Source organism: Ambystoma mexicanum, chromosome 11 (genome assembly GCF_040938575.1).
Source record: "Ambystoma mexicanum isolate Mex_15411 chromosome 11, UKY_AmexF1_1, whole genome shotgun sequence".
In the NCBI taxonomy this organism is placed as follows: Eukaryota; Metazoa; Chordata; class Amphibia; order Caudata; family Ambystomatidae; genus Ambystoma; species Ambystoma mexicanum.
Genome location: NC_090934.1, coordinates 1,445,077,494 through 1,445,149,582, shown reverse-complemented (window position 1 = coordinate 1,445,149,582; position 72,089 = coordinate 1,445,077,494).

The window sequence follows — 72,089 nt, the reverse complement described above, 5'->3', positions numbered from 1 at the left end:
TAACTAAGTGTAAAGACAATTTTAATCTGACCTTTATGAAATTGACTGTGTGAAATGATCTTGTTATCATACAATTCTGTCCCAGAGTCCTGGATTACCTTGCAAAAGATTTTGCCATGTGAACTAAGAAGATACATTGGGTACAATAAAGCACAAGTCAGCTATAATTTTAACTATACTCTCATTTGCTTAACCCTTTAACTGCCATGGGTTCCCCCCACACCCCCAGTGCCAATGCCTTTTTTGGTGATTTCGGTATGCCACCATTCAATGCCTTCTAACGTTTTCTCTTTCATTAACTCCTTAAGTGCCAAGGGCAACGTATTTCGTCCTTGGCAACAGGGAGGTAATCCCAAGGACGAGATACCTCGTCCTTGCCACTTTAAACAATGTGCTTCCTGTGGCATTGAATACTAAGGTATGCCCAATACTAACCAATGTTTTTCTGATTGCATCACAATTCTGGCAATCTCAAAACTTTGCATTTGATATTTTATTTTTCTTCTCACCACATATCACCTAAGAATCGAACACCCCATTGTCAGTACTGCCTTAATATCCATGATCAAGTCCCCAAAATCAGGCAAGGACACTAAGGGGTTATCGTCGTCAGTTTGAAGATCTCTGTGTGGGGAATTGGTAGGGGATGTGAATAAATATGTCCTCGAATCCGGAGAGAAGGTGTAAAGAATGCTGCTTCCTTCAGGCCCTGAGAGAGCTGACAGTGGAGAATTCCTGAAGGGAGACGCAAGCTCCCTGCTGCCTGCTCATTGCCAAAGGGTGGGAGCATGGGCGTAGGACATGGGGGGGACAGGGGGAACAAATCCCCCTACAATTTTAAGTGGGGGGGATATAATGTCATTTATCCCCCCCAGAATTTGTGTCACTTCAGCATGTAAAATAGTCTGCAGCCTGCGCTGCAGGCTGCAGATGTCATGCATAGGGACGTCGTTTAGGGGTCACCAGAGGTTGCAACTGTGAGGTCTCCTTTTTTACCCCTGTGGTCTCCCTTGCTACCGCAAAAAAAATGGAAAAAAAATAAGTGCCCTTTTATTTTTTTAATGCAAGCTCCTGGGCTGTGGCCAGCACCATGTGGCACTTTATTTCTGGAGTGGCTGGCTTTCTTGTTCAGGCCTCTGAAAAAAAGAAGAAAAAAAAGAACAGGGGTGCCACAAGCCTAACACTTTCAGCACTGACCCTAAATAAGAAAGAACAGGAAAACCAAATAATGTGTCTTTCTGGAATTCTATACAATAATTGCTAGACTCATTAAAGGTTAATTTCAGGCACACTTCAGGGGGTGAGTCACTGATTTAGTCTGTTCTTAAACACCTCAACTCAGCCTTTCATCCTTCTGAGGTCGATAAGTGAGTACCAAAACAGGTTGGGTAATAATGGGTGTATATTTTTTCTATGTAAAGCGCTTAAGCGTAAGTGCTATATAATAACACATCATTATCATTTAGCCATGGACGTCTGCTTGCATTCACAGTAATTTGGTAATATGGGTCTATACACACTGATTCATTAATGATACATATGGCGATCCATTCTTGTATGAAATGTACATCACATTATATTGATATCGTAAACATATTTTTCGTAGTGTACTTAGGAACAATGCTATGTGATGCCACTTCCTGTTTTGTCAAGGGGTGTAAAGTTGAGTTCCATCGCTTCCCGCGATATCACTTCAGGGTGGGGTCAAATGACATCACCTCCTGTGATGTCATCAGAGGTCAAGGGTTGTGTGATGTCACTTCCGCTACCCCAGGCATTTTGGTGAAATGACATCCCTAGTCATCCCTGGTCATGCGTGCAAAAGTACAAGTTAACTTCAGACTGTCGGCAGCAGCGGGCTAAAACAAGCACTTCTGCTGCTTGCTCATGCGTGCCCCGCGCCTGTGCATATGGAACGTGCCGAGGTCCGGGAACTGCACGTGCCCCTGCACAGTGCACTGCTGCCCAGCCCCAGCTTCCAGAACGAAGCCAGGCAGCGACACGTGCTCCTGCTGAGAGTGACTGACTGACAGTGTGTGTTAATATCAAGGGAGACAGAGTGAGACTCTGACTGCGACTCAACCTCCTGAGACCTCAGCTACCATACTTAAGGTAAGTCAAATGGCCCCCCTTTCACAGGTGCAGTGCAGGACGGATAGGGAGGATTTATTAGGGGGAATGTGCCAACGTCATAATTATACAGTTTCTAAACACGTGCAGCACGTTGCAAACAGATCAGGGAATCCTGGCCTCTTAATGTTTCATCATGAATGAAAAACCTAAGGGTCAAACCCTCGTTTTATTTCATGATAACAGGAAAAGACAGGCTTCCCCCCATACCTCATGAAGGTTTCAAATTGCATGCAGGTGACCCAACAGCACACAAGTACTAAATTGGGCTGTTCTGTGCATGCAATGTGCACTTTTAAACGATGAGCAAAAGCCATACGTCCCTGAAGTGTTGCATGCACTGTTCATGTTTCGCATAGCCCCATTAAAGAACATGAATGATAAATCAACACCCAAGACCCCTGTGTTGCACAATGTGCTCACGAGTGCATCGCAAACCTACGCATCTTTAGAAAAAAAGCCCCCAGCTCAGAGGGATTCAATATTTACCGATTTTTACCCACTGGTGGAACTCTTTGTAGGTCGCCACAGGCAAACTGGTTTGTGGTGACATACCTGGAGCACATACACCGGAAGGCTATTCTGGGAAGGTCTCCATTGTTTGGAAAATTAAGCTATTTGTTTTTGTTGAAGCTCATAACGGGGTGCATTGTGCAGTGTGGTCTTCCTGAAAATGAGGGCATTCGTGAGGACCAAAAAAATGGGAGTGAAATGCAAGTTCCCTCAGCATGTACTCAGAGCAAAGGGATGTGCTCACACGTCTGTGGATTCATTTGAAGCAGTTGAACCCAACTACTGTACTGTGGTGGCTGTGGCTGAGGGGAGGGGCGCGTCGCAGGGAGCGGTTGGACAAGGTCCTAGGGGGAGCTTGTTTAGGCTCTGCAGAGCTTGAATTCAGATTAAGGAACCATAAATGTAGTGTGAGGTCAGAGCACCACCACCGCCACGCCACCTGCACCTTGTGGGAATTAAAAAGCCATGATAGGGAGATGACCGTTTGGAAATCGTGTCGACTACAAAGAATAGTCTGTGTTACATGAATGCAGAAATGAGAAATTACTTAGACCTTCACTGCAGGCTAATGTGTAAACACTACAAAGAACTGACCCCACAACTCAACACCCCAAAAATAAGTGCAGGCCAGTCACTTACATTGTGCTACTTACCTGGTGACAGTGACCCGAGACAGCACTGTATGGCCTTGTTAGCGGGCCTCTTTCCCCCATGGACCTGCATGCCAGTGCACATTCATGTCCATGCTCCGTTGCAGTTTCCTTTCCCTTGTGTTGTGTGTTTGCCTCCCAGAGCTCCCAGGGCAGGTGAGGCAAACATGTGGTATCAGACCAGTGCAGTGCATGCTGGTATTGGGGGGGAAGCATCCGGCAAGCGGCAAGCAGCATTATAGTGTAAATAATAATAAATACAAGCATGTGTGCACAGCACTGGTTGGGCCTTGCCTCGACAGTGACCTGGAGAAGACCCCAAAATGAGGTACGACAATGGAGCATGACTAATAGTTGTAGAAAAGCGCCCAAGGATATCGAGGGTGCTCTGAAGACTGAGGAGAAAGTGCTGAGTAAGTGTACAGATGAGAGTTGTGGGGTTCTGTCCATGGGGGAATGGGAAGTGAGGGACTGGGGTGCAGTAGAGTGGGGGAATACAAAGTGAAAAAGGGTTGAAAGGGTGCAGAGGACATAAAAAGAGTGGAGCAAGGGAGGGGAGAGATGGGTACAAGAACGGAGTGCAGATGAAAGATGGGGATGATTTGCAGCATGGGGTGACCAGTGTGTGCAGGGGATAGAGGGGTTCAGGAAAGACCAGAACACAGGGAGAGTGGCGTAGGGCAGAAATGGCATAGTATGTGCTGCAGGTTTAAATAAAGCCATTGATTTAGGGATGTTTGCACGACATGGCACTAGCATCTCATTTCATCTCTAAAACTCAGGACATCCTGTCGTCTCTCTCCTCCTCTCCTTTTCCTCCCTCTACTCCCTGCTCTTCCTCTGACATTTCTTCAGCCACCTCTCCCCCTCCTTCTCTGCCTTTCCCTTGTTCTCCCCAGATGAGGTTCCTAGACAAGTCCGATCTATGAAAGTCTCATCAAAACAGGTTCATCCCTGTTCCCCCAAAGCCATCAAGTACCACATTGACTCCCTGGCTCCTGCCCTGGCCGACTTCTGCAACCACTCCTTCACCACTGGAGTCTTCCCTTCAACCCTGAAGCACTCCCTTGTGCATCCTCTCCTTAAGAAACCCTCTGCCGACCCGTCTTGCCCGGCTAACTATCACCCAATCTCCAATACTCCTTTCCTGGGCAAACTCTTGGAAAAGCTGGCCATCTCCCAGCTCAATCTTCACACTGAATGTGTTGGTTATCTCCATGATCATCAGTCTGGCTTCAGAGCTGCCAGAAGCACAGAAACTGCTCTCCTGAACATCCGTGAAGACCTGCTCTCCAACCTTCATTCCAACACCCCCTGTGTCCTCATCTTATTGATCTCTCTTCTGCCTTTGGCACAGTCAACCATGCCATCCTGCTCAACCGTCTCCGTGATAACTTGGGGATCACCGGTCAGGCCCTGGCATGGCTGACTTCTTTCCTCTCTGATCGACCCTCCCAAGTTCAACTTGGGTCCTTCCTCTCCTCTATCTCTATCTCTACATGTGGTGTTCCCCAGGGGTCTAACCTCTCTCCCTGGCTGTTCAACCAATACCTGGCAGTTCTTGTCCACCGCTTTGCCGCGCTCTGCCCCAACTTCCAGTGCTATGCGGATGACACTCAGCTCACTTTGAGGCTACCCTCACCCACCTCTTCTCCCTCTCTCATCTCTGACTGGCTGTCCGCCATGCAGCAGTGGTGTGCCGCCAATGATCTCTGCCTTAATGCCAGTAAGACCGAGATTCGCCTCATCGGCACACCCGCTCCCTCCTTTCCTGTCACTCTCTGGCCGGCCGCTCTTGGCCCTCTTCCTGCTCCCACCTGTGAGGCCAAAAACCTTGGCATCATCTTCGACTCCACACTCTCCTTCTCTCCTCACATCCCTGATGTCTCTAAGAAGTCTCACTACCAGCTGCACCTCCTTAGAGGCATTCTTCCATTTCTCTCCTTCCCCCAGAAGCTTACTTTCTCCAGCGCTCTGGTTCTCTCTAGGCTGGACTGTTGCAACAGCCTCTTTCTAAATCTGCCTGCTACTCTCCGCCCTCTGCAACTCATCCAGAACAGGACTGTGAGATTTGTCCTTGGCCTCAAGCCCAGGGATCGTATCTCTCCAGGACTGAATATCTCTACATTGACTCCCAGTTGCTGTGAGGATTAGGTTCAAAACCCTCTGCATTGCCCATAAGGCCTTCTGGGGCCTGGGGCCTCAATACCTTCAACTCTCTCTTCCTAAATGTCTTCCTTCTCAAGCTCTTCGCTCATCCGCCTCCAACGACCTCAGGAGCAGACCCTTTTCCAAGCAACGAGTTGATGGTAGATCTCTTTCTTCGGCTGGGGCCTCCCTCTGGAACAGCCTCCCTGCCTCCCTGAAACTTGAGTAGAATCATCTCTGGTTCCGGAAGAACCTCAAAACCTTTCTCTTTGCTTCTGTTTTTTCTCCTCCTCTCCCCTGCTGACTTCCTGGCTGATACTGAAACTGCACTGGTTACCTGGCCACCCTCTAATCTTGGACCCAGGCCCCCTCCCCTGCCAGTCGCACTCCTACACTGCCTTCCTGGCAACCCCCGCACTTGGGGACTATTTTCTGTATCCCTACAGTACCACTACCAGCACTTGACACCTGTTGTCTGCACTTTCCCTTGCATTTGCCACCTGCTGGCCCTACTTTCACTTTGTTTATTTATCTTTTTTTCCCATGTACTGCACTGTCCCCCCTCCGCACTTTCCTCCATCCCCATCCCATGCACTTGCGCGATCTGAATAACACCTGGCCTAGTAGGATTGTTGTCTGTCTTCCCTCTGTATCCATTCCCTTGCCTCATCACGCCTTGAAACACTTGTGTATAGGCGTGTTATAAATGCAATATCATACTTCAAAGCCCTGTGTAGTTAATAACTTAAATGGAACATACTACTGGTGTAATACAAATTTCTTATCCAGCCACTCTTTTAGCACTTTGCATTTCCTTCACTGAAGTCCTGCTAAAAACCAGCAATGGCAAGTGTTTGTTTGTGTATACGTATTGGGCATTTGCCAGGCACTGCCATTAAATGTCCAGGTACTTGAACCATTTTGTAGCTGCTACCATCAGAGGGTACCTAATACCAATATGGTGGTGCCTGACAAGTGCCTTTTCCATGCCTACATTAAAACCCAAACGGTTGGCGTTGCCAACGCTTGTTTTAAAATAGGGATGCAACTGAATTTCTGGTACCCACCACAAGCTGAATAATGAGTTTTAGACAAGTTTGAATAGAGGCCACCATTAGCCATCTGGGTGACCGAGAAAAAAATAAAGCAGAGCCTTGAGATTCACAACAGCACTTGTTCCGCTATCTATGTAAATCAATGAATACCCTGTTGCCGAGGTCTGATTGCAGCTCATACACTGCTGTAAAGGGGCACACTAATGTTCCATCATTGAGGGTTCAAGTGGAATAGGATAGGATGGGATGGCGAAACTCCATAAAGCATCTGCACTTGTAGCGCAGGTGAGAGTATCATAAAATATCTCTCTAAAGGTCCATCGCTGGGAGACCTGGAGAAACACAAGAAGTGAAACGGATCATCACACCAACTGAGGTGGAAGAGAAAAGCAAGGCCCGCGGGGGGAATATTATTAAGACCAAAGTATTTGCATACATTTGGGTAAGCTCCTGTACAATCTACTGCGTATGTCAGTGACGGGAGAAAGATGTAAAGGAGTATCTGCGAGCAGGCAATTCCTGCCTCTCCCTGCCCAAGTCCCCAAGGTGTCCCCTGTTCCCCCCAGATTTTATGGGTCTCCTACGCCCATGGGTGGAAGCACAGTCCTCGCTGAAACCCACCTGCACCTATCGCAGGAAAGCCAGTGTCAGACTTCTTCAACAGTGCACCGCACACAGCTCCGAGCACAGCAAACACTATAGGGATGGCTGGTGGAAGATGCGTGCATATCCGCCTTTGGAATGAGCCATTATTCGCTCTGGAATTGTGATTTGATGAAAGTCAAACATTCTCGGTCTTCAATGTAATGTTTTACTTTTGCTTTCAATTAAATAGAGAGTCCCATTTGTCCAGGCTTGACAGAACAGCGTTTATGTTGCTCTCTTTTTTGTGTTTGAAGTGTGTGCACGTTTTTCGTTAAGCTCTCATGTTTTATAATGTTTAATGGCGTGAACCTTTTTGCTGTCCTTTAGTTATGCCATGCAGTTTTCTTGTGGAATTTAAGGCTGCACTTTTAATTTGACAGCCACAACCTATTGGCTTTGTCAAAACTTGTTTTTGGTAGTTAAGTGTGAAAACGTGGAAGGCGGACTTGATAATCCAGAGATTAGTTGTATGTCCCTCAGAATAGGAATCCTATTAGGAAATGTGGCTTGTGATTGTAAGTAGTATTAAAAGTCAATAAAATGACTGTATAATACAAAATAAATAAATAGATATTTCATCATCATTGCTTAACGTGGGGGGGTTCTTGCCAGAGCTCAGCCAGGGCAATTATTGCCAGGGCTCAGCCCGGGCACTTATTTTTAAGCCCCAACACTTATTGTCTTATACTCACTTTAATTATGACGTGGTGATAGTCAGTGCATCCATCAAACACAATGAGCAGGTGCAAGCTGCAGTGTAGCCCCAAATATGTCGACACTGTGGGGAGCGGCTATGGGTGGTGGCAACAGTGGTGGGTGAACTGCCCACCTGCAGTATCACAAGAGTGCAAAAAAGTATTTGAGCTCTGGCACTTACATTTTTTGGGACAAATTAAGCACTGTGACCCTGCCCCATAGCTGAGATGCCCATATGCAGGCAGGACATGGGCAGATACATTTGCTCTCAAAGCAAAGTAATGTCTGCAGACTAACGAATGAGACATGCAGAAAGCAGAGGCAACGGCATCAAGTAGCCTTAAGCAGACAAAAACAGTCATACAGAAAATCCAGCAGGATGCAACTTATGCAGGTAGCACGCTTGTAAAGTATGCAGAAGTCAGTAGACATGTTTCCTTTTTGATTGCATGATAAATGTGCCTGTGAGGGATTCCACCATCCACACGGGAACAGTGCGCTCACCTGAGCCTTTTTTGTTTGTTTGTTTAACACAATGAATGATGGGGCCATCCCGGGGACATTTTCCACGCTCACTGCACAGCAGAAAAATAGTCATGTACTCTGGGAGGACACAGTTTACAGCGCCGCCCTCCCCTTTCATGTGTAGCTGACACTTGACAGCCGTGGGTACACCAAAAGCCTTTGGCCATGGGCAGCCTGATTAGAATGTCAAGGCCCCATGGATTTGCAACTTCATTTTCAACCTTGCTGGTGGCGGCGGAGGCTGAAGAATGTTAACGCGCAGGCCTCAGGGAAGGCCTGGGTGCAGGAAGTGGCAATGGAGACCAGACGCCAACACCTCTATGCAATGCAATGCGTCAACTTGGTACTAACACCCCTCCTTGGTATGGAAGTGAACCCAACAGGGGGGCCTTTAAATCAGTAACATGTCATACAAGGGTGGTGATGCAGGATAACTCTTACATCAAATAATAAGACCGATTTAGGAAGTTGGCAAAATGTCTCCTCTGACAGTTTTATTTTCAGTTGTCTAAAACAGGGAGTTACAATGGACATCAACTGACGTCGCACAGCATATCTCAACGCATGTCATAATATATTACACTTTTATAGCAAAAACTCATCATTCATGACGTCATACTATGTGGCAAACTAAGAAAACCTAAGGGGAGTTGTGGTTGTACTAAGGGGAACACCCAAGTATACTTTTGATATAGGGATGGGTTGTGATTGGGTCTCTACAGTCAGGCGGACAAGTTATGCCCACCCCTAGTGCACGTCATCTTCATCAGGTACTAGATAAATGACACAGCATTGGCTATCAAACTAGAAGATCTTTTTTATATGGCCTTCTGCAATTGGTTGACACACTTGTACCCTTCTGGAACATCCCGCTCACTAGCAGCACGTATATTGGTACCCCAGGTGTCAATGGGAGGACTTGACTGTGTCTCCCCACCCAATTAGCCCAACATCTCTCATGCCGTCTGCCATTCAGATTGTCTTTGAACTTGTCCTTCTAAAGTATCACTGCTCCTGAGAATAAAAGGGAGTATGGGAATACTCTTAATGCAGTTCTGGTCTGTACACCCCAAATCCTATTTCCATCCTTGACTCACGTGACAGGAGACCGTATTTCGGCCTGTTTTGCAGGATTTAATTGTCTTGAATTAATAAACTTGGCACTCAGTGTTCTTTCCTGCACCTTAACAAGGGATGATTCAACTTCTCAAGTTCACTGTTCTTCAAGGATAGATAACCGGTACTTGGCCACTTTATCCTTTGACACCAGGCCACACAGCTATTCCAGGGCTTTTCCTCGATCTTCAGCTGTTTTTTTGCTAAGACACAGCCCTCCGATCCTTCTTTCTTCATGGATCTGAGCTTACTAAATGTGTGACACTGATGTCCAAAATTCTATCTAAGGGTGTCATGCCTGAAGTCTATTAACTACGTATTAGCTAGACTTTATGATGACTTAGTCTACTTGTGTTGCTGATTCTGAAGTATAGTTATAAAACGGCTTGCATTTTCTGCAGTGCTGTTTACACGTGCACTCTTCATTCTGCAAACAAAGGTTTACTCGGTTCTTTATCAGATTCTATAAGGTTTATGCATCTTCTTCTATGACCATTCTTCTCAGTGTGTCACGCTCATTTCTTGTGACGTCACCAGCCTCCTTTTCTCTCATCTTCATATTCCTTCGGGGATCTCCTCCAAGAGATTGTCATCTCTGCGGGGGTGCATCATATAGGGTCTTCTCAATGGATACCTTTTCTTGAAGGCTCTCTGTGGAATAGGCACCGTCACTGGCGTTGTGCATGTCGCAATTTCCGGTTTCCATTATATAGGTAGAATGGGGGCGGGACTTCCTGCAGAGGCATTCAGCTGCTCCTCTAAACTCCCCCCTCTGGTTGATTAATTGAGCATTCCTTCACCAGTCTTCAGATCTTGGTATCCCATCTTGAAGAAGTGCTTCTTCGGAGTCCAGATCTTTACTAGTCCATTCAGGGATCCTGCTGACTTAACCTGTTCATCAATGCTCCTGGTCATGTAGCTACATTGTCCATTTGGATTACCAGTAGATCACATACTTCCTGTGGTTTCTTGGATGCAGGAAATGTGTTCCCTCAGGTGTTACATGCTATATATTTTCTGATCTCTTCATCTGTCAATTCCTTGGGTCCAAACCCTGACTCAACATCAATCATGATCTTCATTCCTACTGCTTTCTTTGCTGTCTTCTTGCACTCTGTGATAATTATCCCTGATCACACAGAATCCAAACATTAGCATCACCAATAGTGCTCCCAGGAGCTCGAAGATATTCGTCATCCATTGTGGAACCCATGAGAAGATAGACGCGAACTAGCTGTTATTTGCAATATCTTCTGTCTCATCTTCCTTCTTGTTGTGTAAATTTGTCAGCAAGGTTATGGCCTCTGTCAAGGTCCCATTCTCGTCTTCATGAGAAGGTATGAAAGTGCAACATAATTCCCTGATTTAGGCTCAAACTCCTCCATCCATTGCTGTGATCATATCAAGGATATATATGTTCTGGAGGGTCATCAATCGTATGGCCCTCACTTCTTCCCTGATATCATTGAATCCCTTTATGGTAGTGTTGATCATCTGCAGGGGCTCCCGGTGAGTGATCTGTAACCACTTTGCATTGGCCATTGTCTGGATGAGTAGCATAAAGATAGTCATGAAGATGGAAGCAGGTGTGCAGAATAGCCTATGCTCGTAAGGAATAGCATCAAAGGCTTCTATAGATTTACATGAAAAATTATTTCCCCTCCTTTTTCAGTTGAGTAATTCAAGTGATCTTCTCCTCCTCAAATGGGCATCTGCTTTTGGAAACTCTCCAATGTTCAGGTCACTTTGAGGAATCACTAATGCTGGAACATGAATAAGCACTATAGAACACATCCCTCCCCAATCTTTGGGCAGCTTCATGTAAGCTCTGGACCCAGAACCCCAATAGTGGTCCATCAGAACAACTGTCCCACCCTTCATGCCTGGTACATCAAATATGTGCCCACACTGGTGATTCGCTCCAACTTTCCTTCTGCCATTATTTCTGAAAAACACGGATTCACTTGCTAGAGGTATTATCTGCAATGGTCCTCCTTTATCGTCGACCCATGTCAACAACTTGGCAATCTTTGACCAGTGATTCTTGCATTCGCTCTCTGCAGTGTCTATAACTGTTTCATAATATCCAGTTAATGCTGCTGCTTTACACACAATCTGGCCATCAGCCCATCCTTCTGGAGTAAGCACTGTTACTTTGATTTGCAATTGACCAAGAGATCCCAGCATATCCGTATGTCTTCTTTATTCTTGCCTTGACAGTCTAGCATTTTGTTTTCTTCCATCCTGATTCCTGCTCCACTCATTCCAGGCTGTTCATATCTGAACACTAGATTCCTTGTTTCTGGCTTCCTTCTTGTTTTCAAATCTTACACATAGTTATCTTCTACGCAAGATAGCTCTTTAGTTAGCCATAGCAAGGATGCTCTGTAGCTATGAATATCTTAGAGGTTCCCATGGCATATGCTATGAGTGCGCAGACATAGCAGCTCTCCTTAGATGTTCTCTCTCCCGCCTTTTTCATGTGTTGATACCATTTCTTATTACCAAAGTGTGCTTTAGTATCTAGATATGTGTTGATCCATTATTGTCTGCTCTTCTCCTGTGTCTCCCCCTCAAAATGTTTGCAGCCCATGGAAACAATTTAAAAGCAGCTCTATGCTGGGGAAGCAACACATGGGGCCTTGGCTCATTAGTAATGGGCAGATCTACAAGAGTAGGAAGAATCAAAGGGACTTCTGCCTTTTTTGTATCAAAAGTATAGAAAAGGTAAATCATGAGAAACAAAAAGACACAAAGCATAACTGTGCATATTTATATTGTGAACCAACATAGTAATCCCCACCACTTATGCCACTCTGGAACATCTTGAGGTTGCTCATTCTCTGAAATTGTGTTATCTTCAACATTTCTCATTTCTGATGCAATCTAAGGAAGGAAAAACACTTTACTCAGGTAACTGTAATAGATTTGGTAGCTGCAGTAATTCCTCTACTATTGCTATGATCAGCCTTCTAATTACAGGGACATTCTTGGGATCCTTTACAAAAGTGTGGATGTCCACATCTCTTCTGGTCTCAGGAGGCAGACCCTCCAGCTTATAGCGATTTTGCGATCCCACAAAATGCCACGAAAACGGCCGTTTTGCGCAAAATGCCTCAAAAACGGCCGTTTTCTGCAAAAACAGCATCTTTCAAAAAACAACTTTTTTTTTCGCTTTTTTTTAGGGTAAGCTGCAAAAATTACTGTTTTAAAAAAATAATACTCAGGGTGCCAGGTTCTAAACTTTTTTTTACACAAGAAATGAAATGTGCTAACACATCTCATCACTTGAGCCCCAAAAAAGTGCAGCCCAATCCACAAGGGACACATGAATGGGCACATTTTATATGCGCGCCCGTTCAGATGGCCTTTTTCACCTCCTTGATCAAATAAAGTGGTGTTTCTGTCAATTTAAAAGCGCATCCCTCATTTCCAAGCAAGATGTACTTTTAAATGTGCAGAAATTGTAGGCAACCCTACATGCACGGGATGTGGGGCTGTCACTGCATGGCAGGGTCTTTCCTGACCCTGTCATGCATTTCTTTTAAGGTATGAACCGCTGCTGTGTAGCTTGCATTTCTGTTCCTCAAAAAGGATAAAAATGCATTTTTTGGGTCGCATTTTACAGCAGCAGGCACCTGGAGGGCCTGTCCCTGTGAAAGGCGCTGGGAGCTTGCAGAACACTGTCGGGAGAGCGATTCTATTCAAAGAACTGCCCATTTTGATGACAAAAATCTAACAAATGTTACAATTTGACCTATTTCGTCCAGTACTATTCGATCGATTTTTATAAATACTGAACATGTGTTTCGGGGGTGTCACCCGCTCCCCATGTTCAGTATTTTTGGTCTAGGGTGGTTGCAGAAGTGTTTTCCCCTTTTTCTTCAAAATTGGAGGCGGGGACAGAAAAAAAAGAAAATAACGAAAAAGGGACCCTGCGGAGTCAGATCCGACCCGCGTTAGTGGGACGGATCTGGCATTGCATGGTTGCAGGGGAAGCGGCAACGACCAAGCAGTTAAGTAGGGCAGGGGGCGGGGTGGTGGTGAAAGGTACATTTTGGGTTGTTTGGCTGAAGTGCAAATCAATTTGCAGCGAAATTGACTACGGTTAATTCCGCTGCAAATAATTACACTTCGGTCAAACAACACAGTTCACCATTCAAGGCAGCTGGCCAGCGCACAATTTGCGCAACAGCTCAAGCCTGTGGAAATGCGCCGGTCACCTTTGAGAATAAGGTGACCTGCTCATTTCCAAAATTGGGTTGTCTAAAAATAGCATATCCTCTGTTTTTTTTTTTTTAAATGCCCCATTATTTGAGGAACTGAGTCAAAATCTACATTTAAAAAAAATAAAGAAATGGTTACACTATGAGAGAGAGGGAGAGTGATGGGTGAGATGTGAAGTGATAGGAAAGAAAGCAAAGGGAGAGCAGTGGGTCAGGGGAGGAAGCGCTGCACAAGAGAGCAGAGGAAGCAGTGATGCGGTGGGCCAGAAATCTGAGAGCGAGCCGAGGTACAGAAAGAAGAGGGAGCGTGTGGTCAGTGATCCAGAAAGCAGAGAGGAAGCGGTTGGCCAGAAAGAGGCAGTGAGCTGCAGATTGGGAAAAAGGATGAGGGAAGAGTGCGATAGAATGGGAGAAAGGATGCAAGATGCAGAAGCTGCACAAAAGAAAGAAGGACTGTATATTGTGGGAGGAATTGTAGAGTGTAAGTTGTGAGTTGGGAGTATGATTTGGAGTGTGGCAGGGGCTGGGCAGTGCAAATTGTGACTTGACAGTGTGACATAGCACGTGAGTATTTGTATGACAGAGTGAGAGGTTAAGGAATGTAAATTGTGATGGAGAGTTGGTGAGATGTGTGTTGGTGAGAGAGGTGTGTGGGTGTTTGGGGGATTGGAGAACATAGAAGGGGAATATTTTCAGCATTACAATTGATAATGATCAATTTAGTTAATACTATTAAATAGGCATGAACATTAAACCAAAAATGTCACCAAATCAAACACTGTTCTGCCAAGTCAGAGACATTTGGGACTCTTCCTATTAAATTAATACAAAAGATACATAATAATGATACCCTGGCTCTCTTGTAGCCTTGCACTCTGCCTATTTCCTGCAATGTGGCAATCTTACACCTTCCAGTTAATACAAAATGTCCCGCAAAAATGCCGCAATAAATAAAGGTTTGTGCTGCAAAATTTGCCATTTCATGCCGCAAAATTTGCCATTTCATGCCGCAAAATCCTGGAAGGTCTGGGGAGGATAGCTCAGGGGCAATGTGCTCGCCTTGGAAGCAAGACGACAGGGAGCACCACAAGTTTGATCACCAGGTCCGTGCTTAGAAACCTCTGGGTATTAAGCACGTTATGAATAACCTATCAAACCATATCATAACAAGGGCCAGATAAGCTATAAGAATAAAAACAAAAATATCAAGCACAATACGATGCACATCACTTTCTTGGAGAACCATAAATTCAGCCAAACAAATCTTCCGTAAGAAACTAGTTGGGATACTGCTCACGTTTCCAATTCTTAATGAAGTGTTGTCATTTAGGTATAATTGTGATATATCATTATTTCTCTAAAGTTCATTTTCAAAGATTCCTGTGGCTCAAGCAAAAGAGTTGTACGCCTACTATAATATTGATAAGGAGTGTCCAAGAGAGTCACAGTCCAAATGCAAATCTGCATTTATCTATTAGTTTGTAGCCTTATCGTCCTCCTTCCTTGACATCAATTGAGTCTGCAAATGCTGACATTATTCTTCTTGTCTTGCTTCTGGATCGACGGCTGGGGGTGCTACGTCCTCGCCAGTGTAGAGCTTGACATTTTTCAGGTGGATCCAAGCTCGTCTGCCTTGAACCTTTACTGCTGAGGGCGTCATGTTCTCTACTACGAACAGGCCATCAAACCATGGCTCGTTCCACTTCCTAGCGAAGTTTTTGATCAACATGATATCACTAGCAAAGAGTCTCAGTGCTGATAAAAGTTCAGAAGATCCGGTTGCTGAATGGTTTTCATATGTGTTCTGAGACCGACCCCCATGGCACTTTAGTTGATATGAAATGAGAGAGATACTAGCGGTCATACATGTCAAATAATCACGTAATTCATTTCCCAAGTGGACTCACGGTGTGTACATGGACCTGCTTCAATCCACCTAGAGAAGGGACACACCACCGCTATCAAATACCTATATCCACTACATACTTGCAGCATATCAGTATAGACAATATGTACATTCAGAAAAGAACCATTCGGTCAAGGAATTACTCTTCTAATCGTTTGCAGTGTATGCCCAGCAGTAAACATTTGACATTTGATGCAGTTTACTACATAAAATGCAACGTGTTGTGACAGGTTTAGAACAAACCAGTCTTCCACAATTGTTACAGCAAGACTGTAACGCTCACCTGATTCTCGCAGAGGCGCCGGTCTTGACTGGGCGACTACCGTATCTTCAAAGGTGATGTGTAGCACCCGGTTGGCTCTTTGGGCTGGACCTCTGTGCACTGTATGCCTGACGTGTAGAGTAAGATGTCTGCAGATAGAAAATATGGGGTTAATGAACTGGGGTTATTGGGGAGTCCCTATCTCTTTCCTCTTCTCCTCTCCTGTAGACCCCCAAAGGTTAACGCTCTCACCTTAGGTAAGTGAATGCCGAGCTCTCCATCTGCCTCGGGGCAGGGTGCTGTAACCAGTTTCTTCACTGGATAGGTAGCGCAGGCCTCTTGACTTCAGAGGACTGCTGTCCGTCGTTTACTGCACGAACGGTAAGTTTCGAGTCATTCAAATGTCTTTAAAGTCTTTAGTAATGATGTCTTTTGTTTTGCAGGGTTCCGGCGATGGCGGATGACGGGCTGAAGTGAGTTGAAGATGGAGCCCGTGTGATGAATAGAAGCGCCTGGAAGCACGTAAGTAAGCGATTGTTGCCTGCTTCACTATGCGCTCTAACTGTCTTTTTATTTTGCAGGTATCAGTTCGGAGCGCCTGCAGGGTGCCGGAATACCCACTGGATTAGATGTGGAAAGGAGTAATGGCACGTGAGTATTAAAGTTCCCCAATGTCTTTAAACGCACCTTGTTTTGTCTTTCAGATGCGGGATGCAGCGCCGAAGGCCTCCGGAGCGTGCGAAGAGTTGGTAAACTTTTGTCTTTCAGATGCCGGAATGCAGTGTGAAGACCTCCGGAGCGCACGAAGAGTAGGTAAGCCTTTGCCTTTCAGATGCCGGAATGCTAACCTGTTCTTTCTTGTCTTTATAGGTGTTGCTGAAGACTGGATTCAGGATGGTAAGCCTTTGCCTTTCAGATGCCGGAATGCTAACCTGTTCTTTCTTGTCTTTATAGGTGTTGCTGAAGACTGGATTCAGGATGGTAAGCCTTTTTCCTTAGGCCCAGGACCGGATGCAGAAGACACGATGAGCGTTCTGCTGCAGAGGTTGCAGAATAACGCAAAGCAAGATTCATCCACCGGGTGTGGTTTAAATAGCCTCCTGTAGTGCTTAGGTGTCTCCTTCCACAGCCACGCCTAAGTAAGAAAAGAGTTCATGGTAAGAAAAGAGTTCCTGCCTTCCAGAAGAGTTCCAGTGTTCTGAATCTAGGGAGTGGCTCCAGCCCCACCCAACAGGAAAAGTAGTTCCAAACAGAAGAGGATCAGAGGCTCAACTGGCAGGCAAGTAAGCAGCATGGTCTGCTGAAGGTAAGTCCACCCAAGCATTATGAGCCCGGCGCTTCCAGCGCTGGGACTGGGCATATTTATGAGCCTGGTGCCACTGGCGCCAGGACTGGGTCCAAAAGGTCCCAATTGGGACTGGTTGGCACTCGGAACCTGGGTTATGGATCTGCTTCCAAGGGAGTTGGGAAAACCCTGACCTTTTGGAAGCAGAGATCATGACAAAGACTTTCCCTAGTTATACACGCAAGATGTTCAGCTGTTCAAGTGTTACCCTTAACAATGCAACTGGCATCATCGGCTTTCCAGTGCTGTCTTGTCACCATAATGCCTCAGTAGGGGATAAAGAACACCCCCTTCACTTCCACAATTCCTGCTCTTCTTGTGGTGCACTTTCTTAAATCTCTATTAATTGTGTTTTCGGTAAATGATTAAATCGTTCTTTTATTAACATAATCGTGACTACTTTCTCCTTAACATCTGGAGTATAAAAATTTGAAATAGCTAATGAATATGAAACTCTTTTGGCTTCTGCATCAGCGGCTTCATTCCTGCAAGAAATAAAGTCAGTTTGCTTAGTAGGTGCTGCACATTTAACTATCGCTATGCCTACTGAGAGTTGTAGTGCCTTAATAATCCTGTCCAGTAAGGATGCATGCTGCACTGCAGTGCCATCCGCATGGAGGTAGCCCCTCCTTTTCCAACATGCTAGCTCTACCTGCACGGTTGATGTCACTATACACTGTCACTTCATGCCCTTTATGATGCTCGAGCACAACAATGAGCACTACCAATTCTGCTGCTTGTGCTGAAAAGTGAGATGGTAGTCTTGTACTTGCTACAACTTCAAACCCTCCATTTGCTCTATGCCTCACTACAGCTGCACGGGAATGCCTTTCTCCACTTGTCTGATCAATTTTCGAAGAACCATCAGTAAAAAGAATTTCCCCTCCTGACAACGCATTTTCCTTTACGCAGAGTATAGCATCATAAAACTCCACATAATTCATGCACTCCTACACATGCTCGCCCTCTGCCACTGGATCAGCTACAAAGGTGGCAGGGTTCACTATTGACAACTAAACTGTTAATTGCTGGGTTTGAAATTATTGCTTTATAAGCAGAAGCTCTCTGGGATGTCAATGCACCATTTGGTTTCTCTAGTATGGCAAACAAAGCATGTTCCACAAAAAGCGTCATAGAGCAGCCCATTACAATGCTTATGGATTTCTCAATTGTGAATGCGGCGGCTGCCAATAACTGTTCACACGGAAAGTGTCCCTACATAACTGGGTCTAGAATCCCACTATAATACGCTAGGGGCTTGTACCCCAATGTGGTCCTCTGTGCAAGCCCTGCAGTCATGACTGTCCCATGTGTGTGCATAAATAAGAAATACTCATCAGCATAATTGTGAATTCCTCAACTGTACAAATTGCTTTCTTCAACTCTTCAAAACCTCCCTCCATGTCCTCAGTCCATTCTATTTTTTCCTTGTTTGTCGGTGCTTTCTTTAAAGCCTGCAAAAGGGGTGTAGGAACTATAGTCAAACACCCAGGCTCTTATATAATTATAGGGTCCCAAAAACTGTTGCATCTGTTTTGCCTTGTTTGGTTTTGCAGTTTTCATAATAGTCTCAGCTCTTTCAGGTGTCAATCCTGGTACTTTTTTGTTACTTTCATTACTTTTTTTAATTACCACATCCCCATCCCCTCAGTTTGCCATTCCCCTTAGTCTACTCACCATTTGCTCGTTTAGCTCGAAGCCTTCGGTAACGTATCCTCCTCCAATCGACCACTTTCGACTTCTGTCCTCAAAGCACCTGTGGAAACCAGGTAGGGATTTGCTTAAAGAGGACCCTGCCCACGTCTCAATTTCTATTCGGCCCCTATCCACAGGAAACCCTGCTATCTTCAGGCTAGATGGCGGAGGATGTCTAATCATCTGAAACTCTGGAGTCAACAGGTCCATGGGTCTGAACCATCCGACAATGCTACCACGTGAACCCAATGAGGGGCCCTTCAAATCAGTAACACATCATACAAGGATGGGACTGCAGAATAACTCTTACTCCAAATAAAAGGACCGACTCTGAAAGGTGGCAAAATGTCTCTTCCGACTGTTTTATTTTCAATTGTCTGAAACAGGGAGTTACAACAGACATCAATGGACGTCGCACGTCACAATTTCCGGTTTACAACATATAGGTAGAATGGGGGTGGGACTTCCTGCCGAGGCATTCAGCTGCTCCTCTACAAAAGGGCTTTACATGTCCTGTCTTGAACCACTCCTTTCAGAACAGTGAAGTATGTGAATTGTAGGAGACGAAAGTCTGCCTGCAACCCCCTATTTCAAAGGAGGCCCATGTTGTGATCAAGCGCCACACAGGGCTGAGTTAATTAGGGAGACACTTTTATGCACAGCAGACAGGAAGATAGGTGGGACGTAGAAGTATATGTTGTCATCCTTCCCCTGTCTATTGCCAAGTGCCCTGGTTCTGACCTGACGCATAGCTGAAGTTTGTTGGTGGAGACCCAGGATTGGCTCACTTAAGTTAGGCTTGGCCTGTAACAATTCCTTTTCCCCAGTTGACTTTAAAAGAGGGCTGAGCCCCTCACTGATCAGATCATTTGAAGACTTTGAAAGGAGTAAGAAGAAGGACTCATTTGGACCCAAGCTCAAACATTCTACCTTACATCTTCCACCCGTGAAGGAAGGCTAAGTGTTCCAAGAGGGAATCAAGATACCTCCCCTAAACATCTCCCAGGGAACAGAGAAGATACCAGACTCAGAGGACCCGCCCAGCTGCTCCAGAACCGCTCCTCAGGTAGAACACAGCATGCCCTGCTAGGTTCTGACAGCACGCTTCCGAGCCTTGCGAAAAAGCTAGGAGGAGTGCCACACTAGCATTATCCAGCATTCATCTTTTTAAGGACAATTTCGAGACAGTCAAGTCCTCGAACCGTAATCCAGCTGCACCGCTGTCTGTTGTCACGCCGGAGTCACCAGAGCCGGCCAAAAATGCTTCAATCAGCATTCCAGACCCACCAACCAGCACAGAGGAAACAATTCTTGACCCCAAGCTGCTGCGCCAGACAGCCTGCAGATGTCCGTCCAGCCTTGCTTGCCCAACTGCCTGCTGCCTAGTACCTGCAGCTGTTTTCCACCACTAACTCTTTCTCAAGGGCTGTGATGCGCCCTGGAAATGCCTCGACTATGTTGAGCACTAAGAACTTCTTCAGCACCAGGTACATTGTGTTTCTGCCCCACTGGTCCTTCTCCGAAGGCTCTTAGAGACAGTTATGACCCCTTGCCCCCTTGGTGCTAAAACCAAATAATCTTGAACGGTAAGACTAATTAGTTTACCAACGACCCTCCTGTCAGTATCCAGAGTGCAACACGTTCCTTTGTAGTGTGCTAGTACTGTCGGTTGTGGTAATAATTAAGTAGATATGTTTATACAACCTTGACTGGGCAGTCCCTTTTATCATTGAATAATAATTGTATTTTTGCTGTGTTGTAACTAACCAACGATCCACGACCTTGCAGAGATAAGCTTGCCCTTCCATCCACGTTACCAAAAATTGGACAAGGAGGTATATAATTGACTTGTGTTCCAATCTGTTCGGATCGCTTCTGTCTACTAGTGTTGTGGGGATAATTGATGGTTTAGAAACCGATATTCATCCCTGGACCACAGGTTCCACCGGAAGTTGATTCGTCATACTGGTCTCAAGTGGTCGGAATGGTTGGAGCCTTGCGCACTGCTTAGTCACCCAAGGATAAAAGTACTGTTGCAAGCAACGTTTAGTCACTCCTAGATAATTGTAATAGTCATGGAGCTTGACACAAACATGATAAAAGGCATGACCAAGGATGTACTGTGCATCTTATGTCAAGAGAGGGGACTTCCCCACATCAGTAAGGTTAATAAACCTGAGTTGCTGACCAGCCTCCAAGCAAGGGTAGAGGTGAGGGTGGTTCGAGAGAAGACCCCAGGGGACGGGCTGGGTCCCGTCTACCTGAATGGGCAAGACCTTCTGAAGGGAGTAAATGAGGAGGATGACCACATGAACAGTTTGTCTTGCCAATCCTCCTGCCAGGGGGCAAGTGTGGTTTCTAAACACTCGAGTGTGTAAGTGAGGACGGGGGCTAGTGCAGCATCCCACAGGCCCCACGCCTCAGCACAGTCTCTAAGGGACCCAGTAATAGTTCTGGCTGGTAATGAGGTAGCAGCTAGAAAGCTCGTACTCGAGGATATTAAACTAGCGCTAGAGGAACATAAACATCGGGACAAGGTCACCATTGAGTGGATCAGGGCCACCACAGAGCTGCTCAAGCTGATGCTTTAAGAGAAGAAAGAGGCCAACAGTTTCACCTCTAGCAACGGCAGCAGTAGTGGCTCAAACCAGAGTGCCCGGCATAAGCCCCAACGGCACATCCCCAAAGATTTAATACAGGCTTATGAAGTGGGGAAGGATATTTTTGACTGGTTTGAAGCACTTGAGCTTGCATTCCAGCTGCAGGAGGTGGATGAGGTACTGAGGGTGCAGCCCTGATGAGTCACTCACCGACACTAGGGATTGATGCAATTCTTCAGTTAACTCCTGAGGAAAGTCCTGTTTATGAAAGCATGAAGGCAGCCCTTCTCGGGAAGTTCTATAAAACCCCAGAACAGTATCTAAAGAGCTTCAGAGAGCTCAGAAAGAAATGTGACCAGACATTTGAAGCGTTCAAACACTGGTTGAAATATCTTTGGGTGGGTGACTGGTAACAAAGTGGACACATTTAAAGGGATGTACAATTTGATTGTGTGTGAGCATGTGGTGAAAAATTGTGAAGTTGATCTACACCAGCATCAATGGGACAAGACCATCAGAAATCCTAGGGAGCTTGCAAAGGCTGCCGACAGGTTTATGAGTACTCGAGTCCAGAAAAAGGCTCAGGCGAGCACACCCAAACCGGAAGAGAAATCGGCAGACCAAAAAGTAAACAAGGATGGGAAGGACAAAGGTCCAACCCAATTCTATTCAAAGTCAGGTTCCCAAAAGAGTGAAGGGAAACCCCCAAACTCTGGTTCAGCCATGCACACTGAAAAGAAGAGCACGGTCACCCCTAACACTGGGACACCTGCGTTCTCACCACCCAAAGGTTGTTCCATGTGCAAGAAGTTGGGCCGTAGGAAAGGAAAGGGGATCATACTTGCAAGGGCTTACCCAAGCAAGCCATAGTGAACGTTGGACTCATGGAGGAGACCATCATTAGTGTGGGTCTCTCAGAGGAGGATTTCCCACTAGGCCAGGGAGTGGCCGAATGAGGATTGGTTTCACTGAGTGGGAATGGTACCGGATCTCCAGTAGACACCCCAGTTCCCAATAATACTCAACTCTATTTAGAGCATGTGTATATCAATGGGCACAAAACTCCTGCGGTCTGAGATACCATGGCTAGCGTCACCTCTGTCACTTGGCAGTGGGTAGAGCCAGGCCAGTATATTGGTGGGTCTGAGATGTGTGTAAGTGAATTTGATGGTAAGAGTAAGTGCCCCTTGGCGATAGTAGAGTTCAGCTAGCGAGGTGTAACAACCCAGTGCCATCTAGGAGTGAACACTCCATCTCTGTCACATATCTGTAGGGTAATGATCTTCCTGACCCCGAAATAGTCGCAGTGGCTACACAATCGAGGGCCAAAGAGAATGCCAGATTGAACGCTCTGAAAGCCTTGGGCGTGGAGTGCTTCCAGAGGGCTTGTTGGAAGAATCCAGTTCCACAGACTACTGAGTCACCTACTGCTGTGGGAGAGGGGCTAGTAGCCACAGAGGACCCTACTTTGATAGCAGGGGACTCTGTGACTTCAGAGTTGCCTGGTGCAGGGCAGGAACCAGAGGTGGAGGACCAGGTGGGTGCAGATCTGAAGGGTCTGCCCAAGCTGGATGAGTTTAATCAGCTTGGGGCCCAGATCAGACTGACTTCTACACAGCCCAGAAAGAGTGTCCCACTCTGGCAGGTCTGCAGAAGGAGGCAGATGAGTAGGCTAAGGGCGAGACCCCTGGACTGTTCAAAGTATACTGGGAGGATGGACTCCCGTACAGTGAGCCAAAGGATTCTGAGGTCAAGGACACCAGAATGTTGGTGGTTCCTCAATGCCACAAAAAGTTCCTTTTGGATTTGGCTTACCAAATTCCTTTAGCGGGTCACTTGGGAGTGACTAAGACTTCGGACCGGTTGTCTGCACATTGTTACTGGCCACAGTTCAACGTAAAGGTAAATTAATGTGTTGTGTCCTACCTGACTTGTCAAGCTTCTGGCAAGTCAAGTGGTGCCACAAAGGCCCCCTTAATTCCACTATCCGTGGTTGGGCAGCCTTTCTAGAGAATAGGCATAGATATTGTGGGACCTTTGGATCCTCAAACCAGCTCAGGGAACAAATATATCTTGGTAGTGGTAGGCCACGCCACAACATACCGTGAGGTTGTCCCTATGAGGAGCATCAAAGCCCCTGTGGTTGCAAAGGCTCTGGTTGGGATATTCTCCCGTGTTGGGTTCCCTGAGGAAGTCAACTTTAACAGGGAAGCAAACCCCATATCGGCATATATGAAGGCTATGTGGGAAGAACGTGGAGTCACCTATCGGTTCTCTACCAAGGCTATGTGCCACAGAACGGAGTAGGGTTTAGTCCCTTTGACCTTCTGTTTGGACACCCTGTACGAGGTCCCCTCAGTCTCGTGAAGGAGGGATGGGGAAGCAAACCGTCATCCTCGTCACGAGATGTGGTGGAGTATGTACTCGGCCTTTGGTCTAGAATGGCAAAGTAGATGGAACAGTCAACCAAGAATATAAAGGCCATTCAGGAGCTGATGAAGCACTAGCACGACCAAAAGGGTGTGGATTATCGAGCCTGTCAAACCGAGTGCCCTTCAGGACAAGTGGACTGAGCATTACTGTGTCCTGGAAAATTTAATTGAGGTGAATAATCTCATTGATGTGAAAGGACTTAAAGAAATGTGCAGTGTCTTTCACGTCAACCGGCTAAAACCCCATTATAGCCAGGATTAATTGGTCATGGCGTTAGTGACTGACGGAGAGACTTAGGAGGAGACCGATCCCCTCCCAGAACTCCTGCACACTGAGGTCACAGATGGGTCAGTTGAATGTGTCAACCTTGCAGCAGACCTGTCAGAAAAGCTACTGACAGACTGTCGCTGTTTACTGGTACAGTTTGCAGTCTGTTTTCGCTGACTCCCGGTCGCACAGATTGGTGAATCCATGATGTGGACACTGGAGACAGTAAGCCGGTGAAGAGTAGAATTCACCAGATGTCCGATAAGGTCAGGGCCACCAACAAGGAGGAAGTTTTCAATATGTTGTCACTAGGAGTGATAGAGACATCCCACAGTCCCTGGGCTAGCCCAGTGGTACTGGTGCCTAAACAGTCCAGTAGTTGGAAGACTGAAGTACGTTTTTATGTGGACTACAGACGCCTCAATTCTATCATGAAGACAGATGCTCACCCCATTCCTTGGGCAGATGAGCTCATTGACAGCTCACTGTCGCCTACTTAGACGACATTGCTATTTACAACCACACCTGAGAGGATCATCTATCCCACCTGAAACAAGTGCTTCAGGCACTGCAAAATGCAGGCATGACTATCAAGGCCGCAAAGTGCCAGATAGTGCAGGGTACTGTGATTTACCTAGGCCACCTGGTCAATGGAGGTAAGAAACAACTTCTTGAAGTGAAGGTACAGGCTGTGACATCCCCAACACACAGATGGAGTTGAGATTCTTTCTAGGTCTCACCGGTCATTCATCAGAGGGAATGGGACCATTTTCAAACCCCTGAATGATGTAACATCCAAAAAGATGCCAAAGAAGGTAACTTGGACCTCCGTCTGTCAAAACTCCTTTCAAGATTTAAAGGATGGATTGTGCAGGGCCCCAGTTCTGAAAGTGCCAGTCTATGGTCAGGAATTCATTGTCTAGACAGAAGCCTGTGATTTTGGGATTGGAGCAGTGTTAACGCAGATGAACTCTGAAGGGGCAGAGCAACCCTTTGCCTACATTAGCATGTGGTTGACAAAAAGGGAAAGGAACTGGCTTTTCATAGAAAAAGAGGTGTATACCGTTGTGTGGGCTGTAAAGAATCTGAAACCCTACCTCTTTTGGTTTCACTTTTTGATCCAGACGGACCATAGGCCTCTGCGATGGTTAATGGCCATGCAAGGGGAGAAACCTAAGCTTTTGCATTGGGCCATATCCCTACAGGGATTAGATATGGACATCCAGCACAAGCCAGGCTCCCAAGATGGAAATGCAGATGGCTTCAGCGGGTTCCCTTTGCCTCGATTACAAACCAGACCCTCAGTAGGGTGGTGGTTCACATGTTGTGGCTGCGGGGCATGTGAGGGATTTGACCATCCACATGGAAGAGAGCGCTCACCTGAGCTCTTTTGTTTGTTTAACAGAATGTGGTTGAGATACGTAACGGAGCAGATTTTTCTGAATACATTAGCCAAACCTGACATTCATGAGTATTTGTTAGTAGAAACGTTGCATCCCAGTGGAAACAGGCAGATAGATGAGTGACACATTGTTCCACAAATACAGGCATAAAGCAAACATTTCTTGAATAGCTCAGGGGCAACATGACCGTCTTGGGAACAAGTCAACACCAAGAAGCATAGGTTCAATAGCCCATCCCACGCTGAGCAGCTGGAGTCCAACATAAAGCGCAATATAAATACCCAATTTACATAGTGCTTAATCTAGCAATTCTGTGGCTATAATCATCATAGATAACAGCCATCAAAAAGTTGTGTGCATGTGTAGAAAGAACTTTAATTATTTATCACAGTTTCCTCATCAGTTCTATGGATAAAGGTCCTAATTGGCTGAGACATCTTGATGGAGTGTGTGCAGTGGATTCACCAGTTTTTTTTCCACTCAACAGCCAGCTCAGCAATCCATACTCACACACCAGTACCTGCTGGGGCTGCGACCCTGTAAGGGCCAACAGCTATCCATGAAGACATAGTTGGAAAAAATGTATAGTTATTTGAAAATGCTGCAAGAAATCTATGAATTATAGAAGAAGAATTTAGTATTGTGCATTGCGTCAATGGATATTTTGATGGCAGCCTTAGTGTAGCTTGGCCATGCATGTACTGACAATTAAATGAGGGGGAGGTCATTGCTATCACTTTTAGGAAGGAGTACATATCAAAAAGATGACGGTAAATGTCTCAAAATTCCTCTACTCTATTTAACTCATCTATGAAATGGTGGCCACTGGGCATGTTTTATTCACCAACAGTGTCGCACTCACTTGCTGGCCATGGTAGATTTGGCCCTTCAACCATATGCCAGTTTGGAAATGATTGTGAATCCCATCTGGAAGAAAACAGAATGCACACAAACCAAAACAAAGTATTGTTTGAAATGATATCCTGTTCATGCTGCCAAACCACAGAGCAGAGGCACCCATTACAAGTACACCTACAAGTAAGAATTTAGATTTTTGAACTTGGATGGATGGCAACAGGTGATGGATGAGTGGTGGTGTAGTAGGTGATGTTGATATCATGATCATTAGTTCGGTCTGGTGCATGAATTTCATGGTTACAACCACTGGAGACAGTATCGCGAAGAGTCAGATGCTCTGAAAAAGTTGATATGGAACATGACTGTGTCCAAAATTTGAATATTTGGATTTGTTAAAATTTTGGCTAAAATATGGTGTTGTAATGACTTAGGAGACCTGATGCTTAAACAACCCATTTTTGAATGACTGTACACCCTTTTTCAAGCAAGCGATAAACTGCAAAAATGGTAGGGACTCAGGAAGTTTGAACATTTTGGAGATTATAAATTTAAATGTATTGATCAAACTCATTGAATGCATTAGTCTGGTTGTTCAGGCTGTCAGGCTGAACTGAAAGAATAGTCATAGTTTACTCATTGTGAATTGTTTTGATTCGCCAGGTAAGGCAATCCTCCCAGCTTCTTTAAGGGAACCTATCTTTTTCTCATCTTTGTTAGAAGAAGCTGCTCATACCATTATTTCTGCACATATTCTATTGTTTGGGGGTGACTTCAATCTGACATTGGGCAAGGGACCACCATCTGTGTTGTATAACTTAAAACAAGATATTAGTTGTGGCATGCCTGAGATTAAGATGCTTGATTCTCACAGTGATAAGGAAAAGCTTCAATTACACACATTCCTTATGGATTGGGGCTTATTATTTGTTAATGCTAAAACTTTATCTGATAACCCACAAAAACATACTTTTTTAATGTTTTTTTTAAGGTTAAAGAGTAGGCTTGGTCATTAGTTGATGATATAGCCATTTTAGATAGAACAGAAAGTGGCCTCATGCCCTGTCACTTGTTTTGATGATAACATTATCAAGAGGCCTTTTCTGAGAAGATGAGGCATTTGTTCAAATGATAAAAGTATTACATGTTCTGATGTTGTTACTGATCAATGTTTTTCCAGCAGTTGTAGATTGATTCTACCAATCTCGGCAGTGCATCTGGTTCACCTAGTCTTCCTTAGGATATCATTAATTCCTTCGGTGGAGACTTAAGCAGATCTTTGCAAACACGTCAGGGCAAGAAAACAGTTAAGTTATGACCTAAAGGCTTTAATTGGCCTAATAATCCTGTAAAATGCTATGAAAGTGCTTTTCTTGCCTATGTACTTGGTTGTATAAATGAAGATCTGAAAGGACAAGACTGAGCCAGGAATATTAGACCATTAGTGATATCGCTAAGTCATATTTTGCATCTACGGACTGGCTGAAACTAGAAGAGGCTACATATTCTAACAATAGTAAGATCTTTGGGTCTTTAATAGACAATCAATTGTACTCCCCAAAAGTGATCAACCATGAGGTTTTTATCAGTCCGCACAACTATGTTGAGCATTTTTTTTCAAAATCTATATTATAGCACAACCTTGATAAATCTACTTGCTCATTAATTTTCATTCTCAGCTGAAGTCAAGGAATTTAGCTTGAACAAGGTATTGGATATCGTAGAAGCACAGCCAGCCAAACAAGGCATGAGACCTGATTCCAATTTCCAACGCGATGTATATGTTAAACAGTGCCAGAGCTCTTCTCAGGTTGCGGACATCAATATTTGACCCGTCGTGTAGATGAAGAATTCTTCCCGCCAATGTACCCCTTTGGTTGTACAATCTGACAAACAGAGGAGTTAATAAGTTGAAAAACAGGATGCAGCACGAGACACTGCTGGCTGCAAAGGGAAAAGACCAATCAATACACAGTTGAATATCACCGTAGTTTCTTATTCTCACAGAACTCTGCAGGACTGACCTGTGTACAAAAACTGTAATGTTGGAAAATGAGCAATTCATTTTCAACAGTGGGTGATGATATAGACCACTGGCGGGGTAGCTCTGTAATGAGAGACGCAAACAGGTGAGTATAAAGAAAGCAGGAATACTAATAGACCTAATCAGGTGAGAACAAAATTATACAGGACTTACAAAAGAACTATAGATAATGTCCTTACCGTGTGACGGTCCTGTCAATTCGAAATCCAGTGTTCAAGAAAGTACCAAGGTCCATAAGAACAGCAGCAGTAGTTCAGAGATGAAAACCCTATCCCGATGATCTCTAGTCTGTGTACTTAACTTCCGTACAAAAGTCAGGGTAACAAAGTTCCAAGGGAAATCCAGAGGCAATCCTTAGACGGTCCATGTTGAAAATATGCAGGCATTGAAATACAGAACAAGTAGAGTAGGCAATCCGTGGACGATCCGGTTCATAACAAGATGGTGGACTGAGTCAAAAAGGGGGCAGGCACAAGGGAAGTCAGAAGAACGTTCACTAATCGTTATCGTAGATCCAAATGAGCAAAAAAGGGAATAGCAAGGCAAGGTCAAGGAAAGAAAACGTGGTCGGTACACAAGTTACTCAAGAGACGATGCAAAGCCACCGATTCAAATTCAGAAGCTCCAGAGTGCTACCAGGAAGGCACTTAAATTGATGTTGTCATGTGACTTTGGAGTGCGTCTCTCGGCATGGTTGGGTGATTTCTGCGAGAGTGCAGAGGACACTAGCGCTGCCATGGCAACTTCCAGGCCCCACGTAATGGACTTCTGGATACTCCTAGTGATCTTCTGTTTCCGCGATGACGGAGCTTTGGATGCTGTTGTGAATGCAGACCTTTAGGGTTGTATAATAAAGGTCTGTAAAAACCCACCTTAGTAACTATGCAACGCCTGTACTGAGGCGGAATCCTGGCAGTATCCTCCCTCAAAGCAGCCCTCACCCTCCTAGAGGACCAAAAATGTGAGAGCAAACCAGGGGCATGGATATTACCCACAGGCTCCGAAGTGCGATCCTCAGGGCCATAACCCTTCCAGTCCACTAAATAATAACATCTCCCATTCCGAACTCTGGTGTCAAGGATACCATTGACTTCATATTTGTCCGAACCTTAGACTTGTAACAGAGGTGGACAAAAGGGCTTCACAAGGGATATGTGAAACACAGGATGCACGGTCCAGTTTGAAGGAAGGTCAAGCTTGACGGCAATAGGGTTTATGACTTTGAGCACCGCATAGGGACCAATGAACCAGGAAAGCAGAGGTTTGCACCCTGGTATGTAAAGATTGTGCGTGGACAGCCACACTTTCATACCAGCTCTATACGCCAGAGCAGGAGACCGGCATGCATCAGCATAAACTTTATTCCGTTCTTGTGTTTCCAGCAGATGTTGTTTAATGACCTTGTGAGAATCCGATAGATCACTAAGGCAAGCAAGAGCAGCAGGATTCTTTGATGGAAGATCAGGTTGGAGAGGCAAAGAACGAGGATGCCTCGCATACAAAACATAGAACAAAGACATGAGAGTAGCAGTGTGCAAAGAATTATTATAGGCACATTCTGCCATGATCAAAACCGAGACCGAGGAATCTTGACGCTGTAGAGTGAAACAATGCAAATATTGATCCATGGTTGCATTGAGGCACTCTGTTTGCCCGTCATTTTGGGGGTGTTAACCACTAGAGTACCTCTCATTGATATCAAAAGCGTGAGGTAAACTGAGAACCACGGTCCGTGATTATGACAGAGGGAAGCCCAAAAAAACAGAAAACATTTCTCAGGAATAACTCACCAAGAGCAGGAGCATCTGGTATACCCCGACATGGCACAAAAAGAGCCATCTTGGAGAAATAATCAACGACGACCCATATCGTGTCGTAACCATTCACTGGTGGCAGTTCCACAACAAAGTCCATCGAAAGCATTGACCAAGGATGGTCGGGAACTGGCATGGGCTGCAAGAGACCAACGGGTTTGCAATGGGTGCCTTTACACTGAGCACAAATAGCACAAGAGACCAGATATTCAGAGACGTCCTTGTTCATTGAAGGCCACCAACACCACCGTTGTAACAGATCCATGGTCTTCCTTTTACCAGGGTGTACTGCTACCGAAGAATCATGGTACCATTGCATAGCTATGTGGCAGGTAGCGTCATTAGGTAGATATATGTTCCCATTCTTATATGGCAGGGAATGAACGATATCCAAACCATACTCCGTTATTTCAGATGGAGTAGTATTCATCCAAACTTGAATGGAAGTCTGAAGGGAAGGATGTAAGGTACATCCACATACTACTTGATGAGGCAACATGAGACTACCCTCTGCATTGAGTGGAACCGTCTCCCCATGGATGCGAGAGAGGGCGTTGGCCTTCGAATGCAGAGAACGGGGACGATATGTGATAGTGAAATTGAACATGGAGAAAAACTCATACTAGCGGGCATTACAGGCTGTGGTGCATTTCACCGACTGAAATGCCAGCAAATTACGGTGGTCGGTGAACACTTGGATGGGCTCTACAGCACCTAGCAGGTGGTGACTCTAAACAAGAAACGCATTCCAGACTGCCAATAACTCCTGCTCAGTTATGGTTTGTTTGTTTGTTCTATTCATATTTGTATAGCCCACAACAGCCCATAGACATCGTGGCACTTGTTACATAAACATGCTTAGTTACAGAGCAATATCACTTTTAAAACATTTGTTACATATTGTGAAGAATTTGAATAGAATAATATTACAATTGTCAAATAGTTGTAGATAGTGGCTACAATATATGTACATAATTTACATTGTATTTACATTACATTTATATTATAATATACATATTAGGAGTAGTGGAGGTAGTAGAAGCGTTAGTTCAAGCGAGTGGTCTTGAGGTTTTTGCGGGAGGCAGAGATGGAAGCTTCAGCTCTAAGGGGGGCAGGGAGTGAGTTCCAGAGTTTAGGAGCAATGTATGAGAAACCTAGCCCTCCGGCTGTGGCTCTCCTGATACGTGGTGTGTAGTTGGTTGGCGTAGTGAGTTCTGCAGGGGCGCGTTGAGGCAGTTCTTGATATGGCTTCAGTTAGGTATGTGGGAGCTGTGTTGTTAATGCATCTGTGTGTGATGGTGAGGATTTTGAGAGTAATGCGGTCTTTGACCTGTAGCAACCACGCATCTTATCTGGCTTGAGATGTATGGGAGGTCATTACAACCCCGGCGTTAAGGGTTAACGACGGCGTTAACCCTTAACACCGGATTCCCACTTTAACGCCTGCTTTTGGCAGGTGTTAAAGTCCATGGCGCTAACCCGCCATGGTGCTAATTACGCTGCCGTAATTTACGGCGGCGTAATTAGCGCCTTCCCCACTTCCATTATGCCCTATGGGGCAAAAATGGGAATGGGGAAGGGAAAATGGGAAATGGGGATTTACCGCCCCACTCACCTTGGAATGGGGCGGTAAATCCGCCATCCACCATGGTGTAAACGTAGTTTACACCATGGTGGTAAAGTTGGTGCACTTAGCACCAAGGTTGTAATGACCTCCATGGTCTCTTCTGGGGATACCCATAGCAGCTCTTAGGGCATTGTTTTGTGTGGTTTGTAGTCTGCATATGTTTTTGGATGAGGTGCTGGCCAGGAGAGCTTTGCAATAGTTGAGTTTGGCACCTATTGTTGCTCTGGCTATTGCAAGGCAGTTGGGTGTGGATAGGAATGGTTTAATGGCATTGATAAGTTTCGTGCTGTAGGCTGACGCTGAGGCTATAGCGCTAACTTGTTTGTTCATATATAAATTTGCATCAATGTGGATACCCAGAGTCTTGACAGATGAGTATACGGTGATGGTGGAGTTATCTATGTTAAAGTTGGCGTATTGGGGATTTAGCTTTGTTAGTGTGTTTTTCTGTCCTAGGATAAGGATTTCAATCTTGTCCCTGTTAAGACAAAGGCCATTGACAGCCATACAGGCTTGAATTGTGGCATAGATGTCGTGTAGTGCTGTGGCGACTTGGTGATAGGAGCCGGATAGTGGGATCAGTACTTGAGCATCGTCAGCATAGTTGGTATATGCTATACCCATTGAGTAAGTAATTCAAAGAGGGGTTTAGTGAAGAGGTTATAGATGGTGGGAGCTGTACAGATCCTTGTGGAACTCCGCAGTTTAACATTGTGGGGTCAGCGTTGGCTAGGTTGGAGAAGACCTTCATGACTCTCCCTTCGAGGAAAGAGGTAATCCAGGACACTGCTTATTTAGAGAAATGGGATGCATGAGTGAGATGGGTAGTTAGTGTTTTGTGATCTACCAGATCAAAAGATGCTGATAGATCAAGCAGGAGGAGGAGGGCAGGTTTACCTTTGTCCATGATTTGAGAGATTTTATTTTTTAGGTCTAGTAAAGCAGATTCTGTTCCATGCCCTATGCGGAAACCAGATTGCCTTTTTCCCAGTATGGAGTTAGCTTCAATGTATGATTGGATCTGGTTCTGTGCTGCCTTGTCCAGGATTTTCACAAGCAATGCACTGTCGTTATAGGCCTATAGTTGGTGGGCTGAGCTGGGTCAAGTGTAGGTGTAGGCTTTTTTAGAAGGGGGCACACCCAGGCTTCTTTGAGACTGTTTGGTACGGAACCTGTTTTGAAGGAAGCATTAATGAAGGCAGTAATCAGGGGGGAAAGTTTGTCAGCACATTCCTTGATAATTTTGGGAGGGCATATGTCTCCTTTGCAAAGTGATGGTTTGAGGTGTTTGATGAGTTCAAGGACCTCAGATTCGGTAGTGTCTCTAAAGACAAATTGGGCATGATAGGGCCTGCTATTTTTGGCTTGTGTTGTCGGGTTAGACTTGTGGTTCGGGAGGGGTTTGCAATGGTTATGAATTATTTTTTGGAGGAGCTCTATTTTGTTTAGCATTGAGGACTGGATGCAATCACACCAGGCTTTGTCTTTAATTATCTCATCAGAATATCTCTTTAGCTTGTGAGTTAGCCTTGGAGATCCTCTCGTTAAAGGAGTTTGCTTTTGCTGCAATGATACCTTTTTTATATTGTAGAGCTGTCTGTTTGAAGAGGTTCTTATTTAAGTCACTTGGGTCTGCTTGCCAGTTTTTTTGTAGCTGGCGCTTCTGTGAGCGAAGCGTTTGGAGTTCGTCCGAGAACCAAGAGTTGCTGTGAAAAGGTTTTTTTCTTTTTTGCTTTCAAGTGGGGCTATTGTGTTTATAGCATTGTTAAGGGTATTGTTGAGGATGGCTGATAGCACACTAGGATCCTTAGAGAAGTGTAGTGCTAAGCAAGGGTTGTTGAGGTAGGGTCATAGGTTATCAGAGTTAAGTTTTTTGGAGCTTCTTGTCATGGCTGGTGGTGCATGGGTGAGCGCTTTGGGATTAGGTGTGGTGGGGATGATGAATTTAATGCAGGTGTGGTCTGTCCATGGATATGCAGTGTTGGATGTGATGATCGATGCACAGTTGTGATCCATGACCCAGTCAAGGGTACGGCCCTTGGAGTGAGTGGCACCGTATACTCCTTGATAGAAGCCTAGGTCTGCTAGTTCTTGGGTTGAAGCAGAGTCGTCTTTGGGGTCATTGTATCCTAAGTTTAAGTCTCCTAGTAGAAGGATTTTGGAGGATATTTTTATGTTGTTACTGAGGCAATGGGAGAGCTTAGGGTCCCAGAGACCTATTCAAGATGTGGATGTTGATTGAGTTGTTAGGAGAGAGCGTAAGCTTGGCTGAGAGGATGTCTGCAGTTCCACCCCACGTGCTATGGTCAGATAGCCTGATGAAGAGTGAATCTTTGTAGATGAGGGCAACTCCCCCTCTATTTCTGTCAGGTCTATCTTGTCTCAGGATGGCGTAGCCTGGGGGTAGGGCTAGTGAGATGGCTGGGCAGGAGGCATCATTGAGCCATGGTGTAATTCCTTTCATACGTGGTTAGTTTTCTGGAATGGTAGGCAACCAGATGCAAACCACTGGCGTCAGGGCATTGTTGAGACAATATGGCACCAGGTGCCACATCAAAAGCATCCGCCTCCACCACAAATGGCAGGGCTGGGTCTGGATGTTGCAAAACGGGTGCTGCAGTAAAAGCAGATTTAAGGCCCTCAAAAGCCTGTTGGGCTTCTGTATTCCATGTAAACTCCTTCTTGGAGCTTGTCAAGGCTGTAAGTGGACTGACAATAGTAGAGAAGTCCCTTATAAAGGCGCCTATAAAAGTTTTCAAAACCTAAGAAGGATTGGAGTGCTTTTAGATTGACTCGTCTGGGCCAGTCTAACATACCCTTTCCCTTGGACCACCCATTTGCACTACTTTACTGGTGATGTCATACCCGAGGAATTCCACCTCCGTAACGTGGAACATGCACTTCTCCAGTTTGGCATACAAATGGTTCTCCTGTAAGCATTGAAAAACCTCTGAGACATGACTAACATGAGTTTCATAGGAAGGTGAGTATACCAAGATATCGTCCAAATATACCACAATAAATAGGTCCAACATGTCAAGAAAGACATCATTAATGAAATACTGGAATGTCGCTGGTGCATTACATAGCCAAAACAGTATGACACAGTACTCGTAAAGGCTGTACCTGTTTTTAAAAGTGGTCTTCCATTGGTCCCCTTTGCGTATACGTACCAGATTGTACACCCCTCTAAGGTCCAACTTGGTGAAAAGTACTGAGGAACCTAGTTGATCCAACAACTTCAAAAGCAATGGTATTGAGTTCTGGTTACGTATTGTGATAGCGTTCAGTGCGCGGTAGTCAATGCATCGGCGAGGTCCCCCTCTTTCTTGGGGACAAAAAACAACGGGGAAGCCGCAGGTGAATGTGAGGGGCAAATGAAGCCGGTTTTCAAAGACTTATAAATATAGTCCTTAAGTACAGCGTCTTCTTTCTGTGTCAATGAATAAACGCGTCCAACGGTAATCTTAGCTCCAGGTACCTGTTCTATAGGACAATCAAAAGGCCTATGGGGTGGCTGGATCTCAGCCCCTACTACATCGAACACATTCCGAAATCCCCCATATTCTTTCGGTAAACTTGTGTTGATGACTGCACCAATAGTAGGGGCAATATCCAGCAGAGCACGACTAGGGTTCTTTATCTCCATACCAGAACCCAAACAGTTCTCTTCACAATACCTACACAGGAATTTGACCTCACCAGTTTTCCAATCAATCGTTGGGCTGTGTAATTTTAGCCATGGCAAGCCAATAATTAGTCTGAATTGCGGGGCTGCTATCAAGTCGAATGAGATGTCTTCCTTATGACTGCAGTTGGTAGTCATAACCAAAACTGTGGTGCATTTGGTCACTAACCCGGACAACAGAGTGGTTCCATTGATGGCATTCACCATGTCAGGGCAAGCCTTTAGAACTGTGGGTAGTCCCAGGTCTCTAGCAAATTGCTTGTCAACATAGTTACCAGTCGCCCCTGAATCTAATACTGCCATGGCATCCCGTGGACAACCATGGGTAAATTCCAACATAACTGGTACGTAGTACGGAATGGCCCTCGAGGAGTCGGAAAACGGACCGGCCAGCGACTGGACTCCCTCTATTGCCGAACTTTGACGTTTCCCTGTTTCTTGTTTGGCTTCTTTGGACAGGTAGGTAACAAGTGGTCCAATGCGCCACAATAGAAACACAATCCATTCTTCCTCCTGTGCTTCCTTATTTCGGGTGACAGCTGCCCCTGCACGGCCCCTATCTGTATTGCTTCAGAAGACCCAGAGGAAGGTACAGAGGAGGTCAAAGCAGCAGGAGGAACTGTCCTCTTCTCTCCCTTCCTTTCCGCCTTTCTCTTGTCAATCTGTAGCACTAAGTCCATGAGTTCTAGGAATGCAGTAGGGATTATAGGTACTGTAGCCAGTGTGTCTTTCAATGGGTCTGACAGCCCCTTGTAGAACAAAGAGGCTTTCTTTTCCTCTGGCCAACCGGTTTCAGCCACTAGTTGATTAAACTTAGCCAGATATGCAAGAAGCAGAGTATCCCCCTGCTGCAAACCCAATAATTCTAGGTCTGTCGCCTGTGTCGCATAACGCGTATCAAAGACATGACTCATGGCGTCTATTAGAGTGTCACAATTGTAGAGTAAGTGGTTTCCCCCTTCCAATAATGGGTTTTCCCAGGCCGCAAGGGTACCCCCTAAATGGGATAACAGAAAGGCAGCCTTGGTTGTTGCATCCGGGAAGGAATCAGGCCTACACAAAAAATGCAAATGACATTGATTCAAAAAGGTCCTATAGGACTTGGGATTTCCATTAAATCACTTAAGGAGTGCCAGTGGGAACTGGGCCATCATATAAACAGGCTCAGAAGCCTGTGGAGGTGGAAGCAAACCAGAGGCCAAGGCCGGTTGCAGTTCCTCAGCCCAGAGGGGATGTAATCCTGCCTGCACTTTGTCAATGCGACATTGAGTGGCAGCGCGTGAGGCCGACATGTTGCTACGCAACTCTGCCACCAGATGTAGTATGTTTTCCAGGGTCTTGTTTGCATCCATGATAAGGTTTCTGAATATGTCAGAGCTCTTCTCAGGATGTTGACGTCAATATTTGACCCGTCGTGTAGGAGAAGAATTCTTCCCACCAATGTATCCCTCTGGCTGTACAATCTGACAGAGGAGTTAATTAGTTGAAAGACAGGATGCGGCATGAGAAACTGATGGCTGCAAAGGAAAACAAGACCAATCAATATACAGTTGAATATCACTGTAGTCTCTTATTCTCACAGAATTCTGCCGGACAGGCCTGTGTAACCAACATGGTAATGTTGGAAAATTAGCAATTCTGTTTCAACAGTGGGTGATGATATAGACCTTGGCGGGGTAGCTCTGTAACGAGAGACCCAAACAGGTGAGTATAAAGAAAGCAGGAATACTAGTAGACATAATCAGGTGAGAACGAAATTATACAGGGCTTACAAAGGAACTATAGTTAAAGTCCTTACCGTGTGATGGTCCTGTCAATTCAAAATCCCGAAATCAGGTGTTCAAGAAGGTAGCAAGGTCTGTAAGAACAGTAGCAGTAGTTCAGATATAAAAACCCTATCCCGACGGCACGAGGACGCCTGGGGAAGTAGTACACACTGGCAATCTATAGTCTGTATACTTAATTTCCATACAAAAGTCAGGGTAACAAAGTTCCAAGGGAAATCCAAAGGCAATCCTTAGACAGTCCGTGTCGTGAATATGCGGGCGTTGAAGTACAGAACAAGTAGAGTAGGCAATCCGTGGACGATCCGGTTCCTAACAAGGTGGCAGACTGTGTCAAAAAGGGGGCAGGCAAAAGGGAAGCCAGAAGAACGTCCCTTAATTGTTATCGAAGATCCAAATGAGCAAAAAAGGGCAAAGCAAGGCAAGGAAGCAAAAAGTGGTTGGTATACTCATGAGACAAAGCAGAGCCACCGATTCAAATTCAGAAGCGCCCGAGTGCTATAAGGCGGATTTCTGCGACAGTGCAGAGGACGCCAGCATTGCCATGGCTACTTCCAGGCCCCAGGTAACGGAGTTCTGGATACTTCTAGTGATTTACTGTTTCCGCGATGACGGAGCTCTGGATGCTGTTGTGAATGCAGACCTTTACGGTTGTATAATAAAGGTCTGTAAAACCCCACCTTAGTAACTGCGCAACGTCCGTACTGAGGCGGAATCCTGACAATAAGTGATAAGGACTTAATGCAATTGGGTTCACAGTCCTGCTTTGCTTGTATTAAACTATTCTTGTGCCCTTTGATATAAAAGGGAACAAGACTTTGCTTTCCTCCTAACACCCTATTTCTCTTTTAGATACAACCTCGAATTATTTTATAAAGTTCTCCGCTGCAGGCCATCGACAAAAACAATCTGGCTTCTACACTGGGTGGCTTATGGAGGGAATGTAAACAATAGAACATGTTTTACTATCTCAGCAAATGTTTACATTTTAATAGTTGTATTTGTTTGGCTTTCATGTATTTATCTTCCACTTTCGATTTGGTCACCAGAGAGAAGGGATGGTCTGTGCTAGAGGAATATCAGGTCCCCAACCACGTATTATATGCATTAAGGTTGTTGCACTTAGATTCTATTCCCTGTGCATGTTTCGACTTTTGCCCAGAGGGGGGAATGTACAATAAATGCATGATTTTCTTTTTGAACTTCATTAAAACCCTCTACAGAGAGGTCGTTGCACTCGAAATCTATATGTACCATTTATTTTGGGTCGCAACCCCTTCTTATCAGTTATGCATCTGGCAGAGTTCTAATTGCTTGAGCCCCAATTGCCCTTCAGAACCTGATTGACGACATCAGTTCCTGTTTGGCTGATAAATATCTGACCATTAACACTGCTAAATCGACATTTCTCAGCACTCGAGGTCATCATAGTGTTACAACTAATTTCTCCATGAGCAGGAAAACAATGGGAAGAGGAGAGTCTTTTCCATGTTGGGGGTTCTCTTTTACAGAACACGTAAGAGGGTTAGGCCATTTGAGGAAAACGAATCAATAGCATGACACAAGTAAAAAGGGAGATGGATGAATTATTCAGACATTTTGTGAAATATGGGCCAGAAATTCTCTGCATGGATATAAACCTAAGGCAATAGCAATTGCATTATATGAGCCAACTATTTTGGAAATAGCTACAAATTATGGAAGATGCTTTTTGAATCACGTTTTACTCAGCCCTTTATTGTCCGTATACTTTTAAGTTCATAATAAACTAAACCAGGAAATATTAGTGATATTTCCAGAACTAATACTGGTATGAATCATACTCTGGAGTACTGATCAAGTGGTTGTAAGACTGTGAAATCTCTGACGTCATCATATAGAAACAGTTCTGAGTCTAGTTAACTGTCAACATTGGTATGCCCCACACACTCCCCCCCCACATGTTATTATCAAGTAAGATAAGCTTTTAGACAAGAACCTGTTACACATATGCCTTAATGAGCCCAAGGAGCTGGATCAACTAAGCACTCAATTAAATTGCATTGTATTATTTCTTCTTACTGTAAAAAGTTGGATTATTTAACCTTGAGCACTGATGCAGCCACAAAAATATGACACTTTGTAGTTGTGATACTCCCCCAATAGGTCGTTTATTTAGGAGCCTGATTTGCATATGATCTTTTGACTTTTGTAACGGCATGACAGGCTGAACAAGGATGGTCTGCAGGGTTGCCCAAAGCAACGCCAGAGGTTATGATTAATTCAAAAGCTTCAATTCATCATGTTTTAGTTTTGCTAAAGTCACCCCAAGTGGGAGGGAATGCCAAGACTTAAATTCCAAGCTTGCCATGCCTACAGACCCAAGATGCACCTCACTGGAGATGGCCAATCAACTTGAAACATGCCTTAACTTGCTTGTGGATTTGTGCAGAAGTGTTGTTCCATTTGGGGCAAAACCCCAGCCTGATGTAAACATCATCGTCTACTTCTCCTATGGCATAGTAGGCTAACAAATTATTGTTTGGAGGTTTGTCCAGAGCAATGTCACAGGTTGTGATTCATTCAAAGTTTTCCTGCAATTTTAACTTTAAAGCAATTGGGTAGCAGACAGTGCCATAAAACGTGGACAAATGAGTACCCCCTTCTTGTTGCGGATTACAATTAATGCCTCATGCCACATGTATGAGACTATTCTCAAGGAGCCAATAGCATTTAATGTATCTAATGCATTTGTCAGGAGAGGAATATATAATCTGGATTGCATTTAAACATGTCCATTGAAATGCCATCTAGGCCTTGACTTTAACTTGAGGCTTGGGACGCCATAGCATTCTTTACCACGTCTACAGACCAGCCTTAGGCTGGATACTAATCACTCTTCCTTTCGGAAGAAGCTACCTTTCTCTTCAAGTGAACCATAATGAGAGAACTCCTCTCCCGCCTTGAAACACCCGAATGACTCTAGTACATGTAATTGTCCTCTGATCACCGCCCGCCTACTGTTTGTCCTCGTCTTTGTCCTCGTCTTTCCGTCTGCGCCGGGTGCCTGCAGGCGGTTGGCACATACAAATAAACAAATAAATAAAATAAAATAAAGAGCATAGAGAGTCACGATCTAAAGGTAGTATACTTGAGGTTGTAATTGACTGCACTTCCAGTGGATAGTGCACAAAGTTTTATATATAGATATATATATATATAAATATATATCAGAATAAAATGTAATCCACGATGTTGGACATATAATATTATGTCTTCCCTTTTGTGTCGTATTTTTCCACGTCCGATGAGCTTTCAAACTCTCCTTAATTATTCATTTCAGCTGCTTTGTCCACTTCTGCCAATACACCCAACCAATTTTAGGTTTGTCACAGGTACCCTTATGTGTATGCCTTCAAGATGAGATGTTTTAAGCATTTTTATCTGGTTTCTTGGGAGCCTTCAAGAAATATCAATTTGCTATCTTGCATTCATTGTTGAACCCGCCTTCATCATCCTGTATCCTAGTGTGCTTGGTGGGCGTGTGGTGTCAGTGGGAAATGATAGCTTCATGTCCTTCAAAATTAGACAAACAACCCCCACCACAACAGGGAGCGGGGTGTCCATGTTCAAGCAAGTATCGATTTCATATATAGTCTGATTAACAACACTACTAAGTATCATTTGGAGATCTTCAGAAGCCTGTGTCATGATTAAATCACAGTTAGGCATTGTTAAACAATCCAATATCTATGATGAGATGTAGTGGAAGGTGGCCTTTCTCCCATCTACCTATTACCCTCATATATTTATTTTATTTATTTATCTTCTTGTAATGCGCCGGAGCCCACAGGCATTGAAGCGCAAAAAGATTGCTGGAAGCAGACAGGTCTGAAAGGAAGGGTTATACAATGTATGTAAACAAAATAGTTTTGAGACGTTTTCTGAATGGATGTAAATCTGGAGTCATCCACAGCTCCACGGGCAACTTATTCCATGTTGTAGCTCCTTGCACCAGAAAGGAACGACCGCCACCCCTAACTCTTCTGATACGGGGGCAGCGAAGGAGCATTGTATCACTGGACCTTGCAGTCCTAGCAGTCTGCTGCCTTTGTACACTATCTTGGAGGTATACCGGCTAAAATGTATAGGCACCTATGAGTAATGATAGCGATTTTAAAACTAATCCTCTCCTCAATAGCCAATCAATGTAAGTCTCTTCTGTGTCCTCTCCTCAATAGCCAACCAATGTAAGTCTCTTCTGTGTCCTCTCCTCAATAGCCAACCAATGTAAGTCTCTGCAACAACAGACTGACCCTTTAGCCAGGAAGTAATCATTGCTGGATGAAAATTGTTTATCCTTAAAGGTAGATTGTCTAGGCCTTTCAGAGATTATCCCGACAGTCATAGACCTTAACTGATGCTCAATGAAAAATAAGTGCATTTTAAGACATGACAAATGGTGTCCTTCTTATGCGATTCTGTTAGCAAACAAATCAAATCAAGGGAGGGATTGAAAAGTACTTCTGGTGGGCCACTCCCCAATTTAACAATAATGTCATGCACAATGACAAAATCAACAGTGACAATACCACATCTCAAAATGTTTATAAATGGTAATGTAATTAAAATAAATTCCCCTCCAGCTACATTTTACAAGCTCACAAGCACAAGTTCTTAATTAAGATATTGTAATATTGTCACTGCCTGTGAACTGATAGCTTTACTGATTATTTCCGCAACCCCAAGGTCCAAGGTAACAGTCACCCAAATCCAGCGATTTTGCACATCTCATTCTTAACTTCTGCATTTGACCAGAAAGTAAAACCATCCAAAAAAGTTGGAACTGGCCTGGTGCTTCCCAGTGCCAGTGGATGTGGGTCTCTGAGATGGTTTTCGGGAGGATCCCTGGGTCACCTCACATTAGCCCTCACCACATTGCTGGGTAAAATCAACCAACTGCACCTCATGTCCGTATAAGCAAGAGACTTTCCCTCCACATGTTGAAGGCAGTATGTGTTTAAATATTATCACACCCTGCCTTAGCCGAATCAATAACTGTTTGGCAGGACCTTTCATAAACTCTGTGGAATTACAGATACGATATTACAAGTCTGCAATGTCCCAAACGCAATATAAACGCAGATAGGGGTAGGAGATACACTGTGGGGCAGGGAGTGTATTCTAGGTTTAGTGAGGCAGGGAAAGAGAGACCAGGAGAAAGTCTAGTTAGGCCCCAGAGATACCTCTCTAGCTCTCCTTGTCATAAATGTCCATTAATCCACTGGCTAATAAGAATATACACAGTGCTTTAAGTGGGGTAAGAAATTGAGGGGGGGCCCCGGTTTGGGGGCGTGGCTTTCATTGTGGGCGTGGCCTAAAAGTCCACAAATCATAGTAAGGTGCGCAAACAAATATATAAATGTATGTGAGCATTTATATGTTTGTATGCGTACTACTATGGTGTGTGTACTTTTCAAGCCATATTTTATAAACATAGCAATGTTACATATTTCTATGTTTATAAAAGGTGGCTTGAAAAGTGCACAAACCATAGTAAGTTACGCACACTTGTGTGCTTACCTTACTATGGTTTGTGTACTTTTCAAGCCACCTTTTATAAACATAGATATTTGTAACATGTTTCTATGTTTCTAAAAGATGGCTTGACACGTAAACAATTCAAGGCATGATGGACAAAACAAACCGCAAGGTGGCTTTGTCCGTCGACAAAGCTTTATAAAAGATGCCTTGAATTGTGCACGTTTCAAGCCGTCTTTTATAAACATAGAAATATTTCTACCTTTATAAAATATGGCTTGAAACGTACACAGTTCAAGGCATCTTTTATAAAGCTTTGCCGACGGAGAAAGGCACCTCGGGCTCTGTGATCTATCTGCTATGAGCAGATAGATCACTGAGCCCGAGGCACCTTTCACCCTCTGCGAACCCGCGGGCTCCGTGATTTAATCTGCATATTAGATCACGGAGCCCGTGGGGGTCAGTGACCTGGGGAGGGAAAACAAAGGGACAGTAATTTCCTCTGATGACCCTGATGAGGGGTCATCAGAGGGAGTTACACTAACTGACAGAAGTGCCGCCAGCCTCCGCGTCACTGTGGCTGGCTGGCACTTCTGTCAGCTTGGCCGACATAATGACGGGCGCATCTCCCGTCGCGGCTGCGGCCGCGGCGAGATAATGCATCCCGCCAATGTTGTGTGGGACGGGGGGCCCCGGCTGGGCCCCGGCTCAGCCCCACTTTCTGGAGACTGCCGGGGCCCGGCCCCGGTAGGCCCCGGCCCACTTAAAGCACTGAATATACAATAGATTGAGTTGTAGGGTATGTGATTTCAGAAAATATGCATCTAGCACAGACTAAGAAGAAGCGTTTGGATCATCCTTAAGACTTCAACACCAGTCAAGGGTGAGCTATATCTTCTTGGACTACTGGAACTAAAATATGTTACTTCTGAGGCTGAGAGTTCTGGGTTATCTACAGACAATAAAATAGACCATTGATCAAGGGGAGCTTCGTCAGTAAGGATGGACTAGCCCATTTTAAGGAGAAAGCCATCCTTATATTTTTATTTTAAGTTGCACTATCTTTTAGCAAACCCCTAATGAAAGATAGTAAATCCTGAAACCAGATCCTGACATCCTGCTTGTTCTATGATGGGGCCCTGTGGCAGGTGATGTCAAAAGTTGAATTGCGATGGCCTAGGGTAGCTATCGGACCCAGTAGGCCAATGTTAAGAGCATTGCATCAGGGAAGGTCTCCTAACCACCTCACCTAAAATGAGAAGCATAATTTTCACCAAGGTTTACCCACCTAGTAGAAAAGTTGAGTGAGGCAAGCCACCACTCACTATTCATAGTAGTAGCCCAGACGCACACTCTGTTAGAATTGGTTTCCAACCCAGACCCAGGCAGACTCTACCTTGGCAGTAATGGTTTGAAGTTACTATTCACCTTGGAAGGATTTCTGAGATTCCTTCAGATCTGAAAGGTAGTATCCAATCTCCAACGGACCCACTAGTAGCAAAGTCTTTGAGGAATCACTTTGGAACCTGGAAGATTCCAACAGTAATCTGCAGTGGGAGATGTTGCGAACGAGACCACAAAATAGATCAGAGCGTGCATCCAAAGATACTGCATAGGCCAGGAACAAATATAACCATGATACCTGCTCATCAAGACTCTAGCCTATGCAACCCGGCACTGGAGAAAGTCCAAAGAGAAATCTGGGCTTGGTGGCAGCCCCAACCGCAACCTTGGTGAACAGTGACAGCCAGGTCCCACCAGAATGCAGACTAGCACATGTGAATGTGTTTCCAATCTGGGAGAAGCTGGATGCAAAGAGGAAGCCCCACCCCTAATCAGTCTCCTAAAAACATGAGTAATGGGGCAACTGGCCCTCCGGGACATCTTCCGATAATGCAATCAGTACCACCAGCGTCCCTCATACATTTACACATGGAATGGGGTGATCTGGAGTGACTTTTTCAAAAACTGAAAGGCATAGCTGAGGCTACCTGATGGAGAAAGACCAGCTGGTCCCATTACATCAGCCTGCTACATACCATCCAACTCCAGGTGACGTATCAAGTCTTTAAAGATGAATGCGGACCCTATTATCACACGTCTAAACTTTATCCTGGAAATAATGGGTCAGGACTCCTAGTACCAGTGTAGGCACCTGTAGAACAACTGTCTGCAGGCTATGACACGTCTTGGTAAATGTCTTTTTCGAACAGGTTCTTAGTAAAAAAAATAATGGACCGGAAGGAAAATGATAGCAGGGATTAAAAATGAGCTGATCATAAAGGGACCCCTCGCATCATTGTCCAGACACCAACAGCAGTGGTGAGGCAGCTCTACAAAACAACCCTGGAGCTGACCACTCTAACTGATGAAGGGGTCCAGTGGGCACAGCATTGGAGGCTCACTGGAAGCGGCCAGTCACATAGGAGGGCAGCCTTGATAATGCCAAGTGAAGACAACAGGTTCATAGCATGCACACAATACCCATTGGATGTCAGCCCCAGGAGACTAGACCCACTGGCTGCTTCTCCAATGCCTAGACATGTCAGTGAGACTCAGAAACCAGCTCATTGAGTTTTCCAAGGGAGTCCAAAGGGGGTGGAGGTATACAGAAGGCAGCTTTACAGAACAAGATCATTTGCCACTGTTTTGCCTGCAGTCAAGTGGGACATGTGGCTCATGTCTGTCCCACTCTACCAACATCTGAATCAATGCACACAAGCTATTATGCCCCAAAAGAAACCAACGACACAAATGAGTGCTGGTGGCTTCAGCCAGAATATCAAATCCCTGAGAATGTCAAACCCCTGAGAATGTCAAACCCCTGAGAATGTCAAACCCCTGAGAATGTCAAACCCCTGAGAATATCAAACCCCTGAGAATGTCAAACCCCTGAGAATGTCAAACCCCTGTGAATATCAAACACATGAGACTGTTAAAGAGATGGCATTTCTCCCCCAAGGAAAAACAGAATAGACTTATCACATTCCCATCAGTCTTGAGGGACAACCAATGTGTGTCATGTTACACTACAGGAACCAGCAAACTGCCATCCAGTGGGACTCGGTACCGGAGTGGTAAGATTTCAGATCATTCCTTTATATAATATCAAACAACTTAGACAACAAATGTTGAGTAAAGCCTTCGACTCAGGGGCGGGTAAACCACTCTTAATATTCGGGTGTACCCTTTTGCTAAGATTAACCATGGACCTCTCCTATTTGGTTAGGAACCCCATAAGTGCTTACTAACTGGCCAGCAAAATCCATATCAGCCTGTTTAGTGATAGGTATTTTAGAAATGTTAAACTGTGGAGCTGAATCTGAGCCCAACATTAGGCTAGATAGTTGCCAGCCTCCGCCATCCACTGATGAGACTGGGGTGGGAAACAGCCATGCCAATGGCCTTCTGACAGTACGTGAGGAAGACAACACAAGTGCCCCCTGTCAGCACAGGTCAGGCCCACCTGATGCTGCTTGTGGGCCCTCCCCTGCTTCCTCCCTCTCACCTAATTGTACACTCTGCACCAGGAGTGTGCAGTTGCGTGACTGTGTCACGTGACCTCATAACCATCTCCATGACTTCTTTTCTTCTCTTTCTCCTTCTCCAACAGGGCTCTCTGTCACTCTGAGAAATTCACGCAGGTGCTCCCCCTGCCAGCATCGCACAGGCCTGCCTAATGTTGCATAGCCCCCAGCTCAGTCCCTCCCACCTGCATCGAACCACATGAGCCAGAAGCATGCAGTCACATGACTGGGTCACGTATCTTCATCCTTTTAGGGAATCCTCATTAAAGATCCTACATTTAAGCGTGTGTGTTGTCCCTGTTCCCCCTTCTTGGATATGTTTGACCTACATTCTGCCATGCCTAATTTGTGCAACTTCATTCTCACCTCAAATACTGTAATGCTCGTCTCTCTCGCTCATTCTGCCCTTTTTCTCTGGTGCCTCCTGCCTCCCCCATCACTATCACCCACTCCTTGACCTTCCTGTTACTATATTCAATGCCAGTGTTGTATTCTTTTCTGCCCTTTGTTTTTTCTTCTTGATCCTTTCTTTAATCCCTGCTAGCCTCCCCCACAGGCGTTCTCCTTCTCCCACTCTATCCCACACTCATAACCCATCAAACCTTTCTTCTGCCCCACTTTCTGTTTCTCGTCTCCCTGCCCACCTGGACTTAATTATACTCTGAAATGCTCACTCTATCTGCAGCAGCTCTCCCTCTAATCTTAACATATGTATTGGATTGAATCTTCATTTCCTCAGCTTTATTGGGACTTGGTACATCTCCCATAGTGCTAATATTCGTACCTTCTTTTCGTCCTCCTCTACCAGCATTTCCCCCACTCCCTGCCCTATTAGAAAAGGCAGTGGATTAGGTATCCCTCCTTCACCCAATCTCCATCTTCTCTTCTTTTCAGTACCTGTTTTCTGCTTATACTAAACCTTTTTCTCCAGCATTTTTCAATGGCTACCATCGGCTGGGTCGCCTTCACTTTTTCTGTGAGGACCTAAACCCTTTACTTTTATCCCTCCTCCACATCAATGCTCATTTTTCCTTCTTGGTGACTTCAATCTTCAACTTAACTCTGCAAGAGGAGTGCCTCTGTACTATTCTTTTCTCTTATTTACTCATACAGTCTTTCCCCGCTCTCCTCTACTGCCACACATGTATGTCCTCTCTGGACGCCAGCTTCTGTTCTTTTGTTTCTGAGATGACTGTCTCTGCCTTTGCAATATAACCCTCTGACTGTCTTCTTTCATTCTCTTCTTATTAATTTTATTTATTTATTATTTAGTATTGTTCATTTGTATAGTGCCTATACACGGAGAAGTGTTTCAAAGTGCTCAAGGAAGAGGGAGGAACAGTGGGAAAATGCAACAATCATTCAGAGCCCTTGACTTCATGCATGATACAGACCTGCACAGAGCAGGGCAAGTGCGTAAATAAGTGCAAATAATACAAGTAACAGTGAAGGTAACTCTTTCATATCTGACGATAGTCCTTAGTTTATCTACCTGTTTTCCCCACCACTTCTCCCTTCTTGTCAGTCTATCTGCAGGGTGGCTTAATACTGAGAATGTTTTTCTTTATATTTCTCTGGTGTAGTGTGCTTCTTCCTGCTGAATAATGCAAGCACTATTGCTTGAGGGGAGTTTCTGAATTGTGCTGTGTCAAGAGACCTCAATGCAGTGTTCTGATGTTGAGAGCAAGATCTTTTCCATTCATGACCGTACACATTGTCAGAACAAAGCAGGCACCTGGAGGGCTGAAGGCGCTGTGTTCCTTCCTGCACAGCTCCATTAAGAAACACTCACTGGCAATGCCAACCATTTTGGATTTTTGTATACATGGGAAAGGCATTTGCTTTGCACTGTTGTAGTGGTAGTAACTTGCCAATAATGACAAAAGCTGTAAAATGCCTGACAAATGCCTAACACTTATACAAAAGCCAAAACATGCTTGTCTTCAACAGGACTTCAGTGAAGAACATCCATAGTACTTATACATTGAGTGGCTGAAAGCAGACCAGGTTAAGATATTTTCATTAGACCAGTAGCACTTTCACAGCTTCAATTAAGTCATTAACTCACCCATCATGAGCACATCCCGAGCACAGCGGGCCACACCGACTACCTGCACTTAAATATGTCCAATGTTGGTTGTCCTTAATCCATGTATGTTCACTTATGTATTTTCCATAGTGACTGTTTCATTTACTCCCCTCCACAACCTGGTCGGAATGTCCCTGAAACTCATTCTGTTGTAAGAAGCTCACTGCTTCAGGTCACATGTGATTTATTATCTATTGTATGTTCTTTTGTGATCCAAAAATCATTGTTCCTCCTGTATGTAAATAAATAAATAAATACATACATATACATACATACATACATACATACATACATACATACATACATACATACATACATAAAATAAATCTAACTCTCCCAAGGCTGCTTTGGAATCACACTGGCTGGCACTTCGAGCACAATGTTCGATGGCAAGGCTTGATAAAAGTAGCACAAAGAGATCCCAGGAGGATGTGTTTTGGGTGGGGAGGGGCAGGAATTTGGTGGGAATTCACACAGGGATTAGCATGGACATGGGCAGTCAATGGGTGGGTAAATAGCTGGACAGCACCTATAAGTTGTTTGTGTCCCCCCTTGTGTGGCATTTCTCCCTACTTGCACTCTAGCACTCTAACGCAATAGTTCTGGCTTATAGGTGGTGCTTAGCACCACCTTATAGCCAAAACAAATGCATGGAAAGCAGCATTCTTTCAAATAAATCCTTAACAGTTTACTAATCATTTAGTGTGCAAATGAGTAAAGTAAGTTTCCGGCTCTTACTGGTAAAATATTTATTGGCACAACTGTGTCAAATTAAGCATGTCAACAGCTGATTGCTTTACCGTTAACATGTGTTATCCCAATCTATCATGGCACAGCCACCTTTAAATTGACAATACACCTCTTTTGGTAGGGGCAGAAGAAGCAAGTCGAGGGTAGTTTCCCAAGATGGAGTACACACGATAGAACAGTGTCTCATTAGTGGACGGTATTGTTGAAAAAGGAGCACTTGAAGTAGATGTTTAATGGGAGCTGAGCTTTTTTCCTTGTGTTAAAAATGTTAGTAATTTCATGAGTCTAAAGAACATTACATCAAAAAGCAGAGTGCATAGGAGCCGCGCCATGGACTCAAGATGATCCTAGTCTAATTCTTCTTTAACTCGATATGCAATATAATAAGCGAAGTACATAGGAGCCGCGCCACGGACCCAAGATGATTCTATTCTAATTCTTCTTTAACTCGAAATGCAATATAATAAGCGAAGTGCATAGGAGCCCTGCCATGTACTGAAGATGATCTATTCTAATTCTTCTTTAACTCGAAATGCAATATAATAAGCAAAGTGCATAGGAGCCGCGCCATGTACTGAAGATGATCCTAGTCTAATTCTTCTTTAACTCGAAATGCAATATAATAAGCGAAGTGCATAGGAGCCGCGCCATGGACTGAAGATGATCCTAGTCTAATTCTTCTTTACCTTGAAATGCAATATAATAAGCGAAGTGCATAGGAGCCGCGCCATGGACTGAAGATGATCCTAGTCTAATTCTTCTTTAACTCGAAATGCAATATAATAAGCAAAGTGCATAGGAGCCGTGCCACGGACCCAAGGTGATCCTATTCTATTTCTTCTTTAACTCGAAATGCAATATAATAAGGGAAGTGCATAGGAGCCGCGCCACGGACCCAAGATGATCCTATTCTAATTCTTCTTTAACTCGAAATGCAATATAATAAGCGAAGTGCATAGGAGCCACGCCACGGACCCAAGATGATCCTATTCTAATACTTCTTTAACTCGAAATGCAATATAATAAGTGAAGTGCATAGGAGCCGCGCCACGGACCCAAGATGATCCTATTCTAATTCTTCTTTAACTCGAAATGCAATATAATAAGCGACGTGAAAAGCGAAGTGCATAGGAGCCGCGCCACGGACCCAAGATGATCCTATTCTAATTCTTCTTTAACTCGAAATGCAATATAATAAGCGACATGCAAAGCGAAGTGCATAGGAGCCGCGCCACGGACCCAAGATGATCCTATTCTATTTCTTCTTTAACTCGAAATGCAATATCATTCGAATTCACTCCCTAACCTTACACCTTCCAACACTCCCTATCTCTAACATCTTCTACAGGCATATCACTGACCTCTGAAGAGTGTGCACCATACAGCCAAAGGCCCAACCCGCTCAAACCTCCAGCCATGTTTAGGAAGTTGAAACTGATGTATCTGCCCATTTTCAAGTGATTTGGAGTTTGTAACAATACGTTGGTCCATGACTCGTTACCATCATTGTGTTGAGTCATTTACCCCACCTCAGTGTGCATAACGTTGTTGACACTGAACGTTTTTGAACTCTGGGAGTCATTGCCATGCATCATACAGCTTTGAATAGTTTAATGGCAAAGGTAATGTTCCATTTCACTTTTCTGCTGTGCATGCATTGCCTAAAGTAGTGGTTTCTAAGTCAAGGGCATCAGCAACCTTAGTCATCACTAATTTAAAATACCACCATGCTGGAGGGCTGGGACAAATCTTGAAAAACAGTAACCAATATAAATGATTGCAGTACACCAGTTGCTCGGCGCATTTGCTTGAGCAAAGAAAGGTCTGATGCCATGTTAGACCAGTTTTAAAAACACACAAAACGCAGGTTTTAATCTGGCCTTGTAGACAGACGAATGGGCCATTATCTTTAGATAATGACCCGACACCACGTTCGCAGAGGGCAATACATTGGGGAACGATCATTACCCAAGCGCGATTGAGCCCTCCCGAGGTCCATAAGGCTGTTAGTACATAATGGCAGAAGCAATACATGTTTTGGAGCTTTGCTGCTGGAGTAAAAAACATAAATCGCGAAATTGAGTTGGCAAATCAGACGTGGTTTTATTTTGTAGTACTCACAAGCTTGTCTTCAAACGTTGGGCAGTTCAATTGCAAACGTGATTACATTGCAACGGGTTTAATGAGATCATGCATTATGGATTGTGTAAAAGTGAACAGTTTCTCTATAAGAAAGTGAAGCATTTACCTATGTTTTAGCTTTCTTCTTGGTGTGCTATGTAGGATTTTACAGTGAAAGTAATTGTTTTCTTATCAAGGACGGGTCTTTTGGAAATATATCTTGCCTGCAAATTGTATTATTGTTTTCCTGACTGCTTTTGAAGTCAGAATATTCAGAATGCAGTCAATAGCAGTAGTTATTTAGATGGAATTGTGTAGATTGGCATGCATCACATCTAGAAAGAATTGTGTAGATTGGCATGCATCACATCTAGATAGAACTGTAGATATTGGCATGCATCACATCTAGATAGAACTGTAGATATTGGCATGCATCACATCTAGATAGAACTGTAGATATTGGCATGCATCACATCTAGATAGAACTGTAGATATTAGCATGCATCACATCTAGATAGAATTGTGTAGATTAGCATGAGTCACATCTAGAAAAAATTGTGTAGATTAGCATGCGTCATTAATATATAGAATTGTGTAGATTAGCAGGCGTCACAACCAGATAGAATTGTGTAGATTAGCATGCATCACATCTAGATAGAATTGTGTAGATTAGCATGCGTCACATCTAGAAAGAATTGTGTTGATTAGCATGCCTCATTAATATATAGAATTGTGTAGATTAGCAGGCGTCACAACCAGATAGAATTGTGTAGATTAGCATGCGTCACATCTAGATAGAATTGTGTAGATTAGCATGCGTCACATCTAGATAGAATTGTGCAGATTAGCATGCGTCACATCTAGAAAGAATTGTGTAGATTAGCATGCGTCACATCTAGAAAGAATTGTGTAGATTAGCATGCGTCACATCTAGCTAGTGTTGCCACTTGCCAACCCTACTAAAAAACTCACCCCTCTGCATACACCCCTCAAACTCTGAACCAAACACAACCATATATCTATATCTACAGCATAACAAGCCAAGCGCACTTCACTACACCACAACAACAAAACAAACCACAATTATGGCCTCATTCCGAGTTTGGCGCAAAGGGATTCTGGGCACCGGTAAGGACACGGGTACCAGTAATCCCTTTGCGCCCTATTCCGAGTTCCCTTAGGCGTTAAGGACGGACCCGTTAAGGGACTTTAAAGCTAATTACGGCACCGCAATTTGCGGTACCATTATTAGCGCCTTCCCATTGAGTCATACGGGGGCTCAAATGGGAATGGGGAATGGCTTTTTCAATGGGGACTTACCGGTCCCGCAAAGGTCGGAATAGACCGGTAAGTCCCCATTGAACGAGGGCGGACTCGGTACCGGTATTGGAGGTAGTCATGGCGCTAATAGCGCCATGATTACCTCCAAACTTGGAATGAGGCCCATAGACTCACACAACAGCACATGACGACTACCAACAAAAAAAACACACCTCAACTCAGCGAACGGTGTAAAACGAACTGAAGCTGCCAACAGCACATCACAGCACTCTTGCTCTTTTATCCAGCTCAGCCCCTCTAACTGCCAACACCCTCACCATCTTGCCTTGCAGATCTGCCAGAGAACCAAGGGACTACACAGGTGGTGTCAGTGCAAGTTATGAGAAGCTTTAACATAACATAACATAGCACTCAGCTGAGAGGAGGTCAATAACGATTTCCACAAGGGCATCGCTAGGGCGGGGTTAGGGGGCTGTATCCTGGGTCCTTTGGCCGTAGCCCCGAATAGAATAGAAGCTCAGGGGCTACAACCAATAGGCTAACACCGAACCTCAGTATCTGGCAATGCCGTTTAAAATGTCTATACATTGTAGGCGCACCAGACTGAGCACGCGCTCTTGCGACCTTGCAAGCTTCCAAAAAAATAAAAGTTTCATTCTAACTGACAAATGCGTTTTTTTCTTCTCATGTTACCATTACGCCACTACTCTGTAACGACCAGTTTCCAGTGCATAGTATTCGCATACGTATGGACCACATAAGATTAAAAACAGAAAACAGGAAGAGTCATGAGCAGCGGGCAAGAACCTGTTTGGACGCCACCTGCTCGGAAGCAGACAAAAGCAGCTTTTCATTAGCGCCCCCTGCCTCTCGCTCGGTGCCTGCTCCTGCATCTGTGGAGTGGTGGGCCTGGGAGGGTGCCCGGCAGCAGTCCGGGTCGGCAACCGCTTACAGACTCAAACCACGCCTGTGATGTACCGACTCCGACAGCTATTAACGGTGCATGCGCACAGCCCTTAATTAGGGAGGGCCTCTAGGCACTGTAATCTGTAGAGAAACGCACAGGCTGGTACCCCATCAATACCTGTGAGTTCTGCAGAGCATCAGAGCCACCGGGAAGCGCTAAGAAGCCCTTGTATTGGTACATCAGTGGCTTGCCCCACTTAATTTCGCTAATTCGTATTCCCTATTTTTCCATGTTAATGGCCAAAGTTTTGTTAAAAAATAGACATTTAAATGTCCTTAGGCTGTTGAGAATAACCTGGTATAAATTTGCTTTGCATGCATGTTGTGGTAGGCACGTGGCGTCGCGTTCTTGTGCAGGGGCTAGTACTGCCAACAGGGCATTTCAAAGTGCTATGGGCAAGAGGAGAAAGGGAAGGGGTGGAATAGTGGGGATGGGAAAAGAAAAGGGAGGTTGGAAGTGAATTTGGAGGGGGGTCAAAAGAAGCAGTGTGCGAGGAAGCATAGTGTCGAGGAACGAGGTTGCATGCCGTGCTCTTTAGGTCTAGAGTGTGAAGGGCACTTCACTCGAGTGGATCCCTTTGGTGTGGAAACAGGTCATTGCATGAGGCAAGCACATAGCTCTGACTCCTGATGCACACATGCACCCCACATCCTTGATACACATAATATGCACACCGATGAGATGCACAAGCACAACACACACCCTTGACGAACAGTTCCTTCTCCGACCTGTGTTTCCCACAGTCAACTCTCGTCCTTGATGCTGCACACACCGCTTCAAGCCATGATACAACACACTATGTTTCCACTCGCAATACACACGATACGTATTTATTTATTTATTTACAGGTTCATACAAACCTTTACAAAACTTAAAAGTTCAAAGATTACAAAACATCATAAACGGATTTCTATTTGTCATATCCAACTTAAAAATGATACAATTAACGAACAATATTTCAGTACACTTAAACATAAATATTTGTGAATACCAAGAACACAATACAGTCCCAATCATTAATTCATGTTAGTTACACTGGTCCTGTGTGTTGAAATTAAAAGAGTACAGTTAATGGTAAAACATAAGAATATCAGGACAAGATACATGCTTGCACATATTTATTTGAAAATGCCCAAAACAATATACCCTGCAAACAGTTCTATCTTGTTATTCACACATCTGGCACAGTTACCGCATTTCCTTATTTTTGGGTCGTGCAGTTTGCATATTAAGGTTTGGACATTTCATGTAAGGCTTCCTCCATATATTATGAAGCCTGACATGATCTTGTTTAGATAACTAGACACATGTTCTCTAATAAATCTTTAATCCGTATTTTTAGGGCAACTGAGTTCCCAAGCAGCATTTCATACCACAACTTATCCCTATCAACATACGTGATGTCACTAACAAACTTTGGAAAAGTTTCAATTCTGTATTGAAGAAGATCTGGACATAGCAAAAGCAGGTGAGACATGGATTCTATCACCCCAGATTGCTTACAAAACCTACAATATTCCTTTGCAACAAAATATTTTCCCCGTATGGTCTGTATCTGATTCGTGCTAAGGACATTCAACCTGAAGCGCATAGTCTTGTTCCTGAAAGAATTCGATGGATATTTCAACAAATATTCTTCAGGTCTGGGAAACCACTTCCAAAATGATATAGCTTGGCTATAGAGGCCTGAGTTCAAAACAACTACATTGTTTTCTATCCAATCAAAAGCTTTGAGAATTTTTATTAACCAGCGATGCAAGAGAAAGTCCCACCTTCAGTAATATTTTCTCACATGTATTTTTCAAAGAGTACATGAAATTGTCCTTCAGGTCGTCCTTTAGATAATATTACAATGAATCTTTTTCAGCGACCAGGCATTTTCTTAATAGAGCGAGTTTTTTTGTGTGTATATAATGCTTATGATTGAATGTAGGCCCAATTCATAGCGCATCAGTTCTAACGGGATGCATTTAGGAACAAAAAACAATATTTTACGCCATATCATCGCTGCTAACTGTCTCATGAAAGGTAACATAGCGTTGGGTAAAAATTCCAGCCCATTTGTAATTCTCGGGATGACTTTCAAGCAATAGAATTTTATACAGGGAAGCAATGTAAACTTTCCATATTTTCTTTCAATTGCCCTAATTTGATTTACTGATTCTCTAGCTTTATTGAGGAGATTGTTTTTCTGTACCATTGTGGATTGCGAGCTAGTAAATACATAGCCCAAATAACATAGGATACCTTGGTTTTTAATCCTCGTTCCGCTGCAACTCCATGATAATGTGGAAGGTTTTACATTTTTGGTGCTAGTGTGAAATATGATCGTGAAGCCCTGAGGCGGAAAGGGCTGAGGACGCTGTTTGGCTGTGGCGAGTGGAGTAGGAAGCAGGAAGCAGACTCAACTCTACTCTACCTCATTTACTTCCATAGAACCCGGAGATGCCCAGAGAAAAGGGTAGAGGTGCGTGGGCCTTTAACAAGTGCTGGTCAGCTGGTCAGCTGACTATTTAAGGCCGCCTCTGTGACCCTTGCGGCGTGAAGCCCTGAGGCGGAAAGGGCTTAGGACGCTGTTTGGCTGTTTGGCGAGTTGGTGAATAATGGCGGTGGTGCCGTCCCCTGCATTGAGGACTCGAGCCCAGAGGCGACGGGACTGGGCCGGCACAATAGACGACACTGCTGTACAGCGTGTTCCACTCTTGCAGAAAGTAAGTCGCTATCACACATGCTCTTCTGACATAGTCGACTGCAATTCTGATCTAAATTATGAACAGGACCATGATCTGGAAGCTGCTATCCATATTCACACATACACTTTGTGCGACACAGTATTTGAACCATCTATTGTTTCAAGTGTAACAACTGAACCCGCTAATTTGCGGGATGAAACTCGCCTGCCTGCTGGCGCTGCTGAGGAGTCCTGTGTCGTTCTAGGTGGCGACGCGCTGTGCGCAGCTGGTATGGGTGCCGAGCCCGGCGTTTCTTTGCCGGTGCCTTGCCTCGAGGCTCCAGCTGATGCTGAGACTGGGTCGTCAGCGTGTGGCGGCGGCGCGCCCGCTTCGGTGTTGCCGGTTGCGGGCGCCGGCGATCCTGTGGACGCTGTCTCAGAGAGACCGGACTACAGGGGGAGGAGTTCGGCTCAGCACGGCCGGGATGCCTCTGAGCATAAGGTTAAACAAGGCTCCACTACAGTGGGAGAGGGAGAGGCTCCCCCTGGTGGAGATCACCATGCAAGAAAATAATCAGCTTTGTTGAAAGACTGTAACCCAGTGGGACTACAGACCACTGTGTCTTGTATACATGATTGTTCTCTCTCTCTAGCCTGGCCTGCGAGGACTCTATGCTTATCGCAAAGGAGTCAGACGTATTGTTCACTGCGAGCTCGCCAGTGTGTGTCAGGACTAAATCGGCCACTGGGTCCTCTAGTGAAACTCATGAAGCTATTGCTAATGATTTCATTCACCAGCAAAGTACTGTAAATACAGGAACCCAACGTTATGATCAGACCTTGAAGCTTGACAACCTGATTGAGTCGAATGTGAGCCACATGAATGCTGTAAGAAGAGACTCACTGGGAGTTGTGAATAAGGTACTACAGAACCTAGTGCCCTTGAACAAAGCATACTCTAATAAGCAAGTCTTAGAGCAGAGGTTCTCTGCGAACTTTAACGCTAAAACAGCCTTAAAACGAAATAATAGCCAATTGTTGGGGGCAACGGCCGATATCTGGTCGGAGGTTTGCTACAAACGACCAAAGACATTCGACCACTTGCCAAATGAGGAGTCGCAGCATGAGACTTCTGTCATTCATTTGACCTCCCAAAAGAGACATGCCATATTAAACAGGAAGGCAAATGGCGCTATCGGCGAAACATACTGCAACGAGCACTCCTCTCACAATGACTCTATGTACTCTTCACTGATGGAACGCCCGTTCCCCAAAATTCGCCGAGACAAGGAGTACCATTCTAGCAGATCGCCGAAGCTCAACAGAAAAACTACAAGAGCTGAAATACCGGCTGTGTTGTCCTCGACTGAATTGCAAGCCATTCTAATGACTTCCTCGTCGATTTCACTGGCCCTTTTTATGAAACTCTATGAGAATATACATGAGGCAACTAAAGATTTAACAACTGTTGTGGCAATGATGAATTCCAAATTGATTCAACTGGAAAAAACTTGTGATCGCTCCTATGTGGAGCAACACAAGAGCATTAAAAGTTTGGATGCAGCCTTTAATTTACTAAGCGAGAGTAGAAAAAGCGATTCATCCGACAAAAGGCTGTTCGCAGAAGTTGCCCGAGAGACACTTGCCCTATTCAAATACGAAACGAATCAGTCACTTCGGCAAAAGTCCGCCGAGTATGTCATTCTTGACGGGGAGCAAACTAGTGCTAAGCCTAGACCCCAAGCAGCTCAAGAACACGTCAAGTCTGTAAAACAACGGCATATTCAAGCTGAGGCCTCAAACGTAAAAGAACATCAATGTCTCCAGTCTTCAATCCCAACATCGATTACTCTGGTAGGAGAAGAGCCCTCAATATCACTTACGAAGGGTGTTGCAGCATTATTAGACATCGAAAATAATGCTTCAGAGCCTCCGACGATGAATGGTCCCTGCTCTTCGGTAATTTCGTTTGCACCAAGTGTGGCAGACTTGTCCTTCCACACAGCTTTTCAGCAGGCCAGATGTGCCGCCAACAAAACCTGCCATGACCCTCAAACGGCTTCAACCTCAGGAGTCAGCATTCAAATGGAACCGACTTCAAAAGATAGAGTAATTCCCTCCACAGTGGGGCAATCTAAAGTTTTTCCAATTTTTTCTGGAGGGCTCCATGCCTCGGAAAAATCTGCGATAATACCACCGATATCGCAACCTGCTGTAAAAATAATCAGTAAAAAATCAAAAAATCAAAAAGTAAACAAAAATAATGCCTCAAATGGAGCGCGGAAGTTTCTGCGGAGCATTAAATTGGTCCAGATAGTGCCTACTGACTTGGTTAAGACATCCATAGGTTCTGTTCCATCTATAAACCAAGCCCAAATGCAAGGAAATAGTGTGAACTTAATACCTGTTAAACAGCCAAAAACTAAGAGTATTACAACAACCATCGACAACGCAATGGAACTACTGGACCTGTCAACTTATGACAAACCCGAATAGGTGGAGTCGGAAGCTGCCTCTCCAATAGGCGTCGACTTGCCACACAATATGGGCGAGCACCAAAGTAAGGCACCTCTTCAATGTAACGAGAAGCCTGCACAGCTGATGGACAAAACAATGTTGGACAAACCTGCGAAAATTCGACCTCGCATTGATAAGGACGATTGCAGAAATCCAGCCACAAAACGTGGGTCGCATGAAAGATCTTGTGAAATTATTGAAGTACGAGATAGTAATAATTCTCTGCCTCCTCCTATATTCAGCCCAGTGTTCCTCACAATGGATGAGAAGAGAAAACAATGCTTAGCCAATTCTCAAGCTGATACACTGAGGAGGCTTCGGTCGAGCTCAAGTCGTAGCAACAAATTAGTAAACGAAAATGATTCCCATGGGGCGCTGAACAAATGTATTGCTGTTGAGTCTTTGGATAACAATCGAAGTAAGGTGAAAGGGTTTGTGGCTGACGGACGTCCCCAAACATCAAAGGAAAGTGTGTCAAAGTCAATCTTGACTACGAACACCCCTCATAAGGTGATAATTGAGAGCTTAGAACCAATTGATAATCTGATCTTGAATCGAGGAACTGTACTTAAGTTACTTCACCTTGTACCAAGCGTACGTGCCATAACTTCAAATGACATAAAAATCGTGGAGTTTCCAGTTGAAGGCACGAATGACAAAGTAGTGCTCCATTTAATGACAAACTTACTTACTACTTCAATTTTGGAGGAAAACGTAGCATTGTTTTCATTGGGTTTCGACGTTTACAAATTTACTGCGCCTGATGCGTCTCGACCAACCTCCAATGGAAACTCGGAAGATCTAACGGAGGCATCGCCGAGCGTTCTTATAACAAAGGCTCCGATAAGCGACACAGCATTGAATCAATCAAAGGAGCACTCGACTATGAAGCAAGTTTTTGATCAGAAATGCACTCAACTATCATGTCCGTTAAGGAAAACTCATATATCAACGAGTGATGGTAGAGTGGCAGGTGATGGCCAAAATGCACAAATAAGAATTACAATCAAACGAAGCGAATTCTCCCATGATATCATCAAAGAGGATACTCAAACTGTAACTTTCATCCCAGGAAATCATGAATGGCAATGGCTAGCAGGGGCCCTAAACACAAAACATACCCAATAATGCCAGGATAATGAAGCCCCCACGGAGTACTGTTTAGCCTCCTGGAACACACAAGGATTTATACATCTGTTTAACACAAGCTGGTTGGACAACTTACATATCGTGTGTTTACAGGAGACCTGGTTAAGTGAGCTGCCGATATCCTCGGATTTTGAGATTGTAATAAATTTGGCTATAAAATCAAAACATGGGCGTCCTATGTCAGGGTTGCTGACAATGGTGAGAAGAACATCGGGTTGGCGTATCTTAAATTCTATCAACCATTCTCCTTATATTCAAGAGACGACCATTGAAAGAGCCGGTGCTCATGAAGATACGCAAGACAAGATTGTAATACTGAACTTGTATTGGAACCATCTATGGGCAGGCAAAATGGATTTTATTGATCAGATAACAGGATTAATTGATCTTCGGGTGGAGTCATTATATTGCTCCAAGATAATTCTTTGCGGTGATTTAAACATCGACCTTCTTAAGCAAGAAAATCTAGATCTAGGCTCATTGGCACAAGCATGGCTAAGCGAAATGGGTCTACGTAACATTCAGATGTTGAACGGAAGCACCTGTGGTGACATTCCACCTGTGCCCACATGGCACCGTGCGGATTCATCATCCATTATAGATTACATGTTCGTGTCTGAAGCTTCGCATCCTATGATACATTCGCTGAAGATCTGTGAAAAAGCAAACAGTGACCATGACATGTTACTCATGAAATTTGCAACATCTGGAGGCAAGCAAAGACCAAAGTGGCCACATAAACTCCAGGTTGAATCCAATAGAGTTTGCTTAAGATTTGAGGAGAGTGAAGTCAATGTGGTGATGATTCAGTACTGTCAATTAAGTGCTGATCTGGAATACGATCAATTATTGACTCGATTCAAAACCGTAAAGACAGGTCTAAAAAATGTAAACATGGTTCGGACTCATCATTTCGATCCCGAGATCCTGATCCAAAAACGAAGGATGCGTGCTGCACTTAGGAGAACTAAGTCCCTAGATGCTGCTACTCGAAAACTGGAAATAAAGAAGGCGAAACAAAAATATAAGAACTGGTTGAAGATGCACAAATATGCTCTAATGCAAAACGATGCGGAACAGATGCTTGCGACACTAAGGAACAAAAACTCAAGGGACTTCTGGAGGCTCATCAATAACTTTCAAGCTCCTCAATTGGCTCTGCAGTCCTGCATGGTCCCAGAATCCGCATGGATAGCCCACTTTGAAACCCTCTACAAGGCAGAGGCACCAGGAATTGTCACATTGGAAACACCTTTGAAACCGTGGGATTTGACGTTTCCAAGAGAGGATATTGTATCAATAATTAAGAACGCAAAAAGCTCACGAGCACCGGGCCCTGATGGCCTTACCAATTTTACTATCAAACAACATCCTGAATTATGGGCATCCATATGTGTAGCCCTATTCGATAGAATAAGTAAGTGCCACAGGATACCCAAATCTTGGAAATCTGCTGTCATTGTCCCCATATTCAAAAAGGGAGACAGAACATGCCCAAAAAACTATCGCCCAGTGGCACTATTGGATGTTTTGGGGAAAATCTATGCAACAATATTGCAGCAAAAACTCGTGGCATGGGCAGTCGAGTCTAATCATGTCGACAAAAGGCAATCGGGATTTGTAAAGCAAGTGGGCTGCTCACTAAACCTGCTACTTCTGAATCTGATGAAGATGGAGGCTATAAAGTCTAATACAAAGGTCTATTTGGCCTTCATTGACTTTTCAAGTGCATTTGATACTATCGACAGGCCTCTTCTATGGTCAAAACTACAAAGTTGGGGATGTCCGGCTGACTTATTAGCAGCAATCCAAGATCTGCACTCTGAAACCTCCATACAAATCCGTTTGGATAGTTCTGGAACTTTATCAGCACCAATCAAAACCTATAAAGGGGTAAAACAAGGCTGTCCACTAGCTGCCGCAATATTCAGTTTATTCTTATCAGATATAGGTTTTGCGATTGATTCAATAAGCTCTTTTCCACCAAAAGTAGCAAAGTCCCATCTAAGCTGGCTGCTATACGCCGATGATTTGGTCCTGATGGACCTAACTCCTGTCGGCCTTCAGAGCAAGCTGAACGCGGTTGACCAATATGTTGCAACTAACCATCTGGTGATAAACACTAAAAAATGCGAAATCCTGATGTTACACAACCTGAACAGTAAAGGAGGTAAAAAATGTAGAAAACAGAGATGGTACCTGGGTCAAGAGACCATTCAGACAGCCGAGAGCGTAAAATACCTCGGCATGCTAATAAACTCGTCAATCAAAGACGGTCCATGGGTCATTGAAACCAAAAGGAAATGCAAGCAACTGGCAAGTCAAGCTGTCATCATTCATAAGAAATTTGGAAAATTTTCATTAAAACCGGTGCTTGCTTTCTACCAGCAAAAGGTAATCCCGGTCTTACTATATGGCGCTGAAAACGCCTTGGGATGTAGCCACGACACTTGGGCATCGCTGGAGAATTGTTTCTGGTCTAAGGTATTGTCTCTCCCAAGGGGTATCCTGACATCATGTGTGAGATACGAACTGTCGCTCATTTCGCTCCATGCAAGGGTATGTTGGACTCTGTTGAGTCTGTTTCGCAAAACTCGCTGGCGCAAGAAAATACCGCAATTTGACATCTTTCACGATCTGACGCCAACAAATAACAGCATGATGGCCCTGTGGGTCAGGAGATGCGAAGAGATTCTGAGTGAATTTGGAATCAGTCTGGACATGCTGCATAACGACCCGAACGCCGCCAAATTAAAAATCTGGCGTGCGGATTGGGATCAAACTTGCTCACAACGAGCTGCAGCAAAAATGATGAGCGAGGCGCCGCTCGAAACACGGGCATTTAACTCTTCACAACGTTACATTGAGTTGTTTCCAGATCCTCAGGCTCGAAGAGTGTTTATGTCAATGCGCTTAAACATATTTAAAACCAAGGAGCGGTTGGCGTCATGGAAAAGTATGAATATCTCCAATCTAACGTGTAGACTATGCACTAAGGACAAGGAAACCCTTAAACATTTGGTGATATTTTGCACGGCACTTCGATCAGAATGGACATATCACCTGGGCCCTTGGAGCCTAAATCACCCATCCCTTTGTGCCGACGATTGGTGGGCCAATATGTTTCAAGGAACGGACATGAAATTGATACTACCATTGACTCGCTTTCTAACGATAATTGAAAATCGTTTGGATTCAGTGTTGGTTGACGAGCAATGAGGATTTTGATTCGACCCTCGGAAGAGAAAATGGGAGGGGTCTTCTTCTTAAAAGACTGGGATACGTTGATGTGTTGTGTTTTGTGTTGTTTTTGTAAATATTTTAAAGGTTTGTGTTAAACCGATAAAATTAAAAAAAAAAAAATATGATCGTTTTACTGGGAATGATTGACAAATTCCTTTCAGCAATAAAATCGTCGAAGGCTATGATCAATCTTTATAGGGCGATCTTATAACAGTCAAATAAAAGAAAGTCGTCGGCGTATGCGACCCATTTCACAGGTAAACCACCCACCTTTGGAGCAATTAGTCTGGTTGAGTTCAGGAATTTGTCCGCCTTTGAGACGTATAGATTGAAGAGGGTTGCCGCTAATCTGCACCCTTGCTTCAATCTGTTTTGAGTTATTATTTGTTTGATATTAGACCCTTATTGTTTAGTCTCACTCTCAGGACTGTGTCAGAATATATATAGATAATTATATCAAGCAACCCAGTTTTGCTGATAAAGTTTTCCAAAGGGTTGGTCCATCAACTAGATCAAACGCCATTGTGAGATCCTTTGATGCAATATATAGGTTCTTCAATGATTTAGATTTCACATGGCTCACTAGTTGAGATACTAACAATCTACCCACATCCGTTCCAATTTTACATCGGAATCCTATTTGTCTACAATCAAGTATGGAATTGGTATCAATCCATGTCGTCAGCTTTTCCAAGGGCCTCATTCGGAGTGTGGCGGCCACGGAATGAACGGTGCAGGTAAGGGACCGGCACCGTTCATTCCGGGCCGCCCCCTTATGAGTTCTGCAGCGGGTCCCACTCTTCACGCCTGGTAATACCAGACGTGCAGAGCGGGACCCGCTAGCAGACCAGGATGCTAACAACGGGCCTGTCATTAACAGGCCTGTAGTTAGCATCCTCCCCATTCCCATTGAGCTCTATGGGGGCTCAAATGGGAATGGCGACGTACCGGGTCCGGGCTCCGCGAAATGGAATTACCAGGCCCTCCAAGGCCGGAATTGCCCGGTAAGTCCACTTTTGTGGGACCCAGACCTGAGTTTGGGGGTAGCCATGCCGCTAAAAACGGCATGGCTACCTCCAAACTCGTAATGAGGCCCATTATTGGCTGGAAATATTTTTGACTCTACATTCAGTAGAGTTATGGGACAATAGTTTTTCGGGCAGAGTCGATTCCCTTTCTTATAGATTAACAACACATAGGACATTTTCCATGACTCTGGTGTTACCTTTTGCTACATATATCACTAAAAAGTATGTTTAACACTTTTGCCCACAGTGAAGCGTCACTCTTTAAATTTGCAAATGACAGGTGATTAGGGCCAGGAGTGATAGTAGATTATGCTTTATTGATTAGTCTTTTTATATTAGCGGCTGTGATGTCTAGGGACCATGTATCATCTGGACCATAAATTGGAGACCATTCCGCACACAACTTCTTATATAGCCTTTCAAAGTGTTCACTCCATTTCATAGAGTCAATTGGGTTAGACTGTATCTGTGATTGGGACTTTTGAGTACTATTTATGATGGACCAATACATATGGGAGTTGGAACCACTCATCGCTTTGATCATTAATTCCCCATATGTTTGTGCTATAGATGCTCTATGAGATATTGTCCAAGTTTTGTAGTCTTGATTGCATTTTTTAATCTTAAATTTACCTCTGACTATACTGGGCCCTGCTATAGCCCACAAATTTCTTTTCTTGATCGTTTGCGTGTTTGTGACCCTTTCACACACCTTGTTGCTTTGGAAGAAATGACTTGCTACGATTTAATAGAGTTTCAACATAATCTTTAAATAAGATAACAGAGTACATTGTAAATTTATCTTCATGGGGGAAAGTATTGTAATCATGTATCAAAGTTGCATTAAAGTGTGCAAGTTTACGTGGGGTCCATTTCACACAAGAACAGTTCCCACTCACTTCAACTTGCTCATTAAAAAAACAACACATCCTTACATTCTTTAACCCATGAAAGATTTATGCTAAGCATGGAATGGTCACTGATGGGGGAGTATTTTACCTCTAAGTTGTTACAGCATGCTATATGACCTGCTTAATCACAAAGATATAGGGCCTCATTACGAGTCCAGCGGTAACCGAGCTGGAAAAAACGGCAGGTTACTGCCGGACCCGTATTACCATTCCACCTCTGTGATTCCCGGAATCACCCCCGTGGCATTACGACCCCGGTGAACCCAGGAATTCCGCAGGCAGCTCCATAGAACTCCATGGGGATGGGGACAATGGAAACACCGGTTCCATCTATGACAGAGCCGGTGTTTCCATATCCGCCTGCAGGCGGGTGGTGTTAAACCCGCCAGGTCAGACCTGGTGGGAGCGACGCCTCCCGCCTGCAGGACTCTTAATCAGCTAGTCCGGAAATAACGGTGGCAGCGGTTTCACCAACACCGTTCTTTCCGGACCGGCAGGGTCGTAATGAGGCCCAAAGTCTATTATGGAGCTAACCCCTCTGGCTTTCCAGGTAAGTGATGGATTAAACATGGGTTTCATTCCCCAACTATGGCCAAAATCAAGCCACATGCTCCCTCTATTTCTTTTATTGGATTCTGATGATTGCACGGACCTAGCCAGCTGCATTTCATCCTTTGAAAGATTACAATCAGCATTTAAATCTCCTGCCAATAAAATGACACCCTGTGGATTTATAGCCAGCCACTTGCCAATCCGACCATTTGAACATTCAATTAGTTTGTCCACTTGACTATCTGTTAATACACCATTATTCCAGTAGATGTTAAACATTAGGATATGGATGCAACAATCTTTGGCTTTAATTATAAAGCTAGCAAAAGTAATTCAATCCATTATCGTTGAGGTAGACTCAAGAACTATGGAGTTATCGTTTCTGCATGCCAAAGTGAGACCGCCATAGCATGCAAGCAGATCACATTATATCCATCGAGAGATAGATTACCAATTGCCCATGTTTCTTGTAACATGATAAAATCAAATGATACCAACAGTGCACAGGAATTAACATCGCATAACAACTGTTTGTTCCCTCTGGTGTTCCAAGTTAACAAGTGGTAAAATATTTCACTGCTAAAGGGGTTTCTGTAACATGAGAGAGCCAACCAGCGCGATTCCTTCATATCCTTTAACTCGTTCCGAGCTTCATCTATAATTGAGTCCGCCTCCGAATGCTGAATTATGGATTCACCCTTTCTGTTAATCAGAGACTCTCCTGGGATGTGCCCTCTATGTTCCACTTTCTCAACTGTGAGGACATTATACAGGATTATATCAAACCCCTTTTTTTGTAGGGACCCCACCTCTTTCAAAAGAAGAGCTCTGACCAGTGGGGTATTTATTATTAGACTTAAATAGTCAAAACGATGGTTATGGATATAATCGACCAATTGTATGTCGGAGGACGTACTCAAACTTAGTTCTGTTATATCACTAAACAGGTTTAGAATATATGGTCGGTTAAGTGTACTTGGGCCCCCCTCCTCAAATACATAGGGAATTTTGGCACCCTAAGTGCACCACCAAGTACCTCATTATAGTTGGAACTGCTGATACACACAATATTCTCACACCCATAAAGCTTAAACTCTGTTCTCACCCTGGAAGCACGATCTCTGGGTATGCACATGATAGAAGCATTCTGCTTACATACTTGCTGTTGCGTAGTAATACGCCATTGTGCGCATGTGCGAGCAGGAACGAGGCTCGCGCATGCGCTTGTGAAAATAAATATGGCCCGCCGGCAGTTCGCGCCGGGGACCTGAATGGCAACACGTCTCCGGCGTGTCTCCTTGTGTGAATGCGGAGCGCATGAGTGTATGACAGTATAGGGCCCACCAACGCCCCCACGCCTCCTAACACTGGCGACAAGGATGGGATGCGAGCAGTCCTCCGCTCCGACAGCGTTCGAGGAGGCGAACGTTGCTCCGTGTCGACACGGACCTACGCGTGTGGCCGGTGGCCATTTTAGGTCGCACGTGAAGTGCAGTGGTAGCGGCCTGTGAGGGTGCTCATGCGCCACCTACACTTTGCATTGCCTAACATCAATTTTTGGAACCTCCACAACCCTTGCAGCTGCAGGGCCGTGGCACATGAAGTAAGAAGAGAAGGGGTGCAAGGAGAAAGCACCACATCACAAGTGGACCCGGCAGACCAGATCACCCGCTGCACAAGGTGTCCAACGGTCTCCTGTGAGTAACATACGCCAGGATGGGGGAGGAAGATGAACAAGAAGGCGCCATTGCCCCTGTCCCACGCAGGATGAACAGTACACTAGCTTCCATGCCCGAATTTGATACCACGGGCCCTCCATCCAAGCTGGGACCAAAATGGCTCCTGTGGGTAAAAAGGCTAGAAATGTTTTTCATGGCCTCGGGAGTCACGGATGATGCAGAGAAGATCGCCATCATGGTGTACTCGGCAGGAGTGGAGGTCCACAAGATTTGTGACTCTCTGAACATCCCAGTTGCCACATGTGACACAGTGAAACAAACGCTCAGGGACTATTTTTTTCCCATGGCAAACGTAGACTTTGACAGGTTTGTCATGTCCGCGGAGAAGCAATGTGAAGACGAGTCACTAGACAAGTTTTGTGCGCGACTCCGACATCTAGCAAGCTCCTGTAGATGGGGAAATGAAGAGGAGATGGTTCGAAACCAGTTGCTGCAAGGGTGTAGCTCCGGGAAAATGCGGAGACAGGTCTTGAGAGAACCTGGACTGACCCTGCAACAAATCTTGGACATGGGGAGAGCATACGAACTGGCTGATGCCAGGGGGGCGAAAATGGACGTGACCACGCATGTGAAAAAGGAGGAAGAGGCTTTCGCAGTCGGACGCTCTGCAACAGGGAAGGCAAGATGGGTGCCAAGAAGTGGAGACAACCCCACAGTGCGTAGCAATGCTCCATCATGCCAGTACTGCGGGTATGACCTGCCTCACGTGGGCGAGTGTCCCGCCAAATCAAGAGTCTGTGGCCGGTGTGGCACACCCGGACATTATGCTAGGGTGTGCAGAGCAACGACACCAGTTGCGGCATCGAGAGGACCTGAGAGGGTTGGCAGAGGTAACACTTGGAGAATAAGGGGAGTGTCGTCCATCGAACAAGGTATGCAAGATTTAAACATCGCGGAAGAAGAGGAAGAGGAAGACAAAATCTTCTTTATTTCCAGCATCGCCAAGGGCCCAGGGAAAAGATGACAGCCCACGTGCACTGTAAACATTGGGGAAACACCCACGCCAGTCCTAATAGACACTGGAGCATCCGTCTGCGTGCTAGCGATTGAACACTACAATGCACTTCCTGGTCCACCAGGATTGGCAGAATCCACGGCACGTGTATACGCTTTTGGAGGACACACACCTTTCCCCATCCAAGGTGTGTTCGTAGCCCCAGTGACTCATGGACAGAACAAAATTAAAGCAAGATTCTTCGTCACAGACGTGAGCCCGCACTCCCTTCTAAGTTGCGCTGCAGCTGAAGCGCTAGGCATCGTGCACTTCTCACTTGCGGTCTACTGCGCTGACCTGGAGAGTCTACTGCAATGGTTCGAGACCATCTTTAGAGGAATAGGAAAACTGAAAGATGATCCGATACGTCTTCACATAGACAGAGCGGTGAGACCGACAGCGCTCAAACACCGCTGCATCCCGTTCCATCTGAGAGCACAGGTGGAGAAAGAGTTACAGTCCTTGATTGACCGAGACATCATTGAAAGGGTGGAAGGCCCCACCCCGTGCGTCTCTCCAATTGTAGTTGCCCCAAAGACTAAACAGCCAGGTGCAGTACGTATCTGCATGGACATGAGGCTACCCAATGTGGCAATTAAGAGGGAACGTCACATCACGCCCACCTTGGATGATATTATTGGGGAACTCCAGGGAGCGAATGTGTTCTCGAAAATGGACTTGAGATCTGGATATCACCAGTCAGAGCTACACCCCGAGTCAAGATACATTACGACCTTTACGACTCATGAGGGGTTATATCAATACAAAAGGCTCAGTTTTGGGGTCTCATCCGCGGCAGAGGTCTTCCAAAATGCCATGAGGGGGGCCCTGTCGGGACTCAAGGGGGTGATCAACATGTCGGACGACATCCTGGTCTTTGCCAGATCGGAGGCTGAACATTTAAAGCGCCTAGAGAACACCCTTGAAAGGCTGCACGCTGTCGGTCTATTACTACACAAAGAAAAGTGTGAGTTCCAGAAGGACAGATTGGAATTTTTTGGATTTGTTTTCCATGCTGGGGGTATCTCCCCCGATCCAGAAAAAGTGAAAGACATCCGAGAAGCCGCCCCACTGACGTCTCCAGCGGAAATTAGAAGCTTCCTGGGGATGGTAAATTATTGTGGTCGCTTCATCCGCGACCTAGCTTCGTTATCGGAACCCTTACGAGTGCTCACCTGGAACGATGTTGCATGGAACTGGAGCGGAAAAGATCAGAGGGCGTTCGACGACATCAAGAACGCCCTATCAGGACAGGAGACCATGGCATATTTTAACCCTTACCGTGAGTCAGAAATTGTGGTCGACGCCAGCCCAGTAGGCCTGGGAGCGGTCCTCATGCAGGTGGACAATCAAGGGACCATGAGACCGATTGCCTATGCAAGCAAAGCCCTCACCGAGACAGAGAGGCGATACTCCCAGATTGAGCGAGAAGCCTTGGCCATACTATGGGGGTGCAAGCAATTCCGGATTTACGTTCTGGGGAAACCAGTAGTCGTAGTGACGGATCACAAACCACTCATCCCAATTTTATCGGGGACCTCGTCCAAACCACCACCTTGCATAGAAAGATGGATGCTTTCACTAATGGAGTGTCAAGATGCCTACCTCCAAGGAGCCAGGCCGGGCCCAGCAACCCCAGAGGCAGACATCATTTTCCCCAGGGAAGTCTCAGCGGGCCCAAGTCGGGGCCCTTTGGACTCAGTCCTGGTGCCTTAGGCGCCAGGCTCATAGCGGACCCCAGTTCTGGCGCCTTAGGCGCCAGGCTCATAGAAGAGGATATGTGTTTAAGTGCTTGGGTGCACACTTACCTGATGCACACCGTGCTGCTTCATCCAGGCCCTCTTGAGGCCTGAATGGGACTACTTTACCTATAGGACTACTTCACCACCCGGGTGTGGTCGGGGAAGGATACATACCTGATTGGTGGAAGGATACATACCAGGAACTTCTTCCAAGGCTATTTAAACCCCACGCGAACAGCCACACGTGCTTTGCGTTGTTCTGCACCTAGCAGCTGGACGCTCACCGTGTCAGCTCCTGCATCCTGACTTCAGCCACGCCTGCCAGCACCCTGGAACACCTGCAAGGGGAGAAAGGAAGAGAATAGGAGAAGAAAAGCCCTTACCTGCTAAATCTGCATCCCGGAGTCATTTCTCCAACGGCCCTGAAAAGGAAGACATCATTTTAAAGGCATTTTGTTTCGATCGCTGCAGTGCTGCATTTTACTCACCTTTGCAAGCCGCTTCCATCTTCAGCAGCGATCTTCCGGATTCAGCTACGCCCCGGCGCCTAGAGGAAAAAAGACAAGAACAAAGGGGAGAGGGAGAAAAGGAATAAGGAAAGCTCAGTTTCCTTTTAAGTCTTACCTGTTGGATTATTCCCACTGCATTTCGGGTCCTGCCGCTTCCTGGCATCTCCGGACCCCGGCCCCTATGGGGAAAAAAGACAAAGACATTACCTGAGCGCTCATCCAGAACTGTTTCACTTCGGGTCGGCGCCAGGGGAAAAAGACATAAGCATTAGCGCTTGCTGCAATTAGACAACGAACATTATTATTAAGCTTGAACTTTTGAACAGAACTTTTACAGCGCCTTACCTGAACAGTCAAGCTTACCTGAACTCCCATCAATCCTCAATCCAGTGAAGTAACTGGGTTTCAACGCGCCCCTGCATCAGAGCAGGATGGAGAGCTCATCCTTCCAAACCCTAAGGTGAGGCTTCACGGGGAATCGTGGAGGAGGTATCGCGAAGGGTTGGAAGGGAGTGGGAGGCTTGAGCATTGTTCCACAGTTGGTAATACTCCCTTTTCACGCACAGGAGGGTATCCAACGAGCCAGGGAAGCCAGAATAGAGGGGCCCTTCCTGTCCATCTTCAGAGTTCTCCGCCTTCGACGCCGCGCCTCCGTGGGAACCAGGTGAGCGTTACAGAACGCGAAGCCTTACCACAATTTCCCACCTGGGCGCTATGGAGACTTCTGAGACAGATCAGCTGGCCCATCTTTTAGGGGAATTACGGGCAGAAGTGCACTCAGCCCGCCAGGAGACGAATGCTCTCAGAAGGGAACTAATCCTATCAAGGAAAGAACTGATGATCTGGCCAAAAGGTTATTGCAGGGCCAGGCAGAGCACACTCCTTTACCTGTTTCCGGAGATATTTCTACAACAATGGGTTCGAATAACCCGGTACAAATCAATCTACCTGGACACATGCCTTTGGCCCCGCCGGAACGTTTTGCGGGGGATCCCAAGAAATATGCCGTTTTTATGAACCAATGCCGTTTACACTTTTTATGCAGGCCCGGGGCCTTCCCCAACGACCAGTCCAAAGTAGCCTTTGTACTATCTTACCTCAGTGGCTGTGCTGCCGATTGGTCTATTCCATTGGTCAATCAGGATGATCCCATTCTCCGGGATTTCCAGGGCTTCCAGGCCAGCATGGAAAGATTGTTCGCTCGACACTCGCAGGGACAGGCCCTTGACAACGAACTGCTATCCTTACGACAAGGTAATCAGGATCTTTTGTCCTATATCGCCACCTTTAATAGACTAGTTGTGTAAACCGGATGGCCTGAAAATAAAAGGATCACATTGTTTCATCGAGGC